At 43.1% G+C, this 72,089-nt stretch overlaps 2 protein-coding genes across 5 annotated transcripts in view; both read left to right on the top strand.

The window, feature by feature from the left end:
• CDC16 (cell division cycle 16) overlaps window positions 1–11,152 on the top strand; it is a 67,980-nt gene extending 56,828 nt beyond the window's left edge. The window contains exon 18 of the mRNA XM_034758105.1: window positions 8,430–11,152. Coding sequence (XP_034613996.1) covers window positions 8,430–8,695 — 266 coding nt within the window. The 3' untranslated portion in view covers window positions 8,696–11,152. The remainder of the gene's footprint in view (window positions 1–8,429) is intronic.
• Window positions 11,153–19,857: 8,705 nt separating this feature from the next.
• UPF3A (UPF3A regulator of nonsense mediated mRNA decay) lies at window positions 19,858–69,759 on the top strand. 4 transcript variants are annotated; one of them, XM_034758098.1, is made up of 9 exons: window positions 19,858–20,057; window positions 21,399–21,505; window positions 36,625–36,731; window positions 40,926–41,024; window positions 41,152–41,262; window positions 46,105–46,160; window positions 46,255–46,413; window positions 51,145–51,305; window positions 68,287–69,759. In XM_034758098.1, the coding sequence occupies exons 1-9, from the start codon at window positions 19,863–19,865 to the stop codon at window positions 68,372–68,374; spliced, it is 1,083 nt and encodes a 360-aa protein (XP_034613989.1). In that variant the 5' UTR covers window positions 19,858–19,862; the 3' UTR covers window positions 68,375–69,759. The 4 variants fall into 4 exon arrangements, with proteins under 4 accessions (XP_034613989.1, XP_034613991.1, XP_034613988.1 ...); XM_034758100.1 differs by lacking the exon at window positions 41,152–41,262; XM_034758097.1 differs by lacking the exons at window positions 19,858–20,057; window positions 21,399–21,505 and adding an exon at window positions 26,234–26,643.
• The last annotated feature ends 2,330 nt before the right edge of the window (window positions 69,760–72,089 follow it).

The raw sequence follows: 72,089 nt of genomic DNA, 5'->3' as shown, positions 1-72,089 counted from the left end.
GCAGTAGTTGCTGCGCCAGGTTGCCCAGGGTCTGGGCATCAAGGCTGAGGAGATAGTAGAGGACTCCAATCCCATGGTGGATAGCCTCATACCCTCTGGACCTTCCCGTATTGCCCCACCGCTCATAAAAACTATCCCAAAAACCAACAAAACCCTGTGGCTGACCCCTGCCTCATTGCCACCCACTGCCAAGCGCAATGAACTGTGATATTTTGTGCCCTCTAATGGTTATGAACATCTTTATTCCCATCCGCAACCTGATTCCCTTTTTGTGGACACTGCTAACCAGCACACTGTTTTCAAGGCCCCTCCCCGAAAAACAGGGAGGCTAAAAAAATGCGACCTTTTCGGGGGAAAGGTCTATTCCATGGGTGGATTGCAGCTCCGTATTTCCAATCAACAGGCCGTTGTCAGTCTGTACTCTTTTAATACCTCTACTTCAATGGAAAAATTTGCGGAGCTGCTCCCCCTACACTCCTATGTGGAGTTTTCAGCCTTGGTTGAGGAGGGCAAGCTAATCTCCCGAGCTTCTCTCCAGGTTGCACTGGACTGTGCTGACGCAGCCATGAGAGTCATGGCTACAGGGGTGGCCATGAGAAGGGGTTCCTGGCTCCAGGTCTCTGGTTTCCCGTATGAGGTCCAGCAGACCATACAGGACCTCCCCTTTGAGGGTGTGACTCTGTTTTCGGAGAAGACTGATAAAAGACTATATAGCCTAAAAGACTCTAGAGCCACCCTCAAATCCTTGGGCCTGCACACTCCCGCCACACAGCGGAAGTCTTTCAGGCCTCAACCTCCTCTGCGGTTCTACCAACAGAACCATCAGGACGGCTCCTGGAGGAGGAATAGGAACGGCAGAAAGAGGCTGCACTTGTCTTCAGGCCAAGGCTCTGGCCAACCCAAACCACCTTCTGGCCCCAAACCGGCCTTTTGAAGGTGCGGTCGAGGACGGCGCACCAGAAAAAAAACTGGATCTACCCCACCTTACCTTTTCCTCTCGACTTCCCCTTTCTACTGTGCATGGTCCCATATCACTTCGGACCGCTGGGTGTTCCGCACGGTAGAGAGGTGATACTCCATCCAACTCTGTGCCCTCCCGCCCTTCCACCTCCCTTCCCCATCCCTCTTCAGGGACCCCTCTCACAAGCTACTCCTTATACTGGTCACTCCTTTTGCTAGGAGCAGTGGAAGAGGTTCCTCAGGAGCAAAAGGGCAGGGCTTTTTTTCCTCGGTATTTACTAATACCAAAAGCCAATGGCGGCCTCGGACCCATACTAGACCTGTGAGAACTCAACAAATTTGTGAAGAAGCTCAAGTTCTGCATGGTCTCTTGGCCTCCATCATCCTTTCATTGGATCCAGAAGACTGGTATGTTGCCCTCGACTTCAAGGACGCATACTTTCACATAGCAATAACTCTGTCCCACAGAAAATACCTCAGGTTTGTGGTAAACAACACCTACTACCAGTTCACAGTCCTCCTGTTTGGCCTGTCAGTGGCGCCTCATATTTTTACCAAGTGCATGGCAGTCGTGGCTGTGTTCCTGCACAGACGGCAGGTACAAGTGTTCCCGTACCTTGACGACTGGCGATGTTCGAAAAACTGGGTCGTCTTCTGAATGAGAGAAAATCAACGCTGTCCCCAGTTCATAGGGTAGAATTTATAGGGGCAGTACTGGACTCAACACAATCCAGGGCATGCCTCCCGGAAGCAAGGTTTCAGTCCCTCTGCGACATCATACGAGGTCTCAGGCAGTTCCCCACCACCACAGCAAGTAATTGCCTGAAACTCCTGGCACACATGGCAGCTTCTACCTACGTAGTACAGCATGCCAGACTCAGACTTCAACCTCTTCAATCGTGGCTAGCGTTAGTGTATCGGCCAGTCCGGAACAGCTTGGACAGGATCATAACCCTGCCTCACATGGTACTCTGCTCCCTCCTGTGGTGTCTCGACGTACAGATACTATGTGCAGGGGTCCCCTTCGCCAGCCCTCAGTAGCCCCTTTCGCTAGTGATGGATGCATCAGCTCTGGGCTGGGGAGTGCATTTGGGAGAACTCAGAACACAAGGCCTCTGGTCTCAGGCGGAACTCAGTTTCCACATCAGTGTCGGAGAGCTGAGAGAGGTACGCCTTGCATGCCAGACTTTCCGAGACCACTTGAGAGGGAGATGTGTATCAGTTATGACAGACAACACCATGGCGATGTTCTATATCAACAAACGGGGGTGAATGATCCTCTCTGTGCCAGGAAGCCCCCATGTTGTGGGACTTCTGTGTAGAGCACTCAGTATATCTGCAAGCATCATACATCCCCGGAGTACAGAACGAGTTGGTGGAATATCTCATCAGGTTGTTCCACGGCCACAAGTGGTCCCTTCGCCCGGATGTGGCAACCTCAATCTTCCATCAGTGGGACTTTCCCCAGATAGACTTGTTTGCCACACGACACAACGGGAAGTGCCAGCAGTTTTGCTCCTTCCTGAATCACAACCCGGGCTCCATCGCGGATGTATTCCTCCTCCCTTGGGGAGGCCATCTCCTATATGCATTTCCACTTATCCCTCTTGTTCACAAGGTGCTCTTCAAGATACGGAGGGAACAAGCTTTGGTGATATTGATAGCACCAGCACTGGTACACATCACTCCTGGAAATGTCCGTGGAACCTCCAGTCACCTTGCCACTCTTCCCAGACTTACTAACTCAGGATCATGGCCGTCTCCAACACCCAAACCTCGAGTCGCTGCACCTCACGGTGTGGAAGCTCCATGGCTGAACCTGATGGAGTTTTCTTGCTCGGATCCGGTTAGACAAGTCCTCCTTGGCAGTAGGAAACATTCCACGAGAGCCACTTACCTTGCCAAGTGGAAGAGATTTTCAATCTGGTCAGCGCAGCACTGTTCATTCCCAACGCTCACTTCTGTGCTATTTATATTAGAATATCTTCTCCATCTCAAGCAGCAGGGGCTGTCCATGTCGTCAATAAGGGTTCACGTGGCCGACATCTCTGCCTTCCACCCAGGCGCAGAGGGCCGCTCGGTCTTTGCTAACCCTAGGGTCAGCTGCTTCCTTAAAAGTACCCGCATGTCCGACAGCCTATCCAAGCTTGGGACCTCAATTTGGTCCTTTCCAGACTCATGGGATCACCCTTTGAATCTTTGGCGACGTGCTCCCTGCTCTATGTCTCATACAAGGTAGCGTTTCTGGTAGCGATAACCTTCAGCCAGGAGATTGTCTGAGCTCAAGGCACTGACATTAGAGCCCCCTTACACAGTGTTCTGTAAGGACAAGGTTCAGCTCAGGCTTCACCTGGCCTTCCTCCCAAAGGCTGTCTCCCAGTTTCACATTAACCAGGACATCTTCCTCCCAGTATTCTATCCTAAGCCGCAAGTCATGGATCACGTCCTACAGCCGTGAGTGCTACAGCCTGGCAAAGGAGCCTCTCCTTCGATGATTGAGCACTCTACCAGGGCCCAGGCCTCTTCAACGGCATTCCAGGTGCAGGGTCTCACCCAGGAAATCTGGAGCGCAGCGACATTGTCCTCCATTCACACTTTCACCACACACTATGAGATCACCCAGCAGGCCAGAGACTGCGGCCTTTGGAAGAGCAGTGCTCCAATAAGTGGACAACTCCGACCCCACCTCCTGAACTTGGGCTTGTGAGTCACCTGATTGGAATGGACATGAACAAGCACTCGAAGAAAAAACGGTTATTCACCTCATAAATGTTGTTCTTCGAGATGTGTTGTTCATGTCCATTCCAATACCTACCCTCCTACTCCTTTGTTGGAGTAGCTGGCAAGAAGGAACTGAGGGGGTAGCGGGTCAGCAGGGCTCTGTCTTGAGCACCAGGAAGGCGCAATGCCAGGGGCTGCCCAGGGCTACTCGAAATAGGCTGCTATGGGAAAATCTTCCGGCTACTGTGCACGTGTGCGCACACACACGATTGAAATGGACATGAACACCATATCTCAAAGGACAACCATTACGAGAATGTGAGTAACCGTTTTATCTTCAATGGCCTGGAACTCAGTGTCATACAAAAAGTGGAAACCAGGTCAAATTACAAAGGAAGAATACAACTCACCAGCACCCCCACACACATAAGCATGTAGGGACAATATTAGAAAGGCCAGGGCACAAATGAGATTAAACTAGGTAGGGACATAATGGGTAAAAAAAAAAACATTTTACGGTACTTCAGAAGCAAGAGGAAGATCAAGGACAGGGTAGGCCCATTATTTAATCAGGAGGGAAAGACAATAACAGAAAACTCAACAATGGCCGAAATGTTAAATACCATTTTTGTTTCAGTTTTCACCAAAAAAGTTAGCAGTGATTGGATGATTAACATAGTGGACATCAGTGTAAATGAGGTAGGATCTGATACTAAAATAGGAAAAGAATAAGTTAAGAATTACTTAGACAAGTTATTTGTCTTAAGTTGACAGGGCCTGACTAAATCCATCCTAGAATACTTAAGGAACTGGCTGAAGAGATCTCTGAGCCATTAACGATTATCTTTGAGAACTTGTGGAGAACAGGAGATATATCTGAGGATTGGAAAAGGGGCAAATATTGTACCTATCTATAAAAAGGGGAATAAGGACAAGCTAGGGAATTTATAGACCAGTCAGCTTAAGTTTGGTACTCTGAAAGATAATGCAGCAAATAATCAAGTCCGTTTGTAAGAAACTAGAAGATAATAAGGTGATAAGTAACAGTCAACAAGAGTTTGTCAAAAACAAATCATGTCAAACCAACCCAATATTCTTCTCTGAGAGGGTAACAAGCCTTGTGGATGGGGAAAGCAGTAGATGTGATGTATCTCAACTTTAGGTAAGGCTTTTTATACAGTCTCTTGTGACCTCAAAAAATAAACTAGAGAAATATAGCCTAGATGAACCTATTATAAATTGGGGGCACAAATGATTGAAAAACGTAATCAGAGTAGTTATCAGTGGCTCACAATCAAGTTGGAAGGGAATATCGAGTGGAGTTCCGCAGGGATCTGTCATGGGTCCAGTTCTACTCAGGATCTTTAGAAATGATTTGAATAATGGCATAGAGAGTACACTTATGTTTGTAGATGATATCAAGCTGGGAATAGTTGCAGGCACTTTGGAGGAGAGGATTAGAATTCAAAATGATCTTGACAAACTGGAGTAATGGTCTGAAATAAATAGGATGAAATTCAATAGAGACACATGCAAAGAACTATACTTAGGAAGGAATAATCAGTTGCACACATACACAGTGGGATCTGACTGCCTGGGAAGGAGTACTGCAGAAAAGTGTCTAGTGGTTATAGTGGCTCACAAACTAAATATGAGGTGACAATGTAATACTGTTGCAAAAAAAGCAAACATCATACTGGGATGTTTTAGCAGGAGTATTGTAAGCAAGTCACAAGCAGTAATTCTTCCTGTCTGCTCAGCACTGATAAGGCCCCCGCTGGAATACTGTGTCCGGTTCCGGGTGCCACACTTGGGAAAGATGTGAACAAATTGGAGAAAGTCCAGAGGAGGGCAACAAAAATGATTAACAGTCTAGAAAACATGACCTACAAGGAAAGATTGAAAAATTTGGGTTTCTTTAGTCTGGAGAAGAGAAGACTGAGAGAGGACATAAGCCTTCAAATACATAAAAGGTTGTTATAATGAGGAGGGTGATAAATTGTTCTCCTTTTCCACTGAGGACAGGACAAGAAGTAATGGGCTTAAATTGCAATATGAGAGATTTAGGTTAGACCTTAGGAAAAAATTAAGAACATAAGAATGGCCATACTGGGTCAGACCAAAGGACCATTCAGCCCAGTATCTGTCTACCGACAGTGGCCAATGCCAGGTGCCCCAGAGGGAGTGAACCTAACAGGTAAGGATCAAGTGATCTCTCTCCTGCCATCCATCTCCACCCTCTGACAGAGGCTAGGGATACCATTCCTTACCCCTCCTGGCTAATAGCCATTAATAGACTTAACCTCCATGAATTTATCTAGTTCTCTTTTAAACCCTTTTAGAGTCCTAGCCTTCACAACATCCTCAGGCAAGGAGTTTCACAGGTTGACTGTGTGCTGTATGAAGAAGAACTTCCTTTTATTTGTTTTAAACCTGCTGCCCATTAATTTAATTTGGTGGCCCCTAGTTCTTATATTATGGGAACAAGTAAATAACTTTTCCTTATTCACTTTCTCCACACCACTCATGATTTTATAAATCTGTATAATATCCCCCCTTAGTCTCCTCTTTTCCTAGCCTCTTTAATCTCTCCTCATATGGGACCCATTCCAAACCCCTAATCATTTTAGTTGCCCTTCTCTGAACCTTTTCTAATGCCAGTATATCTTTTTTGAGATGAGACCACCACATCTGTACGCAGTATTCAAGATGTGGGCGTACCATGGATTTATATAAGAGCAATAAGATAGTCTCCGTCTTATTCTCTATCCCCTTTTTAATGATTCCTAACATCCTGTTTGCTTTTTTGGCTGCCGCTGCACACTGTGTGTACGTCTTCAAAGAACTATCTACAATGACTCCAAGATCTTTTTCCTGATTAGTTGTAGCTAAATTAGCCCCCATCATATTGTATGTATAGTTGGGGTTATTTTTCCTAATTGCATTACTTTACATTTATCCACATTAAATTTCATTTGCCATTTTGTTGCCCAATCACTTAGTTTTGAGCGATCTTTTTGAAGTCCTTCACAGTCTGCTTTGGTCTTAACTATCTTGAGCAGTTTAGTATCGTTTGCAAACTTTGCCACCTCACTTTTTACCCCTTTGCCATCTCACTGTTTACTTCCTAACTGTAAGTGTAGTTAAGCACTGGAACAAATTACCTCAGGAGATTGTCTAGCCCATTCTTAAAAATGACAGATATTGCACAAACATCTGTCAGGGATGCTCTAGATAATACTTTGTCCTGCCTCTGTACAGAGGACTGAACAATATAGGTTTCTTCAATTCCTACATTTCTGTGATTCTGATTCCTGGAAGAAATGTGTTTAAAGGTGGAATATGGAGAAGATAGAGACTGCTTTAAACTTGAGGTCTTCGTGATTGGAGATACAGAGGGGGATAAGGAGAGAAGACTGGAAAATGTGTTCAGACTGCTTGCTGCTTACTGGGAAGGGACCATTTCTAAAGGATGAAGAGAGAGAGTTTAGTTTCCCTGCTCATTTAATCCTTGGACACTTCAGTCTTTCAGTAGGAGTGTCAATAATAATGTTTTTTTTTAATGTCCTGTCCACTAAGAACAGGATTGAGGCTACCGACTCATTTCACCAAGCAGCTTTTAGGTGGTAATTTTTTCCTCACTACTGACCAGGAATCTATTTGAACTGATGATCAAAGCACACCAGTTTTCTAGCCACTGTCAAGTTTTTTTGTAAGTACAAGACAGAGGAGAGTTCTTGGTTGAAAATTACTAAAGTGTAATTGTGTGAAGATAGCAAAGAGCAAAGAATAAAAAAAGAGGAAAAATGCATGTCTTTTTATTAGCAAAACAGTGACTGTTTCTTTAAACTGTGACAAGAAATTTTTATTTAAAGATTGGGGAGGTGATCAGTATTTAAGAGCAATATCCGTAGGAGTTGCTCACAAATGATACATCAGATAAATTTATCTAGGGAATCTCTGGCTAATCTGGCTAATACGTCTTTGTGGTAGTGAATGAATATCACACTTGTCCCTGTAGAAGCAGTAGGGATACATAAATCTTCTCACCCCCGCCCCCAAAATCAATACTTTAAAAATAGGAAGATGATCCCATATGAGGTAATGAAGCCACCCATGCTACCAAAGTTTGAGATGTTTATGCAGTATGGAAGCAATTTTTCACACACAGCTTCCTAGTTGCACATATTTTTCTGTTTGAATGGACTTGTTCATTTCTCCATGGTGAATAATAGAGTTAGTACACGGTGAAGCATGTTAATGAGGCTGAAGCCAATTAGGAAGTAATGTCTGTGTTGTCACTCCAACAAATTGGTTTGGCAGTGTGAAAAGCAATTGGAAGTGCATTTCCTCTAAATGTTAGGGCTTATTGCAGTCAGTTGATGCATTCTGATGTACTATACAGTTATTTGACTAAACTTTTAGTTATATAGTCAATATACAATTGAGCTATATATGGTTAAAACTGACTTAAACGACTGGACAGAAAATAGTTTAACAGAAAGAGGTCTTCTTGTAAACGTGAAGCTGAATTGTACTCAATATATTGGGATACCTTGGGTCTTTTTAAGACAGGAGATTGCCTACTACCGGTTCTAGTGCACAAAGCATAACACTTATAGACTTTCTTGTCAGTGGTCTGTGGATGTATAAGTGGCATGATTATTTGCTGGTAAACTAAGTATTTTATGAGATGTGAAATCTTGGGGATGTTCACTTGGACAGTAACTAATAACGTTTCTTTTTAGGAACAGAAATTAAGGACAAATTAAGATGTTATGACTTTGATGTACACACTATGAAGACATTAAAGAACATTATTTCACCTCCCTGGGATTTCAGGGAATTTGATATAGAAAGACAAACGCTGGATGAAAGTGGTATTGTGACACTAGAAACATCAAATCAAAGGAAAACTACAGATACTACTCGTCCATTAGAAGAAACCTTTGAGATTGAAATGAATGAAAGTGATATGATGTTAGAAACATCAATGTCAGACCATAGTTCATGACTAACACTGGTACAGATCTCATTTTGTAAAAGTGTAAAACATTTTGATTTAGCTTTTTTGTTGCTGTGTCATGCATTCAGGAATTTGCTATTTTTATACAAATCCCAACTACTTCTTTACGCTTAACACCGGAGAAGTAATGTCGCCTTAAGAATGTTAAAAAAATATTCATTACCAACAGACTATTTCCACTTTTATTGTTTCTACAAAATAATCTTACATAATGGAATAAAAGGTGAAATTCATATATTATGTTTTTAAAACTGGTTACTGTACCCTGTGACTGCTCTTAAGACTGTGAAACTTTAAAAATATGTCCTGAAAATGAAATAATGTACAATATTCATCAAATTGAGTAGCCAAGGGCTACTGTAGTATGATTGTGGCTAAGTTTTCAACCTATCTGTGAAGAACGCTCTGTCATAGGCCAAAAATAACTAGGGTTTTGTTGCTAACATAATATTTTATTCTTTTAAGACAGGAATTAATTTCAACAATATCCATTATTTTGTTCAGCCTCTACATGCATTTGTAGAGAGCAATTTTTTATCAGCTGAATCTAATTTGCTATGATATCAAAGCTTTTTAAGCATGGGTAATGGATATTATGGGTTCTGTTTTGTCCTATTTTTGATAATTGTTTCATCTTGTCATCTGTACTGTACTACTGGAAGATAAATGTAAGCAGAACTGCTTTGGGAAAGCTGATCAGGCAACAAATGTGAATGGCACAAATATTCAGAGTATCATAAATATTTTAATAGATATATCTGATACAGTTTTTGGAAATCAGTGACATCCTGAGCTGCTATTTTCAAAAGTTAGCTTGATTATAAGCAAGACAGAATATGCTGATTATAAGGCTGCAGAAATTCTCTTTACATTTCACTTGGTTATTTTGTCAAGGTTAAAAAAATAACTAAATAGTGTGTGTACAGTACTTTAAAAATCTCTAAGTCTGTGGTATTTTATTTTTGAATCTTCTCTGTGCATCGCTATTTATAATTAACAACCTTGTGTTTTATGAATAGAAATGATTTCTCCATCCAATAAACTAAGTAGGACCGTTCTGTGCTCCTGCTTAAAATGGATACTAACCATATTTTGTATAAACTTCTCCCCTCTCTTCTTCCTCATCCTTACTTGCCTTAAAATTTGTGCATATTTGTGGGGGGGTTGAGGGGAGGGTTAAGTTTAAGTAGTTTAATTCAGGATAGCCTTTAATTTTAACTTATCTGTGTTTTGTTAATTAAGTTCAGCAACCTTGGCTAAAGTTTTGTGTTTGATAATGTATAGAAGTGAAAATCCACATGAAGAGAAGAAGAAAAATAGTGTAGCAGTCCAGATGTTTTGAGTACTTCAAAGCTCAGGAACCAGCAAATATATGTTACATGTTGTTTTTCTTCAGATAGAAAAGTGATTAATTCACTTTTTAGTCATCAGAATCAAGTAATAGGCCTAAAATTTCATCTGATATCAATTATAAATCTGGTTAACAAACCACCTTAAACTTTGTTGGAATAAAGTCAATCATTTCTGACAGTGCTTTTAGGGGGGAAAAACAATAAAACTTCCCCAACATATCATATGTTTCATAGTTATCAAAGTAAGACGTGAAAAAAAAAAACACCCCAAAAAGGAACAAACGCTGGAAGACTATTATTAGTGCTATTAGTTAAATGTTATATATTTGGACATATATTACTTGATCTTTCCACAGCACTTCGAAAAGTTGAGGATATTGATACTTATCTCCTTGGTAAAGAGCTTTGAGATCTATAGATGAAAAACACTCATCACATATGGTAGATATTTTGATATCTCTGTGCAATAGATAGGCATTTTCCTTTGGTTTTTGGACCTTTTCTCTGTGGGGAGCTTTAGGTTTTTCTCCCCTTTCCCCTGTGCTCTAGCTTCTGAAGAGAAATAGTTCTTTTATTTCTTTAAAAACTAAACCTTGAGAGATGCAGTTTTCCCTCGTGCTGTTTTTTTTGGGTGTGTCCTCACTGCAAAATGAAAGGGTGAGTGTAGCATGATAGACATACCCATGCTAGCTTTTTTAGCTAGCGCTGGTAACAATAGACTGGTGAAGATGATGTGGCACAAGCTTGTACTTGGGCTATACAACAGAGTATCGCAATAATTGTTATTGGGGAAAACTTCCACTCTCAGTAAGGACTGAATCTGGTTGGTCCGGTTGGACAAGGGATGTGGGACGGGAATCCTCTGCATCTGATACCCTCTGAATCTCCTTTCAAGGCATCTTCCTCTCAGAGGGGGAAGCTCATATCCTTAGTGCCCCTCTACTGACAGTTTAAGGAAGGTACAGATTGTTCTTGTTTGGATTGCAGGTGCTATGAATCCTAGCTGTCATGACGGGAGAATTCCAGAAGTTTGCCTGAAATTGAGCTAGGAAATTGGCCTAAATATGCGTTGTAAGTGGGGTACCCAGTGGTTTAAAAAAAAAAAAAAAAAAAAACTTCTTAGAGCCCCTGCTCAGTGGGCATTGGACATGGAAACCACACAGCAGGGGCCCCGTATAGAAAAAATAAAGGTCAAACACTAGGAGAGCCTGTTGCAGGAAGGGTTACTAGCTCCTATTTCTTTGGTACGTAGGAACTGTGTAACACCTCATCAATTCAGACAGACAGGAAGCTCCTGTTGTTTGGGCATTCTCAAGAAGAGGGCCCTAAGGTCTGGATTTTGCTTTCACCCAGCGCACACTTTGCCTCAAACTAGTTAGAATCTTTTAATCTTCGAGATGTTCTACAAGGCCTATCTATTCTACTAGACTCTTGAGGAAGGGGTTGGGTGGGGTGAGGAAAGAAAGGTGGGGATTTTGTGTGTACTTAATTTTGTTCCACTGAATGGATGCGGAGGTTGAAAAGTCTTGTGAAGGTTTTTAATGTACATGTGCCTAGGGCAATGGATAGGCACATCATATAGAGATTTTTTTTTTTAAATACATTTTTGAGCTTTTTCTTAGGGGGAATTCTTAAGTCAGAAAGGGAGAGTTCATAATCTCATATTCACATACATACTTTTAAAAGTGTTTTGTAAAGGAGGCTGCAGTTGAATGTTCAGTTCCTCTCCTATTTTAACACAACTGTCAGCTGAGCTACTGCTCTCCTACAGCTGCAGGCTGAAGTTGGGTGGTTTTCGTTTGCTTTTGCCTTCCCTTCAAAATAGCAAGAGCATTTTATATCAAAGCAGCAGAGGCTGCCTTCTCAATGAGAATCTGGCGGATCTGGCTCTGCCAGAAAAGCTGTTGCTGCTGTCATCAACTGTCTAAATTTGTCTGTGTAGAAACAGAGGTTGGGAATACTTGGTAAAAGTATTTTACCATTTTCCCTAGGAATCTTATTTTTGTGCAATAAATTTAATCACTTTAGAATATGTTATAAGAGGTGACTTCTTTATCCAATGTATTGCACTTTGGATGCTATATATCTTGGTGTGTTTTTTAACCAAGTTGGTAATCATTGCTAAAGTACAAATTATGCAAAGTAAAGCCACATTCCAAAAATAGTTAAAATGAATAAATCATTTGTAAGGATTTTTTTAAAAATTAGAAATACAGCTGCTCTAAAGATTCAGACCTGGCTCCTACTAAGGTGGGTTTTTTTTTGTTTTTTGTTTTTTTTTTTGGTTTGTTTTTTTAAGGAAAAAACAAACCACCATCTATACACACCATCAACCATTCACAACCCCCATTAGCCTCCCCCACACACGCACACACACCCCTCTCCAGTACACACTCTGCTCACCTCTCATGATTAGACACATACCCAGCCACTGTCCCCTAATCCTCTCCCCCGCACCCTAGCATGCATAAGCAATCAGTGTTTTGTTCTTTCTGGGTAAAGAAGACATAAGTGATAAATATACAGGGATATTATTTTTCTGTTGCTTGCAAGAAACTGAAAAGCAACATTCAAAGGTAAGTTTGATACTTTGGGATGGTTACTGGGTAGTCCTGGAAGAAGACACATTTTAATTTTGGTTAGAGTTTTTTGTTTTGTGTTTGTGTGTAAACTTCCCTGTTAATGGCTTATTCTCATAAACAGTTCGAGATGAAAAGTGTATAGACTGCATTCTACTGTCAGCGCACCAATCATATGCTCTGTACTGTTTTCTTCTTCATCCTCCACTTTGATGCTAGCTCCACCTTTTGCATGGAACCAGCAGCTAGGTAGCTGTCCATGCTTCCTCTGCTGCTGCATTCCCAGCATAGATCCTGGTCATGATCTCCAAGAGCTCCTCTCCCCCCCCCCCGCCCCGCCCCCCAGGCCCACCCTCAGTACTGCACCACCTTGGGTTTCAGAATTTTCCACTTCAGCAGAATCTGAGGTGGGTCCTTGAGTCTCACTAGCGAGAGTCCAGGGCTTCCTCCAGGTTCCATTCTCCTACTTACAAATGGAGATCTTTGAGAAGAGTAGAGCCAGGGATTGGGAAATTCGGTCCAGCCATACCTGGGGCCTGGTATCATTCCAGCTTTGTTGCTGACCGTACTGGATGGCCTGGGGAATGCTCCAGCACTCAGATCAACACTACCACTCTCTCTCAGAAGCAGATTCTGTAGGAGAGAGCCTTTGGCTGCTGGTACTGAGAGGCCTATGACAGTGGGTACCAATCAACCTATGGACTCTGTATTACTGGACTCCCCCCGCACGTCAGTGCAATAGTCATTCCCAGTACTGCAGGACTAATCTTGGGAAGTTTCTCCCTTGCCTTCCCTTAATGCATCATCCTACTCACTAGATAAGACACTAGTACCAGAGGCATTCCCGGGTATACCAAGAGCTACTCAGAAGATTGGCTGCTTTTGTTCATATACAAGTAGAGCTAGTGGAGGAGAATACCCCTAAACTGATGATTCGGCTTGGCTACAGCAGGAAATAACTCTTCCCAAAAATGAGGCCCTCATGCAGCCTACCTATGGCAAGCCCCTTCCTCCATTCCCCCTGTGGCCAAATGAACAGAATGTTTGAGAAGTATTTATTTGAATGCTATGCTGGGCTCACTAGTAGTGGCCATCGTGAATGAGAAGAGTAGTCAAGACTGGGCAACAGCCACCCCTAAGGAAAAAGATCCAAAAAACCTTGGTCGCTGGGAGAAAGATTAATTCTGTGGTGAGTTTACAGCTCTGCATTGCCTAAATGTGGTTATAATAATTGGAAGGCAATCTCTCAATTTGCAAATAAATTGCTGGAAAGGACTAGGGAGCAGTTTCAGTCCTTTATTGTGGAAGGTTATCTATAGTCATCAATCAGCTCTGCAGGCTTCCTTGGATGTGGCGGATTATGCTGCTGCAGGTATGGCTACAGAAGTGGCTATGTGCCATTCATCCTGCAAAATGCCCAATTGTAACATCATGGGAAATTCTGCAATGACAGCAAGTTATCATGGTGACTTATTGATGTAAATGTTAACAAAGATAAGGGGAACTAAGAAAATAGCCTATGAAAAGCAGGGCACCCCCAACATTTATGGGATGTGGAAGGCAGTTTGCAGTATTGATTGGTGTATTTTGTGGCATATTTTCACAATCATCATCAATTAACACCTCTTTGATAATCTTGCAGCTTTACCTGTTATCCTGGGCCAACCAGTCATGTCAGCTTCTTTCAGCCTTCGTCTAAAGCCTGATACGGCTAAACTGAAATTTGACAGGCCTCAGGCCTGTAGTCCTTACCTTTATAGCCTTATCTTACTTATATACATAACACACACTTACCAATAATAAATGCTTATCAATCCGATACCCCTATCCTACATATTCCCACACTTATACCTACAATTTAACTTTGTTAATCCCCCATTGATTACTTATGAATTAACCACAATATATAACAATTACATTATTAAATAAGGTGATTAGATTGTAATGTTTATGGCAGATGAGGACCCCAGGAAAGAGGTCCAGGCCATCCTGGAAGAGGGGCAAGGGCAGCATTGCAAGCAGGTTCAGCCACGGCTGACTCTGCAGCATAACCCTGGCCTCAGCCATAACCCTGAGGAGGGTGGCGTGACTGCAGTCCTTGGGCCTGTCAGCAGAGGTCCAACAGTCCATCCAGGACCTCCCTTTTGGGGGGCAAGCTCTGTTTGCAGAGAAAACAGACGATAAGCTGCACTGGTTAAAGGACTTGTGCACCACTCTGAAGACCCTGGGCCTGTACACCCGGGGCAGCAAAGAAAGTGGTTTAAGCCGTAGCCTCCCCATCAGTAGTGTAGCCAGCCTAGGCAGGATGTGTTGCTCATGTTCATTCCAGAAGAAGAGCAAGGGCTACAAATGCCATCAGGGCCAGCAGCCCTCTACCTCAACACAGGTTAGCTCTTCCCGCTCCCAGCAGGGGTCGAAGCGGGCATTTTGAGGATGCACCCAAGGGCAACATTCTGTCCACTGTCCTGGATCCTGGCCCTTTCCGCTTCTCCAACCAACTTTCATTTTTCCTCCCAGCCTGGGCACCTATAACATTGGACTATTGGGTCCTCAACACTGTGGCACAGAGCTATACCCTCCAATTTGTTTCTATCCCCTCATCCCACCCGGTCCCTCTTCAGGGACCCTTCTCACAAGAGTCTATGGCAGGGGTGGGCAAACTTTTTGGGCTGAGGGCCACATCTGGGTGGGGAAATTGTATGCAGGTCTGGGGCAGGGGATTGGAGTGCGGGAGGGAGTGCGGGGTGTGGGAAGGGGTGCAGTGTTCAGGAAGGGGCTCAGGGCAAGGGATTGGGGCAGAGGAGGGGGTTGGGCTGCACAGGGGTGCAGGGTGCAGCAGGGAGCTCAGGCAGGGGGTTGGGGTGCAGGGTGTATGAGGGGACTCAGGGCAGGGAGTTGGGGTGCAGGAGTGCAAGGTGCAGGCAGGGGGCTTAGGGCAGTTGGGGGCCGGGGTGCAGGAGGGGTTCGGGCTCTGGCCCGGTGCCGCTTATCTAAAGCAGCTCTGGGGTGGCAGCGGTGCACACCGGGGCCAGGGCCGGCTTCCTGCATGCCTGCCCTGGCCCCGCGCCGTGCCGCTCCAGGAAGTGCTGCAGCCCCAGGGAGGGCGGGCAGAGGGCTCCGCATGCACTGCCCTTGCCGTTCCTCCAGGTACCTCCCCCAAAGCTCCCGTGGTTCCCCGTTCTCGGCCAAAGGGAGCTGCGGGGGCGGTGCCTGGAGGCAAGGGCAATGTATGAAGGAAGCCCTCTGCCCCCCCTCCCCCCCGCCTGGGGGCCGCAGGGAGGTGGTGTCGGCTGCTTCTGAAAGTGGTGTGGGGCCCGCAGCAGCACAGGGGGCAATCCCACGGGCTGGATCCAGCCCACAGGCCATAGTTTGCCCACCTTTGGTCAACTGCATCAGGAGGTGCAGGGCCTGCTGTGTGTAGCCTGATTTGGGGTATGTTAGTAGGGTTGATTTAATTTATCCACTTCATTTAATTTTATTTAATTAATTTTAAGTAATAATTTTAATAATGATTATTATGGATATTAATTAGTATGGGATTTGGCTCACCTATTTGTTTGATCAGAAGATAAAGTTCGTACTGAATCAGGCTTCACAGAGTTTATAAAAGGAACTTTGGGGGTATGACAGGAAGTTTACACTGAGACAGATACAGTCATAAAGACATTTTATTAAAATCAATGAAATAGCAAGCAAATGCCAAAACAGTTAGAATTACAGTTACACTTGTATTACTGTTATTCAAGAGATACATATGATAATGCTATATTCAATAATGCAATATAAGCTGCAAACGTGATTAATACTCATACTGTTTTAATAACCTGCTGTTGGCAGATGCAGCGGCCGCCTTGGGCGTTTTCGCACCTCTGGCAGAGGAAGCTAATGCAGAGCTGTTTATTCTCTAGTTTAACTCTAAGCTTTACTAAAATAAAATATATGGGAATCAAGTCCCTTTTAGACTTACAGTTTAAAAAGAAATGGAGAACGACCTATCAATAGTTAATAGCCGTCGATACGTAGTTGAAGGTGGAGGCAATGAAGAGTAGACAGGAGCAGATAGGTGGATAGATTGCCTGTCTAATGGCGAGCTGCCTCTCCTTTTTATAGGGCATTAGTCAGAAATCCTTCCTCTTATGCCCAAATTTCATTCTTCCCCCACAGAAATTTTAGGGTACACTTACCCCATAGGCTAGTATGTATGTGTGTGGTGTACTTGTGAGTTTTGTGGGCAAAAATCCTCTTTTTCCACCCTTTATTCCTATTGGTTCAGGTAAAGGTCTCTAGACATCTGCGTGGGTGTTTTGTCAATTTTACTTTTCTGAGTAAGGGTCTCAAAATGTGTTAACTTCACATTAGCTTAACATACAGGGTTTTGGCCTGTAGTTAGGTCTCTTGCATTACAGCCAAACTTACTTTTAATATAAAATCTATAAGCCTAGTACGTCAAATACTCAAATTTAAAAGGTTTCAGAGTAGCAGCCGTGTTAGTCTGTATCCGCAAAAAGAACAGGAGTACTTGTGGCACCTTAGAGACTAACAAATTTATTAGAGCATAAGCTTTCGTGGACTACAGCCCACTTCTTCGGATGCATTTAAAAGAAAGATCTATTTCTACAGACCAGCATATTAATCCTTAGGGCTACATGTGGGAGGAGGGGATCGTGGAAGAACTCCCATAGAACTCAGGGGCAAGGGGTTCTACTCCCATACTTTCTGATCCCAAAGGCCAAAGGAGGCGTAAGGCCCATCCTGGACCTGCGAGACCTCAATAAGTATCTCAAGAAGTTGAGGTTCCGCATGGTCTTCCTGGCCTCCATCATCCCCTCCCTGGATCGGGAGACTGGTATGCTGCCCTCGACTTGAGAAGGATGCGTACTTTCATATAGTGACCTTTCAAGGACACAGATACTTCCTCCACTTCACGGTGGGATCCGCGCCCTACCAGTTTGCGGTGCTCCCCTTCGGCCTGGCAACGGCACCGAGAGGGTTTACAAAATGCACGTCGGTGGTGGCAGCTTACCTCAGGTGTTGGGATATCCTGATCTATCCTTACCTCGATGACCGGCTGGTCAAGGGTCACTCCAGATCTCAGGACCAGGATAACGTCGCGATGCTGCTGACCACGTGGAGGAGACTGGGTCTGTTGATAAACTAGGAAAAATCAACATTAGACCCTGTACAAAGAATAGAATTTATTGGGGGTGGTCCTCAACTCCACCAGGGCGAAGGCGTTTCTGCAGCACGACAGGTTCCAGACAATGAGAGACCTCATCCCTGGAGTCTCTGTGTTTCCTCTCACAACAGCCAGGGTCTGCCTATTGCTGCTGGGCCTCATGGCGGTGTGCATGTACATCATCTGCCATGTGAGACTCCAAATGTGACCGGCTCCAGCAGTGGCTGGCTAGGGTCTATTCCCCATCCAGGGATCACCTGGACAAGATGCAGGGCCGGCTCTAGGCACAAGCAAAACAAGCTGGTGCTTGGGGCGGCACATTTTTAGGGGCGGCATTCTGGCGTTGGAGGTGCACCGAGGCCATGAAATTGTGGAACTGGTGTGTTCACCCCAAAACGAATGGGAAATACGACAGTATCCTCCAATCGATAGTCCAGGAATAGGGCTTTCCATCTATCGACCTGTTTGCGTCCACAACAAACCTCAAATGCCCACTTTTCTGCTCCAGGGCGGGACTAGCACCCCAGTCCCCAGGGGGATGCCTTCCTCGTCACCTGGGACACAGCACTCATGTATGCATTCCCATCAATAACTCTAATCCCGACAAGGCCCACAACATACTGATCATTCCAATGTGGCCCAGACAGACTTGGTTCCCTTACCTGATGCGCTTGGCAGTGTGTGCTCCATGAGCTCTCCCCCTGAGAGCAGATCTCCTCTCACAGAACAAAGGATGGACTCTCCACCCAGACCACTGGGTCTTACGCACAGTAGAATTGTGATATTCTCTCCAATTCTGTTCCCTCCCTCCTACCCCCCTTCTCTGTCCCTCTTCAGGGACCCCTCTCACGAGCAACTTCTCAAATTGTTAGTGCTCAATAAATTCTTTCTTTTCTTCACAGTTCCTTCATGTGACTGCCATGGCAGGAGTTTAAACCAAACGTGCAACCCGAACACGTAGAACACATTTGCACAGTTGCCAACTTTCATCAGTAAATAAGCACCCCGACTTTCACAATAAGCCAAACATCAAGCTAATCCCATTTCAAAACAAGGCCAAAACAAGCCAACCTCTAGGACCCCCAACACGTCATATGACGAGATCCCCCGGCGTGCAGTTTGAGACTGTGGTGGGCCCACTGTGCACCCCTGACTCTCTCCCCCCTTTCCGGGAGCTGATAAAAAAAAAGAAACAAGCCCAACAAGCATCAAGCTACAAGCCAAAAATTAGCCAACAAGCAACTCACAAGCCAATTAAGCCAAAAACAAGCCCAACTTCTGCAGGGTTTTTTTGTGTGTACACAGGTTTGGCATGTCTGATTCACTGAAAGCTCTCTCACCGAGCCCAACACCCTCCTCCAGCCTGATGGCAAGGGCAGTGACTCTCCTGACAGTGAGACTTCTGTCAGTCATGCATGATGAGACCATTTTAAAGGTTTTGGGTTTTTTTAAATTCTGTTAGTGGTCATCGCTCAGGGGCGATGCAGTTTTGAATTCTAACAATTACATGGAAATGAGACACATAGGCCAGGGATCATGAAATGACTGCATTGCTTTCTCGTGGGCTATTAATACATGAACTATTACAAAGCCAGAAAAACGAGCGCTGTGACTGTGAGGATTTCTTCCGCCAGCGGATTGCTGGGCAAGGCGGAGGAGCGATCTCGCAAGGCGCGGGGAAAAGGCCTCCCCCGAGAAAGGCTGCAGGGCTGGTGCGGCACCGGGACAAAAACGTGGTGCAAGTTCAGACTCTACTGCCCTTCGCAGCCCGGCTCTGCAGCAGCGCTTCGCGCCAGGCCCGGTGCACACGGGGCAAGCGCGGCTCCGGGGGGTGCAAAGGGCCTGGGAGCCCGGGCAGGGTGGGGCGAGCCCGGGACTGCAGCCGCCGCCCCCTGCCCAGGGCTCAGCGCTGCTCCAGCGGCCCACGGGGCTGCCGCCCCTCGCTCTAGTTCCCCCCCTTCTGCCCCTTGGGCTAAAATCTCGCGAGATTCTGCTCGGCACGGGGAGGGGCGGATCTCGCGAGGTGTCGCGGCGGCGGCGGCGGTTGCATGAGGTCGGAGCGGGAGGCCGGGCCGGGGCTGGCGCGCGGGGGCGGCCGGGAGAAGCGGCCCATGGAGACCCCGCTCCGGCGGGAGTCACCGCGCCGGGAGCCCGAGACCCCCCCGCCGCCCCCGGGCCCGCCTCCGCCGCCTCACCCGGCCCTGGGCAGGCCGCGGGAGGAGAAGAGAGCGGCGCTGAGCAAGGTGAGCGGCCGGCGCGTCAGCACCAGGGACAGCGCGCGGCGGGGCGCGGCGGGGCGGGGCGGGGGTTGCCTGAGGGAGGGACATGGGGAGGGGCGGGAGCTTTGCCGGAGGAGGCGGGGGGAAGGGGGAGGGGGAGAGGGGGACGGGGGGGGGGGGGGGGGGGGGCGGGGGGGGGGGGGGGGGGTAGGTTTTATATTCCAAAGATTTCCCATAGTGTTTAGCAGGCAACATGGTTTGTGGCTGGAGCACGCTCGGTGCCTCAATTTGCCCATCTGCGAAATAAGAATAAGGATATTGATCCACTTTTTTAAAATGACAGGTTTCAGAGTAGCAGCCGTGTTAGTCTGTATCCGCAAAAAGAACAGGAGTACTTGTGGCACCTTAAAGACTAACAAATTTATTTGAGCATAAGCTTTCGTGGGCTACAGCCCACACATCCCACGAAAGCTTATGCTCAAATAAATTTGTTAGTCTTTAAGGTGCCACAAGTACTCCTGTTTTTTTTTTTAAATGATTTGCGTTACAAGCAATATCACTGCAAATCTGCTTGCCTGGTCACAGTTTGTGAGTTAAAAATCAAGATGACAAATGCTGTGGCAGAGGAGTAGGGAATTTTCCCCGGGGAAAGGAGTCCCAGGAAAGTACCACAACATCAACTTTGCTATTTTTTTATAAAACATCTTTCCTCTAAGCACTTTACAAGCAATTCTCACAAAATTCCTTACAAATAGGGAAACCGCAGCACAGAAAGGCTGTCTGACTTGCTGAAAGTGAGACAGTGAGTGAGAGCTGGGAACAGAACACATGAATCCTGACCTCTCATTTCCCTGCTCTACACATTTGACAGCACTCCATCCGTGTGTTTTTCATGCAAATTGTGTCCCTACCTGTTTTATGGAATTAAATGGTACAAGACATTAGGTCACATATAGTATGTGTTATTCTACAACAAAAGTGTTTTGAGAAAGTTACTTCATGTTAAATCATTTTATACAGAGAGAATTATGTATTTTGTATATTTAGTGACTTTATTCGATTTTACATAATTTGTTAATATATTTTATATTCAGCTCAACTATAGTTGCTTCTAAACTCTCTGTTAAAAGATTTCAGTTGTCCTACAATTATATTACATGTGTTAGCTATCATTCCCTCATCAGTATGTGACAGAAACTGCATCCCAGTGCAGAAGTATATGGTAAGACTGGATCCCATTGAAATTCGTAGTTCTAGAGAGAGTTTTCAGAAAGATGCAATGTAGTTTGTTTACAATTTTGGCAATATTTAAATATTTAGATTAGTACTAAATGAGTCTTCACTTTTAACTATATTACTTTACAGGTAGTTATTCGCCGGCTTCCTCCTAGTCTAACCAAGGAGCAACTGGAAGAGCAGCTACATCCACTACCTGCCCACGATTATTTTGAATTTTGCACTGCTGATCCCAGGTGAGGAGGGGCTGTTTATCAGCACTAAGAAGGAAAGAGGTACTTTCTATGAGTTTGTAAGCAACCTATTTCACTAAGGGCTTGTCTACACTTAGCAGGGGATGAATGCACGGTGATAGATGCATTGGTGGTCAATTTAGCGGGTCTAGTGAAGACCCACTAAATCGACCGCAGCTCGCTCTTCCGTCGACTCCTGTACTCCACCGGGTCTAAAAAAGTAAGGGGAGTCGATGGGAGAGGGTCTCCTGTCAACATTGCGTAGTGTGGATCCCGCAGTAAGTAGATCTAAGCTACGTCGACTTGAGTTACGCTATTCACGTAACTCAACATGCGTAGCTTAGATCGACTTTTCCCTGTAGTGTAGACAAGGCCTCAGGTACCCTGGGCATAGTCACATAATAAATTTATATTTTGCTTCTATGAAGCCTTTATCTTTTTTGGTTTAGTTAGGTAGGTATATTATTATATATATTTATATATATATTATGAACTATTTTCACTGGTGAAGTAGAACAGAGGTCTTTCTAAACTTCTTGTACACCTTGTGTGACTTATTCTCTTTCTTGGTGTTGAGCTGGGCAAATACTACAGCCATTTTTCCACAAGTGTTCATTTGAATTTAAAATGAATTAACTTCTTCATTGTTCACATCTCATTGCTTTCTACAGGCTTTCAAGCAATCAAGTTTTATTCACATGGATGTTCACAAAAAGCTAATTTTAAATTTACACACCTGAGCACTCAAGGATAGCATCCTGTTTCATTTATAGATTCCAAGGCCAGAAATGACTTCCTGAACTGTATAACACAGGCCACAAAATAATTCCTGGAACATATCTTTTAGAGAAACATCCAATCTTGATTTAAAAATTGTCAGTGATAAAGAATCCTACTATGACCATGGTTAAATTGTTCCAGTAGTTAATTATTATCACCTTTAGGAATTTACACCTTATTTGCAGTTCTAATTTGTCTAGCTTCAGCTTCCAGCCATTGGATCATGTTATACCTTTTGAAGAATCCATTATTAAATATTTGTTCCCCATATAGATGCTTCCAGATTGTAATCAAGACATCCCTTAACCTTCTCTTTGTTAAATTGTTTGAACTCTTTGAGTCTTTCACTATAAGGCATGTTTTCTAGTCCTTTAATAATTTTTGTGGCTCTTTTCTGAACCCTCTTCAATTTATCAATATCCTTCTTGAATTTTGGGCACCAGAACTGGACACAGTATTCCAGTAGCAGTTGCACCATTACCGAATATAGAGGTAAAATAACTGCTTTGCTGCTATGCGAGGTTCTCTTGTTTATGCCTCCCAGGACTGCATTAGCTTTTTTGGCCAGTGTCACATTGGGAGCTCATGTTCAGTTGATTAACCACCATGACCAAAAATTTTTTTCAGAGTCATTGCTTCCCAAGGTAGAGTCCCCCATCCTGTAAGTATGGTCTACATCAGGGATCGGCAACCTTTGGTACACGGCCTGTCAGGGAAATCTGCTGGCAGGCTGGGTCGGTTTGTTTACCTGCAGCGTCTGCAGGGTCGGCCAATCGCAGCTCCCATTGGCCACTGTTCGCTGTTCCAGGCCAATGGGTGCTGCGGAAAGTGGCGGCCAGCACATCCCTCGGCCCACGCCGCTTCCCGCAGCCCCCATTGACCTGGAACAGCGAACCACAGCCAGTGGGAGCTGCAATCGGCCAAACCTGCAGACACTCCAGGTAAACAAACTAACCCGGCCCACCAGTGGAGTTCCCTGATAGGCTGCCTGCCAAAAGTTTCTGATCCGTGGTCTACATCCTTTGTTCCTAGATGTATACGTTTACATTTAGATATGATTAAAACACATATTGTTTGTTTGCACCCAGTTTACCAAATAATCCAGAGCTCTCTGAATCAGTGACCTGTCCTCTTCATTATTTACCACTCCCCTAATTTTTGTGTCATCTGCAAACTTTATCAGTGATGATTTTATGTTTTTTTCCAGGTCATTGATAAAATTGTTAAATAGTGTACGGCCAAGAACTGATCCCTGTGGCACCCCACTGGAAACATATCCTCTCAGTGAAGATTCCCCATGTACAGTTGCATATTGAGAGTTATCAGTTAGCTAGTTTTTAATCCATTTAATGTGTGCCATGTTAATTTTATATTGTTCTATTTATTTAATCAAAATGTTGTGTGATACCAAGTCAAATGCCCTATAGAAGTTTAAAGTACATTACATTAACCCTATTATCTTTATTAACCAAACTTGTAATCTCATCAAAAATGTATCAAGTTAGTTTGACAGGATCTATTTTCCATAAACCCATGTTGATTTGCAATAATAACATTATTCTCCTTTGATCCTTTATTAATCAAATCTACTATCACCCACTTCATTATCTTACCCAGGATTGATGTCAGGCTGACAGGCCTATAATTACCTGGGTCATCCCATTTACCCTTTTTAAAAATTGGCACGTTTGTGTTCTTCCAGTCTTCTGGAACCTCCCCAGTGCTCCAAGCCTATTTGAAAATCTACGTTAACATCCAATATATTACTAATTATTTCATTAGCAATTTCAAAAACAATTAAAATAAGAACATTAACTAACAAAGAATATAAAATGAGGTTGCTAATACTTTTATTTAATATGCATGGTGCCATAAATGTTAAGACAACATTCACTGGCTAACAAAACAAATTTCAGAAAGGGAGGAAATGTACAATTAATGCAACCCAAACACCCTTAACATTGTCGGGAAGCAATGGTACATGGATATGTATCCTAAACTAATAGAGTGTGCAGTATATAGCTGTGCATATCTGACATTTTCTTCTTAGAGAATTGTCTATAGCAGATCAAAACCAATAGCATGTCTGCACCTCTGGTTATAACCCTGGAACTGTTTATTGGCAATGACTGTTGGAGCGCTGAGCCCCTCAGACATTGAACCACCAACTGAGGCTACAAAGAGGGGAAATAGATCCCAACTGCCAAATTTCCTTTCCATAATCTCACTTGTGTGGTTGCTCCAGACTTGTAATTTTTTATTTATAGCAGTTTAAGACAGTTTTAATTAGTTAAGTGATAGATTTACTGTAAGTTAATATAGAGTAGTTTTGTTATTTTCAGTTATTTAGTCTGTCAGTCTAGGCTGCTCATACGCCAACCTGGAGTTGGGCAGATACTGAAAAAAACAAGGATTCAAGCTCACTCTATCTGTAATGGATCAGCACTCTTAAGTGCCTCCATGTGTAGAAGTAGGACGCTCTGTCGGCTCCTGTTCAGCCTGTGCTGCCCTTTCCAGTAGATAATGGAAAACTAACAAAGGCAGATTGAAACTTCTTCTCCTAAAAGAGTTTCTCTGTTTTCAATGGATTTATTTAGCTATCTGCCAGGGAAATGTTCCAAGCAGTTTGATGGGCCAAGGCACTTAAGTCTGGGGCACAAGTCTATAGGGAGCCATCATTCCTAGAAAGATTAGACAACTCAAAGCAGGTCAAAGATTTAAAGTTTATTTTTCTCTCCTCGCATTCATGCAAATAAATATTTTTCGTGCAGAAAGACCTAATTGTGAAGGCTAGCGTCTGATCTTTGTCTGGCTTATTTAACTGCCTGTGTGCCAGGACTTTGGTGAGGGTTTTGCAAACTCTGTCATATGCTGTGTCAATCATTCTCCTCTCCAATATAGAAAATAACAACATATATAACAGACCATGTGGTTTACGTGACCAACATAGCTTTAATTTTGAGTATTGAGCACCAAACCATCAAAATTGTCAAGTAAATGTGAACAGCACTTAAATAGGAACAAGTTGCATTTTGCTCATGGACCGTGCATATGTTGAAAAAGAGACTAAATAGATTGAGTAAATTATTTAGTGTGAACTATTTTCTCAGCTGTAGGGCTTGCAATACCCTCATGACTTGCTGATACTGCTGTCCCCATTCATGTCCCCATGTGAAGAGGCAGATCATTCTGTATTGGTGGAAGAAAGATGAGGGCACACTTAAATCACTTTGTAAAATTCATCTGCTTTAAAAATTACTCTTGACAGTTAAGTAAAGCAAAAAGTACAAAGAAAATAAAGCTGCATTTTCAAATGTTATTTGGTTACTACATTTTGAGGCGTTGAAATCTGTGAATACATAATTTTTAGAAAATAGAGAAAATTAACACTGAAGACTCTGACATCTGTTACGTGGGATGTCAGATTTTTTTTTATGCTTCCTTGACCCTTTTAGTAAACTAATGGTCTGTAGGGTTGGACTGGGAGGCATTTTTTCCCTCTGTGATTTGTATTCAGATTCTGTGCTCAGTCATCAGTCTGATGTCTCCACAGAGACTTAGGCCTTATCTACATGGAAATTGTTTTTGGTATATCTGAGTTTTTCGACATGAGCTGCCTTGTGTCCACACATAAACAATCTTTTTTTCCCTTTATTTTGCTTCTTATGCTCCTATGGTGAATGCTTTGGTAACAACATAACACAATTTCTGAATGAATTATACTGCTATAAAGTTCATATGGATACATCCCCATTTGAATTAACTGTACTACTTCAGGTAATCATCCCACTGATATCCCACACTCATTGCTTCACATTGGACTGGTTTGTCTGGTTACCTGTGCATTCTCCAATGCTCTGGGGTCATCTTGATTACCTATCCCCCCATAGTTTCATTGCTGACACACCCCAAGCCCATCTAAAAGGAGCAAATTCAGTTTCATCTTTCCAGCAGTCACTGAAATGCAAAGATCTGTAAGTGGCGAGCAGATCAAAAACAGGAAAAGGAGCACTGTCAGGACACATGCCAGTGCCACACCAAAGTGCTGCAGCAGATTTACAAAAACACCAAAGACAAAATCAAAATCCCAGTGCACGTGCCTGCTGTGAAGAGCTGAATCAGATTTTTATCATAGAGGCCTCCACAGAACCCCAGGATACGTTGGACAGTTTGTCCACTATCTGCAGCGAGCCAGGCATGCCTTCAGAAACCCCACAGGAAGCCTTGAACCCCCAGGGAGGAGAAGATTCCTCTAGACAACCAAGATTTCTTCAGCACTCCTTCCAGCCAGCAGGAGACTCAGTCAGAGATGCCTCCCCAGTGCCCAGCCAGAGACAATATGGCAGAGGGGACCTCATCCAGTAAGTATTAAGCAGTTGTCAGTCCCATTAATGCCTGTTTAGGGGGATTTGGAAAACTTTCTTCTGCATACTGACTGTGCCCTGTCATGTCTGGCAGATATTGTCACAGCAGAGGATGGACATGTCTGCCCCTACGCAGCACCCTTTCGCCTCCACTTGCTTGGCTTTTCTCCAGCCCCTGCAGCATGCTCAAAATGGCACATAAGACAGAAAATTCAATAGTTAAAAGTGGATTTTTTAATCCCAAAAATATTTAATCCCATGCCCATAGACCAAAACATGTATCGCCCCTTTTTCCCATGCTGCTTGATGTTTCTTGCTCCTCAACCACCTCTGCCTCCTCTCCCTGCTTTTCATTCTTGTGGTGCTGAAAAAGATAGTGGCCCTGCAGCTGTGGAAAAAAAAAAATGAAAAAGACAAATGCATTGCATCTTAGTCAGTTTTATTGTAGCAAAACAAAAAGCAAGAAATACACCAGTAGAAAATGCATGTAAGCCACAGTTTTGTCATTGCCCTGAGCTTTTTTAGATTTTAAGATTTTCATACATGTAAAATTAAACATGTTAAATTGGCCATTTGAGATTACAGAGGCTGTTTTAAGTCTTTTATGTTGCATAGACTCTGTAAAGTATTTGTGATTTGCAGGTGTTTCAAAAGGATCTTTTCATCAAGGACTCATTTATTGCAGTATATTACATTGCTAAAACCATTGTTAACAGGACATGCCTCACAGCTGCAAAATTCTATATTTTTTTAAAGCACACTTTGCTCTCATCCATTGGTATGATAAATGAGAATTGTAGACAAAGATAGCAATTTAGTTTGGCAAGCATTTGACAAGGCGTTGCTTGCTTCTTAGGGCCACCCATCTAGGTAGTGTTTCCCTTCCATTAAGCAACAGTTTGAGGGGGCACCATCCAGGCATGTAGCATGTTGCATATTTTCTCAGTTGTCCCTTTACCTTTCTGTACAGGACCCATCTCTGTCTCTTAAGAATACACCTCAGGATAATATTCCCCATTTAAGGATAGCCCCCAGGGGTGTACATGCAATTACTAGCCTATTCCTTGGGGAACTCTACTCTCCATTCTTCTCATCCCCTAAAAATTGTATAAGGGGTCATTTAAAGGGTATCTCTACACCATGGTGTAGAGATCTGACCTGATCTGAGGCAAAATAACTTAAATTGTCTTACCATCTTCTACCATGCCAGGCCAAACAATGGAGTTCCAAAATTGATAATTTGATGGTAAATAATAGAAGTAACATTCTATCATTGTTGGCATGATGGCTAATATTGGTACAGTAACTGCTTTATTGTTTCTCTGTTCTCCTAGCAACTGGCATGGCATAGAGAGGAGAGTTATCAGTAGCTGAGTGCCTGGTCAACCACCATGGGAAGAGAAAGAGGATGAGGGAGGAGATGTTTGCTGACCTCATGAGTGGATCCCAGCACAAAGCAAAAAACCCAAAAGATTGGAGGGGAGCGTACACTTCCATGACAGCAGTCCCAAGAGTTGATTTACCAACACCAAACTGGTTAGTTAGTGACCAGTAGCAGTTGGATAAGGCAGATTTCCAGATGACAGTGTCCACGTACTTCTCTACACTGAGAGGAACTGTTATATTAGTGATTTGGCACTGGAGTTCTGGGGTAAGTTCTGTGTAGATTCCAGGGAACTGGCCTTCCACTTCCACTGCTGGTTATACCAGGACTACAGTCAGTGCTGGCTGACCAGGTCCAGAGACAGTGCTCCACCAAGTGAAGCCAGTCCAGTAAAATGTCATGCAGAAGTAACTGCTTGGTTTTATTCTCCTCCTCCTCTAGCAGTATCCATGTGAAATCTTAGTGGTTATAGTGATGGCATTCTTCCTTCTCCTCAAAAGCACCTGCCTGCATGATTAACAGTACCTCTGGTACTCTGTTTGTATTAATCAGTGCCTGCATCATGGTGTTCCATGCTGCCTGATAGCAGTTTGAAAATTTGTTTGCAACTAAAACAGTTGAAAATGACTAGCTAGTGAAAAACAGACCAATTTTGGGATACTGTGGAAGGAATCATTGGAATTTGACACCAAGTCCCAGAAGCCCAGTAGATATCCCACAATCCAACACGATAAGCAAGCCATACTGCACTGAGTATAGAACAGTGTATCCTGGGATACTTGCCCAGAATGCTTTTCACTTTTTTCAAAAAAGTGTGATACTGTGTGAATGCTACAATTCACAAAAGAAGTAGATTAAACCACTTCACACAAAGCAGTGTTGATGCACTCTTTTAGTTTAGTTATAACTATATAGTAACAGAGAGTCCTGTGGCACCTTTGAGACTGACGAAGTGGGTATTCACCCACGAACGCTTATGCTCCAATACATCTGGTAGTCTTAAAGGTGCCACAGGACTCTCTGTTGCTTTTTATAGATCCAGACTAACACGGCTACCCCTCTGATACTATAATTATAGTGAAGAAAACTATGTTGAAAAAGTGTCCTCTGTAGACAGGGCCTAAGGGCACAATCCTGTGGGTTTTTGAGTGGCTCTTGAAAAGCACCTAAGACCCTTAGAGTAGAACATATTTTGCAGAGCTTCCAAAGGACAATGGCTATTTTGGGGTTGATAGGGTTAGTATACTTTTGATCATCCAGAAGTTCATAATATCCCAAATTCTTCACTGCCTTGCACCTTATGTGGTCATTTATATGCATGCAAAGTGAAGGTCTTATAGATATATAATGCTATCAATTCAGAATGACCAATTCTAAATTTATAGCTCCTTTTCACTCATACACTTTACATATTATAAATGACCACACAAAGTGCAAGGCAGCACATAATCTGGTCCAGTGTATTTTAGCTTGACATCACAGTGTATGTGCACAATTGTCAAATTTTGTTCCTCAACTATATTTTAGTATGTGCATGGATGGGGGAATTTATTTCAGACTCCATAATGTGTGGGGAAAGAGGGTTTCACAAGAACAGAAATGCAAGAAAATTGACAGTTTATGTTCCTGTCACATCAGGCCACAAGTTGGAATCCCTTCATTTTCTGACTAATATCTGTGGTAAAATTGTTGTAGGAATCTTGGCGGTGAGTCTTCTCACTTTTGTGGTTTTGTGTTATTTCACTGTAGGTTGTGGAGGTTTTTTTTGTAAAATATACAAACCAAATGTTTCTATCCCCCCCCAGCCCTTCTGAACTCCAGTCTGTGACCCCCCACATGAGCCCCATGTGCCCCACAGTGTCTATCTCCCCATATCCTGTGCCTCCTGACCTGGCCCCATGTGGAGGGTGCTGTGAGGAACACAGCCTCTTCTCTTCCCTATCTGCAGCTGGGGCTGGCCCGGGAGCAGCTGCTCTCTCTTCTGTTGCCACAGCGGCCCCTGATGGACAAAAGGCATAATTGCAGCATCTTTCTGCAGGGAAAAAAATTCTGCATAGCACATAAATTCTGCTTGTGCACAGTGACGCAGAATTCCCCCAGGAGTAACTATGAGGCACCTCACAAGGGGAGTATAAAGTGGAAAGCTTGATAGCTTTCACACCTCTCACATTTCCCAGAGTACAACAGTGATTCCAAACTGGCTGGCCCTACCTCTCTGATTCACCTCCTAGAAATTAAATATCTTGGGTTTGTCTGTGGAAATGGCTTCATTTGAGGAATGAACCCACAATTGCTAAGTACTCTCATAGCCATACTTATTTATTGTAATAAACCAACTATAGCTAGGGGAGAATCCCACTTTGATAGTGGAACTTTGCACACATGTTTTTGCATTTTTGTGTGCTGTGAGTGGTGATTTTGGTCCATAATATTTAAAAGTTTTTAGTACTGTAAATCTTGTGGCTACACTGGATCCCTTCAAAACATGCAAGATAATTTTTGATGTCTGTACTTTCCAGAATACAAAATTCTATCCACTCTGGTAGTCATATATTTAACCTCTGCTAACAGCAATAATAAATGCTTAATGTAAAATAAAATTCACCGTTTTAAATGTTTGACTCAATTGTGAAGTGTATTCAATCTAACAAATATAAAGTGCAAAAGGACAGAAAAATTTTGCAGTTTCATGTGTCGGGGGGAAATAGATTGTGGTGCCAAAGCAGGTGGAAAACATCTGCTACTGAAATATTAGGGGTTTAGAAATGTTTCTGAGAGAAAATAAATATTTCTGATTTTCTATTCTCTTTTACAATGGTTACTGTTCCGTGTCAAGATTCCTGATATTTTATAGGTAATAAGTGCCTGATCCTATAAAGTGCTGAGCACCTTCAACTCCCATGTAAAGTAAGTGGAAATTGGGGATGCTCTTTACAGGATCAGGACCTAAAAATGGCAAAAAATATTTTTCTTTTCTGCAAACAGAGTACTAGTCCTAAATTCATACACAAAACCTGCATTAATAGGAGTTGTAACCATCATCTGCTTCCAGAGATGTTTGGCAGTTGGTCCAAATGCATGCAAATCAGAGGCACAGCAGTTTTCTTAAGGGACAGAGAAAGATCTATAGTTACACTCCTAATTTTTTTTTTTTTTTGACAATATGAAATTGCAAGAATTTAAGGGATAAGGAAATAAGCATGAAATTGCTCTAATTTTTTCCACATCTGGTGTATTCAAAGAAGCCTGTTTCTGCTTCATCTGTCTTAGTGTATTTCTTTAATAGTTGAAATTGTTTATAAAAATACATTAAACATGTTTTTCAGTTTTGCCAGACAGTAATTTTTCTTGGATGCACAATTAATTTTTGGCATGTCTCGAAAGAACTTCATTTATTTAATTAAGAATTTTATTAACAGATTCATTTTTCTTAGACTAACATTGTCTTTAATTCCAGCATTTCTGCTTTGTCAGCAAAGAGCAACAAGCAGAAGTACTTGATATGAGCAGTTTAATTATGCAATCAAGTTAATCTCTAATAAATACTAAAATAATTTAGGCCTCAGTTCAGTCGAGCACCTAAGCGTGTGCTTAACATGAAACACATGAGTACTCCTACTGAGATGACCAAGCACAGAGGAGAGAGCCCTCTGCTTCCTGGGAGGTGACAGTTATCCAAAAGTCTTGCTGGTTGCTCCAGCCATTAGCAGCACACACACACGGTGCCTGTGAGATCTCAACTTAAATGTTCCTCTAATGTCAAATCACAAATCCTTTCTACTTATAAAGTAAACAAACCCAAGTTAATTTAACGATATTTTTTCTTACTCTATTCTATATGCATATTGAAATATATCTAAAAAAGCATTGACGGTTTCTCATTGAAATCAATGGGAGAGAAACTCATTCTATCATAGTACAGCCTTTTCACATGGTCATGGCTACCTCCGTATAGTACACTCAGTACCATCCACTTGCATAGAAATGTTGAAACTTTCATCAATATCATTCAATTCATATTTACTTTTATAGATAAAATACATTTTACAGATATAAATCTATATGTCATTAACACTGTTTCCATTAGACTCATGTCTTTCATTGAGTTATAAGTATAACATTTTTTAATTTATATATAAATTGAGAAATTTTTCAGTTTAAGATCCCATTTGGAATTAGTGCCCTTTAGAAATGCTAGATAATGAACATTTCATATACAGTAAATGAGTATCCATCCCAATAGCTCTGTCTAATTCAGAAGGATCAGAAAAATTCTCCTTCGAGTTTGTGTCCTCATGAATCCCACTCTAGCTGTATGTGTGCCTCACGTACATAAGATTGGAATCTTTAAAAAGCAGTGTCTGTTGGACCACACCTGCACTGTGCATGCCTTTGTGCCCCACACCCGAGACATAAAGAGCAGAGTAACTGCACCTGTCCTTCCTTTCCCCCTTACTGTGTGGGGGCAGTGAAACAGAACAAGAGGTGTCCCGCTACCATTACTGGAATTTGCCTCAGTCATGAATTAGCTGGCTGATTAGGGTTAGCACTCAACTTTAAATTTTCCGCACTATTATTTTAGTACCATTATAACAACAAAAAATGTAAAACCCCCTGAATTTAATTTTTCCCTCTATGCAATACAAAATGGTGGCACCAAAGGGCTCGAGCTTCAAACCGTGTCCCTCCTGTGATAGTCTAATTCCACTCACAGATAGCTACAGTCATTCTCTATTTTCTCTCACCGAGAGACATATGTCAGACTGGTGCCCAATGTGTTGTTCATTCTCAACAAGAACAAAGTTTAGGGCCATGTGTCTGAATAATCCATGAGAAGAAATTCAGATCCTGAAGAGCAAGGATCAACTTCCAGGATGAATCCAACCTCTTCAAAGTCTCTGTCAGCCAATGTCTCTGCCAGCTGGTGTGCAGCATCTAAGGTTGGAACTGGCATACATGCTTGGCATCATCAGGCAAGGAACTGGCATCAAATACCACCTCAGTACTGATTACCACCTCAGCACCAAAGACTGATACTGCCTCTTCAACAAGGCAAGAAAGGCCCAAACACTGGGATAAGCATGGTTCTCAGCACTTATCTCTTTCTTTCCATAAGAAGAGGCAGAAACCGTTGGAATATCATACGGGAAGATCTGGATGACCTTGAAGCTTGGAACAACAGAAAAGGGATGAAATTTAATAGTACAAAGTGCAAGGGTCATGCACTTAGGGTCTATAAGAATTTCTGGTACAAGCTGGGGGCTTATCACTTGGAAGAGACAGAGGAGGAGAAAGACCTGGGTTTGTGGGTCAATCACAGGATAACTATGAGCCACCAATGTGATGCAGCTGCGACAAAGGCAAATGTAGTCCTAGGACGTATCAGGCAAGGCATTTCCAGTAGAGATAGAGAAGTGTTAATTTCATTGTACAGGGTACTGTTAAGACCTCCTTTGGAATACTGTTTACAGCTCTGGTCATCCTTGTTCAAGAAAGATGAATTCAGACTAGAATTCAGAGAAGAACTACTAGGACAATCAGAGGAATGGAAGGCCTGTCTAATGGGAGGAGACTGAAAAAGCTTGGTTTGTTTAGCCTAGCAAGAAGAAGGCTGAGTGAAGATATGGTTGCTCTATATAAATACGTTGGGGAGGAGGGTAAACAGCAGGGAGGATGAAGAGCTATTTAAGCTAAAGGTGTTGACACAAGAATATTGGGTATAAACTTCAGAGCTCCAGCTGGTTACCTGCAGGGCTCAGAAAAGGATTTTCCCCCAAGTTAATTGTGTCTCATTTATTTGCTTTTATTTATTTAGTTAGTTAGTTATTGTCTCCTTCCTCTGATGCATGCAAGGTGGCCACAGCTACCATGGCTGTTCAATCCAATTTCAGTCCTTACCCTCCATTCCCCATCTCTCTTCAGGGACCCTTTTCATGAAAATCAGCTGAAGGAAAAAGTGACTTTTCTGCTTTTGTAGGATCCCAGAGGAGTTTCTGCTGGAGTGGCGGGGAGCTTCTACTCCCAATATATCTTTATCCCCCCCTCAAAAAGGGATCCTAACATAGACCTAAGAAGATTGAACAAATACATGAACTGTTTTAGATTTAGGATGGTAATGCTTGCCTGCATTTTCCCTTCCCTTCGGGTTCAACACTGGTTCCTGGCTCAGCTTACAAGATACGTGCTTCAATATTGCCATCGACCCAGCCCACAGGAAGTATCTGCAATTCACAGTAGGGCCCCATCACTATCAATACAAAGTTCTACCGTTAGGTCTCTCCATATGACCAAGAGTCTTCACAAAATGCCTAGCTGCACTGGCAGCACGTCTGAGGAGACAGGGTATTCTTATGTTATGTACCCATATGTAGATGATTGGCTGATCCAAGGTAGGGCCCATCAGGAAGTTGCCACAGCTCAGCTCTGAATTCTGTCCTTCTTTTATTCAGACAGCTAGGTCTCTTGGTCAGTTATGAAAAATCATCTCTCAACCAACCAGAAACAATAAAGTTTATAGAAGCCTTAATTGACTCCAAATCAGCTAAAGCATATGTTTCAGAAGACAGATTTATTTATCTTCAGATGATAATTACCAGTATCAAATTGACGCCATCAACTACAGTAAGAAACTTCCTCAGACTTTTGGGCCATGTGTCAGCTTGCACAGATGATGATGCTAGCCAGACTTCACCTACATCTATGACAAGGGTGATTAAGGTTGATGTATCACCTTGCAAGACATCAAGTGAACATGCGGGTTGTTGTTTCTATACACATTTTATCAGCACTGAACTGGTGACCCCAAGAATGTTCAGAGCGGGGTGCCCTTCTCTGCCCCTCCTACTCAGACATTGATCACAGATGCATCAGGTACAGGTTGAGGCACACGCCTGGATCACCTCCAGATACAAGGGACTTGGTTTCAGAAGGACATGACTCTTCACATAAATGTTCTAAAATTATGAACAATCAGAATAACTTGCATGGCATTCCTGCCTGTTCTACATAATTCCACAGTACAGTTCCTCACAGTCAACACATCTGCGATGCACTATATAAAGAAGCAAGAAGGTGCCTTTTAATCACCTCCATGTCAGGAGGCAATCAAGTTATAGACATGATGTCAACAACATGGTATTACCCCAGTTGCTTTTTATCTGCCAGGAGTCAGAAATAACCTAGTAGACTTCCTAAGCAGACAGTTTATCACTACCCACAAGTGATGTCTGAAGAGCTCCGTCATCAAGCCAATATTTCTCTGGTGGGGAAATCTCATTATAGAATTGTTTGGCACCAAAGCTAATACAAAATGCCCAGCCTTTTCTTCTGAAGAGGCATGGACCTGGGATCACTGCAAAACAGCTTCCTCATACCGTGGGGTCAAGACCTCATGTATGTACACATTTCCACTGATTTGCTTGAGTACAGTCAGGCAAGGTGCAGTTGCACTGATCCTGATAGCTCCATATTGGCAAAGACAAGTCTGTCTAATTGTAATGGTCAGGGTGTAAGCTGCTGAGCCAATAGTGTCGGTTGGGCTGGGGTTGAAGGCAGGAGACAAGACTAGTTACCAAGCCAAGTCAGGAGACGGAATACTAGGGTCAGACTTGGGGCGGTACTTCCTGTGGTGCCTAAACCTCCAGTAATTGTTAGTTGCTGCTTTACTCTCCACTGATGATGTGGATATTACAGCCTGCCCTTCAGCCCCACTTTTTCATAGTCCTCCTTATTTGGGATTCTGAATTGGTGGCAGAACTGTGGGATGGTTGCAGCAGCTCTGCTCATTATGCCCATGGCAGGGGGCTGGGGAGGCATGAGCACACGTAGGGCACAGGCACAGCCCCAGCACACACTGCTTTTTAAAAGATTTTGCTGTCACATGGATGGGGACCATGTGGGATCCCCAGAGATGACAGCATCTCAAAGAACACAGTTATTATCAGGTCAGTAACTCTTCATTCTTCCAGTGGAAATGTTTGGGTGTTGGCAATAACTGTAAATTACCTGCTGGATTTGTATGCAAATCTGTTAAAAATATATCATTTTGTGTTTATTTTTATATGTCCCAGGATATATTCTTGCTGTTTATCAAAAGGTTTAATCTTTTTTTAAAGATGGATATCTGTAAAGACTCAAGGTGACAGTTTGGCAACTGCCAGTAAATCTAATCTCTCCCTCCCCAATATCAGCAGCAAAAGACTTCCTGAGCATGCTCAAGAAGTACCTAGTGGCATTGCCAATATCCGTAGCTTTTATGTCACAATCATAGAAGAGTGGGCCTAATGGCTCTAAGGGGGCACAGAATGGAAACACACACTCCAAGATTTGAAAAAAAGCGACATTTGTCTCCTAATTCAGAATTCAAACTCCAGAGTTGCCCGGATGAGGAATATCCTGGAAATCAATTCCGTTTTGCTTGGATCCTGTGATTTTGTAAGTGTGTGTGTAAAAGTTGCGTTCTGTGATATGCAGGTTTAATGCAATCATTTCACAAGGCAGATGAGAATTATGACAGGATTTTTCTAATTTTGCTTCTTTCTTCATTCCTGAACATGACAATAAATAACAGAAAATAAAATTGTTTCTTGTTCCAGTCTTTATCCTCATCTCTACTCAAGAGCATACATTAATTTTAGAAATCCTGATGACATCCTTCTTTTTAGAGATCGCTTTGATGGCTATGTCTTCATTGATAATAAAGGTTGGACAATTTATATTTTTAAAAAATCTCAGTGCAACCTGTTTATTACATATTTGATTTTTTTCTGGAATTAACATATATAAACCTGTAGCCTTTGTAGCACTTCTGGACAGTAAGTATTTTGGAAATCTTTACTCAGTATAAGTAGTTAATTACATACTAAAACAAATAGTTAAAAGAGCATCAAGATTGCAAAGTCAAGCACTCAAAATTAAGAAATGACAGATTTAAATTTGCCTGTCAGTCTTAATTTGGCCCTTTTGTGAATATGATATTGTCTTTATTTACATGGTCACATACTGTTTTTTCCATAGGACTCCTGCCCCATTTGGTGCTTAAGATAGTGGTGCTCTCTGAGTGAGTAGCTCAGGGGTCAGCAACGTTTGGCACGCAGTTCACCAGGGTAAGCACCCTAGCGGGCCGGGCCAGTTTATTTACCTGCTGACGCGGCAGGTTCAGCCGATCGCGGCCCCCACTCGCCACGGTTCGCCATCCTGGGCGAGAAGCGGCGCAGGCGAGGGATGTGCTGGCCGCGGCTTCTCGCCGCCCCCATTGGCCCGGGATGGCGAACTGCAGCCAGTGGGGGCCGCAATCGGCTGAACCTGCCGCGTCAGCAGGTAAATAAACTGGCCCGGCCCTCTAGGGTGCTTACCCTGGCGAGCCACGTGCCAAACGTTGCCGACCCCTGGAGTAGCTACTCAGTATTTTTTTTTTTATCCTTATCATTCAGCGTGTGGTCACATGCCTTATTTATCACATCATCCAAACCCTATTAGTTTCCTCTTGAGCTTGTCTATGAAGCTCATCACCATAGTATCCGAGTGTTTCACAAACATGAATGATTTGAGCTTTACGATATGGCTGGGAGATAAGGTAGTATTATTTATCCCATTTTACGCATGGGGAATGGAGGCCAAGTCTCTACTACTTTTGGATGCCCAATTGGAGATGCTTATGGCCTGATTTTTCAGAGTACTTAGATTTTATTGCACTTTGTATGTTCAAAGCATAGTTCCTATTGGCTTCAGTTGCAGTTGTGACTGCTCAGCACTTTTGCAAATCAGACCTCAGGTGTCTCAAGGTGGGTACCAAGAAAATGAAGGGCACACAATTAGTGGACACCTGTGAAAAGCTTGGTTTAGGTGACTTGCCCAGTATCACTTAGGAACTTTGTGGTAGAGGCAGGGATAGAATTTATTTCTACAACTGCCTTAACTATCAAACCATCCTTTCTCTTTCTGCAGTCCCGTGCCTCTTTCAGTACACTACTTCCAAATTCGGCAACAAATAAGATGGGTCCTACAGACAACAACCTCAGTCACTGCACATTCCTCATTCATTCATTCATTCCATCCTGCACACTGAATGAGGCTGGGGGCCTGTGTATATAATAGTGTTTGATCCTGTTATTGAAGATTGGTATAAGGGGGTCAAATTAAGGTTGTACAGATAACATTGATTTTGGCATTTCCTAACTTTTGCATGCTTGACTGCAACCTTAATGATCTTGTAATTTAAGGTACATCTACGCTGCAGCTGGGAGTGTACGTCCCAGCTTGAGTACAGAGACATGTGCTAGCTGTGCTTGAGCTAGTGCTCTAAAAATAGCAGTGTATCCAGGGGAAGCATGGGTGGCAGCTTGGGAAGCTGTCCAAGTACAGTACTCAGGGGGTCCAGGTGGGTTTGTATTCAGGCAGCTAGCCCCAGCTGCCGCCCATGCTACCCCTGGCTACACTACTATTTTTAGTGAACTAGCTCAAGCACAGCTAGTGCGTCTTTCTTCTCGAGCTGGGAAGCACACTCAAAGCTGTAGTGTAGACATACCTTTAGTTTTTTAATGTAGTTTTCTAGGATTTTAAAAAAACAAACTGAAAAAAACAAAAATCCATTATGTGGAAACCATATTGACCTCCACATGGGTCATCAGCAGGAGTGGGACCTTTAGATCCACAGCACAGACCTCTACCACTTGATCTAACTGAGTAACTGGTAGTAATAGTGGGCTGTTATCCTGTGTATGGATCAGCCAGTAGAGAGGGATGAGACACTTAATTTGCCATTGGTTTTCTCGCTATTTGCTAGACAGCAAAGGAATGTTGAGATACAGAAATCCTGGGTTCAATTCCAGGGTCTGGAGAGAAGTGTCTTCTAGTGGTTAAAGACCCTTCATATACCTTTGCCCTCAGACTGTCACTGTTTCCTGGTGCTCCGATCCTACTGCCCCTGTCTCCACTCTCTGTTCTTATTCCCCTCTTGAGTTCCTGTCCCTTTTTCCCTGTGCTTCTATTTACTCTCCTTCCTCTTTCCTATCTGCCCTGCCTCCCCTAGTTCCTGCCCCATCCCTCCCTCTGCTCCTAATTTCCTTCTCTTTTTCCACCTTTTCTATGGCTCTTGTCCCTGTCCTCACCTGTGCTTCTCTCTCCCCAACTGATACCCCTCCATTCTCCAATTCCTGTCCCTATCCCACCTCTCCAGCTATTGCCATTGTCTCCTCTGCTCCCATTGTCCCCCATACACCCTCTGCTCCTATCTGCTCCTCCCCAGCTCTTGCCCTTGCCCCATCCTGGTTCCTCATCCCTACCCACCCTGCTGCATTAGAGTGAAGTTGTTTCCTCCTCATCCTTGCTGTCTGCATGCCATCAGGCGGAGCACTGAGAACACTGGAGAGACCATCTCTCTGCTCTCAGTTCTGGTGCTGGGTGACACAGTGGCCCTGGGAGAACAATTGCAGGGAAAGTCCTGCTCAGCCCCTGCAGCCATGGGATAGAGCATGCTCACTTGGTGCGGTGGCACACGTGCAGTCAGGTTGGCACATAGGAGCTGTCAGGGATAGAGCATGCTCAATGGAGACAAAATCTTTGGAGAATTTAGCTGCCAAACTCTGACAATTCTCTATTGAGCACGTACCAATTGAGATATTGTAGAGACTATTTTGCCAAATTTGGGGGAATTTTCACAAGGATGGCAAAAAGCACATTCCTGGCACAAAGTTAACCCCCTGCCAAATTTCAAGTCCCTTCTCCAAAGTTGTTAGGGCTTCTCAACAAAACAGTTGTAAGAATATTTTAAACATGACAAAAATTGTATTTTTCCCTCAAGCCGGGTTTTCCAAACCTTTTTGGCAAGCCTCCATCTAGTTTCCAGTGAAGTTGGGCAACTTTTGAGTGAATGTGTGCAACTTTTAGGTGAACTTGTGCTGATTTATGGTTTTGAGTGAAAAACAGGCAAAACTCAAAAGTTTCACATGGTTTTGACTCCAAAGAAATTCCATCTGTTTCATCTCAATTTTTCTTTAAGGTCTTTGGGTTTATTCTAACCCCATAGTTAGAGCAGAATTTATGGACTGAGAACCTATACAAGTGAAAACAAGAAGGAGGCTTGCACAAACCCATGTAAATTAAAATGACTGAGTTTCACATAGCTTTACATGTTTCTAGATTTAAATGGAGATGTCACCCCCTTTGTCATCCCCTCCTAGCAACAAAACTTTATAGAAATATCTCAATTGTTTTATGCAGTGTTGTAGCCATATTGGTCCCAGGATATTAAACAGACAAGGGGGGTGAGGTAATATCTTTTATTGGACCAATTTCTGTTACTGAAAGAGATGATCTCTGGAGCTACACAGAGCCCTTTTTCAGGTCTAGCCAACTTCTTCACCAACAGAAGTTTGTCCAATCAAAGATATTACCTCACCCACCTTGTCTCTCAATTGTTCCAGAATAACAAAAGTGATTAGTGTGCTATATCTGTTGGGCTGAGTTCTCATGTGTCAGTTTGTTAACTCAGTGAAAATCTCTATAGCTTTATAGTCAAGGTCCGAATGATAAAAGAATGGGTTGATAGTGCAACTACTGATCTATTTTAATTATGACAGTCCTAGTAGGGATATCAAAATAAATTAAGGGCCAATTTCTGTTCTGATACTTGTGACAACAGTATCTGAAATCAAAGTGTGTAATTCAAATGCATATTTATTTATTTTACTCTGTAGATATTTCATGGTACTACATGTTATTTATCTCTATCACTGGAGTCATTTAATTAATAATTTAGCATGGGTTTTTCAAAAGTGCTTATCACTGACTTCAATGGAAACAGAGTTAGGCCGGTGCTGTAGGCTGTTGAAAATCTCACTGTTAAATTACAAATATTTCCCTATCTAAAAATTGAGCATGTGGTCTCTCTCTTAAGGTTTGGAATATCCTGCTGTGGTAGAGTTTGCTCCATTCCAAAAGATTTCAAAAAAGAAGCTTAAGAAAAAAGATGCAAAAGCTGGGAGCATTGAGGATGGTAAACACATTTTCTTGATCTCACGGTGGAAAAGCTATCTGTTTATTGTTAATAAGATACTAATTTCTGTCTGGTGTTGCAGAGTATAAATAGTTTACTAACGTTTTTTCAAAAAATGTTTTCACAGATCCAGAATATAGAAAATTTTTAGAAAGTTACTGTGCCGATGAAGAGAAAATCTGTGCTAATCCTGAGACTCTGTTGGGAGAGATTGAGGCAAAAACAAGGGAACTTATTGGTCTGTTTTGTTGATCTTTTTCCTCATTATTGATCATTTAAAAATATGCTTTTTCATATTTTTGGGATACTACCAGCAGGATCTTCCCCATTCAGTCTGGCAGTGACTGAGAGTGTATTTATGTTCTCATTCTCCACTGGAGTAATGCCTACAGCCACCTCATGTGGCGCACTTGTGCTGCTTCTTCATGCATGGAACTCACACGTTCTGTATATACAGTGGCTTCAGAAACTGGTCCTTAGTATTTATAAAGGAATAGTCTATGAGTTTATTGTTGAAAGATGGTAGAAGAGCAAAAAGTGATAACCCAAAATGACAGAATGGGTAAGAGCCTCAATACTGTACTCAAGCTCGTTCATGATCCTGGGTGCCTGCCTGGTGAAAGGTGAAATACCCTGTCAGGATCATCTGGGGGCAGCCTGAAAAAAAAAAATTAAACCTTGAACTAAACCTTGTTTATATAGACTTTCACATTCTACAGCAGGAGCTGTACCCATCAGATCAAGATTGAGCTCTTCAGGATTAAAGTATATTGGGTTTCATTGTTCAGCTTTCAACCATGTGAACATTATTAATAATACATATATTTATATAGTTCATGGGGTATGGCAAAAAAACAAATTGTATTTATGCCCTTTCCTGCTCCATTTTACTGTATAACAACAGTCTAATTTTTTCCCATTGGCAAGTCAGCTTTTTTTTTAAAAAAACAACAGCTGTTGGACTGACCCTAGAGATTAGCCTTTTGATTAGTACTTTTCACTGCTATGCTGAAAACCTAGATTTAATTCTCACCCTTAGTTTCTGGTCCTAAGAAGGGGTAGTTGTTAAGTAATGTGAGGTATTCCTAATCCTTAGCACAGGAGCAGGCAAACTTTTTGGCCCAAGGGCCACATCTGGGTATGAAAATTGTTTGGCAGCCCATGAATGCTCACAAAATTGGGGGTTGGGGTGTGGGAGGGGGTGAGGGCTCTGACTGGGGTGCGGGTTATGGCGTGGGGTTGGGGATGAGGGTTTGGGGGTGCAGGAGGGTACTCTGGGCTGGGACCAAGGGGGATCAGGGCTGGGGCAGGAGATTGGGGCACAGGAGAGGGTGCAGGCTCCTGGCGGCGCTTACCTCAAGCAGCTTCCGGAAGCAGCGGCATGTCCTCCCTCTGGCTTCTACACGGCGGTGCGGCCAGGTGGCTCTGCATGCTGCCCTGTCCACAGGCATTGCCCCTGCAGCTCCCATCGACCATGGTTCCTCGCCAATGGGAGCTTCTGGGGCAGTGCTTGGGACGGGGGCAGCGTGTGGAGCTGGAGGGGGGACATGTCGCTGCTTCCGGGAGACACGTGGAGCCACGGCACACCCAGAGCAGGGTAAGCCCCCAACCCCTCTCCCCAGCTGGAGCGGGACAAGCCCTGGACTCCACTCCCTAGGCCGTAGTATTCCCACCTCTGCCTTAGCACTACAGGACATGAAAAACCAAGAGTGGGGATCAAATCTGGATCTCCTACATGGCACTAAACATTTAGCTAGTCGCTAGAGTCAGGCCAGCTGTTGTTTTTTTGGGGTGGGGGGGCAAGGGGGAGGGTTGTTTTTTTGATAGGTGAACTGCCAAAGGAAAAATGAAGCTGTTTTTACAAAGTATAGAGGAGCAGGAAAGGGCATAAGCACAAAGTTTAAGTAAAAGTGTTGCACGCTTTGGCCTCTAGTGATTAAGGAGTATTGTTGACAGACTCAAAGAGAACCAGTCCTCTTTAGTCCTCAGCTGAAAGGAGAGTGACTGATGACAACCCTAGCTTTGACTGAGGCTCAATAAAAATGGGAAGCTACACCCCCAGGACACTGACACAGACAGAGAGAGGACCTGGGGCAGGAAAGGACCATTTTTATTTAAAACTTGCAATTCTGATTAAAAATAAGTTTTATTTTTTTCACAAACCCTCTCGTAATATTGTTATTTTATACTGCATACTATAACTATTTCAAAATATATTTTAATCTTGACAATACTAACATTTTTCAGATGGCCAGCCAAATAAAGGCTTTGCAGGATGACATGATATATGTGTCAGCATCTCCAAGGGACTGCATACGGAACATATACTTGTCCACTAGCTGTTATGATTGATTAAGAGAAATTTAGTGGTACACCGTTCCCTTATTTGGATATATAAAACTAACCAATCTATTTTGATCACTACTATTTCTTAAATTGTCCATACTTCCCCCTCCACCCCATGTATCCCCCCCTGGCACTCTCACACTGCAGCATTGGCATTGATACTTGCTTGTGTAGTAGGTGTGTGAGTTAACAATTGGCAAAGGGATATTTGGAGCTCAGCAAAGGGTAAGGATAAATTAGAGGAGAGGTGGGAAGAATATTACTAAGGACACTAAATAAATCTGTCATCAACAAAGCTTGAAAGCGTGTGACTGTTATAGATGTGAAAGCTCCTCAAGAATATGTATCCTTACTTGGCCAGAAGCTTTCCCTGGATATTTCACAGCAATGTGAAAATGAGCTTTTGAGTATCTTAATAAAGACTTTCTAACTTCAAATTATTCCAGCTATTAATGAAAAAGGGATAGCCTTAGAGTTGCAAGTGGAGTGTTGACAGTATCTCAGCTGAGGGAGGTTCTACAGAATGGCTTCTTAATATTTTGTTTCTATGAAATCGGTTCACAAAAATTTGAACATTTTTTCAAATTAAATTGTCCTATGTTTATTTTGCTCTATTTTTTTCAAATACTGTATTATTGTTTGAAATTGCACCCATGTTTTATCAATGTCAAAACCAAGAAAAAACTTATTCAGTGAGTACCATAGCTCTAGTTGAATTGTACAAGGGCCCAGCTATGCCTTCAGAAACAAGGGTGTAACTCTCATTGAAGTCAGTGAAAGATATGCCCATGTATCAGAGAGCAGAACTGGGCCTCAAATTCTCAAAGGGCTCTTGTGTGCCTCCAGGTCATGTTAGATCAAATGAGCATGTTTGATGTCTCAGCTCAGATATTGTAGCTCATCAGTTTCAGTGTGACAGAGTAATGTAATACAGAATTCAAAAGCAGAATTTCTTTAACAAAATTGAGGTAGGTTCATCCTTCTGTCCGTGTTTTTAGGGAAGAAAGAAAAAATTAAAAGCTGTTGCTTGCATAGAGATCCCTTTTTTTTCTTAATTTTTCAGCTGATTTCTTTTTAAGGTAGGGGTGGCCAATCCGTGACTCCGGAGCCACATGCAGCTCTTCAGAAGCTAATGTGCGGCTCTTTGCATAGGCACCAACTCTGGGGCTGGAGCTACAGGCACCAACTTTCCAGTGTGTCGGGGGGTGCTCACTGCTCAACCCCTGGCTCTGCCACAGGCCCTGCCCCCCACTCCACCTCTTCCCGCCCCGTCCCCTGAGCCTGCCATGCTCTCATTCCTTCCCCTCCCCAAGAGCCTCCTGTTTGCCATGAAACAGCTGATCAGGAGGTGTGGGGAGAGAGAGGGAGGCGCTGATCGGCAGGGCTGCCAGTGGGTGGGAGACACTGGGAGCTGGTGGGGGACTGCTGACATATTACTGTGGCTCTTTGGCAATGTACATTGATAAATTCTGGCTCCTTCTCAGGCTCAAGTTGGCCACCCCTGTTTTAAGGGTTCATTCATGTTTTTAAAAAGGCCTCTAAATTGCACTCACGATTTTGTAATTTAAATAAATAATTTAATAACAGTTACACCATAATAATTTAGTAATGTCTACATTCAGATATTTTCAGGATATGAATTTAGGTCAGGTTTAGGCCATGTTGTTTTAAATTTTAAAGGTTAGATAAATGAAACCACAGCTTAAATGTCCTTTTCCAACTCTGTTTTATTGTGGTTTCAAAATTATACCATGCACACTAATGGCATTCCATCCCTCCCTCCTTTCCCTTTTGTGTTTGCTTGTCTTCCTTTGGATTTAGTGAGAGCCCTGTACATGCATCCAGGAGCAGTCTTTAGCCCTAAATATTATCCAGTATTATAATTCTGTTCCTGCACATCTAAAACTGACAGAGGAGCTTGAACATTTTTATAGCTACTTACACCTATAAGTACACTGTTTCAAGTTTCAACCCACAATTAATTTTATGGCTGTGTGAAAATTGGAGGTGGCAAGCAAGCTGCAAAGTTTGGATCTGGCTCCAAATTTTTGTAAAGTTTGGGAATGTTTCAATGTGGGGTTTTAATTTGGGTTTATCTCTAGTTAAAATGAAAAAAGTGTCAAATCCATATAATAAGAAAGACAGTTTGACGTAGTACATACTGGGAGTCAGGAGAGCTGCGTTCTTTTCCTGGTTCTGCTATTGCCTGCTGTGTTCCTTTAGACTAGTTGTTTCACCTCTATGTGCATGAGGATGGTGATACTACCTTTGTAAATGCTTTGAGATCTGTGGATGAAAAGTGCTATATATGACCATGGTGATGGTAGTATGAGAATAGCTGGACAGCCAGGTGCTGGTGTACCAGTGTTAAAATTTAGGAATAATTTTTTAACATATTTGTTTCCTTTTTGTAAATAATATGTTGATGAATAGCAGTAAAAATGTCTTTCCTGAAACTTAAAGTATATAATTATAATTCAAACATTAAATAATCACAGAAAATATCTCTGGCTCTCTTACTTCTAGGGTCCTTAATGATGAAGAGCCAGGGATCCTTTCTGAATGGAAAGATGGGGGCACTTTCCAACATATATACACCGCTTGAAATAAAATGTTATATATCACCTAGCTGCCTTACAGTTAAAGCTTAAAGTAAAGGGCAAGTACTTATAGTAAAGAAACAAGTTCATATTTTAGGAGTTGAACACTACATCACAATTTTTTTGTATTTTAGCTAGAAGAACAACACCTCTTTTGGAATATATTAAAAATAGAAAATTAGAAAAGCAGGTAGGTCCAGACTTTTGACTGAAGCTCAACTTTTATGTTTCAAGTATGTTTTGCATTTGAAAAATTTTATATACAATCTTTTGCAATTCTTCAGAGGATACGAGAAGAAAAAAGGGAAGAACGAAGGAGGAGAGAATTAGAAAAGAAACGTCTGCGAGAGGAAGAGAAAAGAAAGCGCAGAGAAGAAGAAAGACGTAAAAGAAAAGAAGCAGAGAAGCAAAAGAAAATTGCTGAAAAAGAAATAAGGATCAAGGTACTTTTAAGGAAAAAATAAAATTATTCTTCATTTGAAACTATACAGAATTTATTTTTCTGTCTCCCCCTAACTTCCAAAGTATAGAATCATAGAATATCAGAGTTGGAAAGGACCTCAGGAGGTCATCTAGTCCAACCCCCTGCTCAAAGCAGGACCAATCCCCAACTACATCATCCCAGCCAGGACTTTGTCAAGCCTGACCTTAAAAACCTCTAAGGAAGGAGATTCCATCACCTCCCTAGGTCACCCATTCCAGTGCTTCACCCCCCTCCTAGTGAAAAAGTTTTTCCTAATATCCAACCTGAACCTCCCCCACTGCAACTTGAGACCATTACTGCTTGTTCTGTCATCTGGTACCACTGAGAACAGTCTAGATCCATTCTCTTTGGAACCCCCTTTCAGGTAGTTCAAAGCAGCTATCAAATCCCTCCTCATTCTTCTCTTCTGCAGACTAAGTACTCATATCAATTGGGCAGAATAAAGGAAGATCTAACTCAGGTCCCATGATTAGAAGTTTGTCAAGGCAGGGACAATTGGGATTTTAGGATTTTTTAATATCCCTTTTTTGAACTACTATTTTTCTGATGTTGTTCCTCTGACTTTGCTTTTTGCTCATATTGTAGCCATGTTGTGGAACCCCAGCATAAAGGTTGAAAGGCTTCTGGATTACTGTAGGGCTTCTACATTTTTTCTGTTATCCATGAGTTTAGAGTTCTTTACCACCTCTTGTTGACTAGGGGCCAGATTAATCTGTGGTGTAACTCCATTGGCTCAGTGGAGTTACACCTTGGATGAGTTTGTCCAGAACTCCCACTAATCTAAAATCTGAGTATCCCCCTTGACAGCAGAATGATCCGTTTGTGGATCCACTAGCTTTGCCCTCTGAACCACTCTTTAGATTCATGGAAAAGTACCTTATTTCTAGGGCTGTCAAGCAATTAAAAAAATTAACCGTGATTAATCTCACTGTTAAACAATAGAATACCATTTATTTAAATAGTTTTGAATGTTTTCTACATTTTCAAATATATTGATTTGAATTACAACACAGAATACAAAGTGTACAGTGCTCACTTTATTTTTATATTCTATATTTACATATAGAATATATTTTTATATATAATATAAATATTTTATATTTATATTTATTACAAGTATTTGCACTGTAAAGAAACAAAATAAATAGTATATTTCAATTCATCTAACACAAGTACTGTAGTACAATCTATCATGAAAATTGAACTTACAAATGTAGAATTATGTACAAAAAAACCTGCATTCAAAAATAAAACAATGTAAGATTTTAGAGCCTGCAAGTCCACTCAGTCCTACTTCTTGTTCAGCCAATCGCTCAGACAAACAAGTTTGGTTACAATTTGCAGGAGATAATGCTGCCTGCTTCTTGTTTACAATGTCATCTGAAAGTGAGAACAGGCGTTCGCATAACACTGTTGTAGCCGGCATTGCAAGATACACCTCTACCCCGATATAACGCGACCCGATATAACACGAATTCGGATATAACGTGGTAAAGCAGTGCTCCGGGGGGGCGGGGCTGCATACTGCAGCGGATCAAAGCAAGTTCGATATAATGCGGTTTCACCTATACGGTAAGATTTTTTGGCTCCCGAGGACAGCGTTATATCGGGGTAGAGGTGTATTTAAGTGCCAGATGTGCTAAAGATGACGGGTTCTGCTCGATAACAATCCAAAGCAGTGTGGACCAACACATGTTCATTTTCATTATTTGAGTCAAATGCCACCAGCATTTTCTTTTATGGTGGTTCGTGTTCTGTAGTTTCCACATCAGAGTGTGCTCTTTAAGACTTCTGAAAGGATACTTCACACCTCGTCCCTCTCAGATTTTGGAAGGCACTTCAGATTCTTAAATCTTGGGTCGGGTGCTGTAGCTATCTTTAGAAATCTCACATTGATGCCTTCTTTGTGTTTTGTGAAATCTGCAGTGAAAGTGTTCTTAAAATAAACAACATGTGTTGGGTCATCATCTGAGACGCTATAACATGAAATATATGGCAGAATGTGGGTAAAATAGAGCAGGGGACATACAATTCTTACCCAAGGGGTTCAGTCACAAATTTAATTAACGGATTATTTTTTTAACAAGCGTCATCAGTATGGAAACATGTCCTCTGGAATGGTGGCCGAAGCATGAAGGGGCATATGAATGCTTAGCATATCTGGCACGTAAATACCTTGCAATGTCGGGTACAAAAGGGCAATGCAAATGCCTGTTCTCACTTTCTGATGACATTGTAAATAAAAAGAGGGCAGCATTATCTCCTGTAAATATAAACAAACTTGTTTGTCTTAGCAATTGGCTGAACCAGAAGTAGGACTGAGTGGACCTGTAGACTCTAAATTTTTACATTGTTTTGTTTTTGAGTGCAGTTATGTAACAAACAAAAAAACTATATTTGTAAGTTGCATTTTCACAACAAAGAGATTGCACTGCAGTACTTGAATGAGGTGAATTGAAAAATACTATTTCTTTTATCATTTTTACAGTGCAAATATTTGTAATAAAAAATAGTATACACTTTGATTTCAATTACAACACAGAATACAATATATATGAAAATGTAGAAAAACATCCAAAATATTTAATACATTTCAAACGGTATTCTATTGTTTAACAGTGCGATTAAAACTGTGATTAATCGCAATTAATTTTTTTAATCGTGATTAATTTTTTTGAGTTAATCACACGATTTAACTGTGATTAATCGACAGCCCTACCTATTTCCTATATAAAATCCATATTGTTATATTTTATTATATTGGGTCTCTTTCTAAAAAATGTATTTTAATCTGAGTTTATTTTCACATAACTCTCAACAGGACACTATGGTCTCATTAACTACATGGTATTCAGCAAAAAGAATGAATGAAATATTGCATCCAATATGACTAACACCATTGAGATTAGATTCCAATTGTAAGCAGAGTAATTAGGGACATATAGTAGACTTTACATACTGAAAAGATATATTTAAATTGAATTGTATGAACTTACATATGCTGACTTACAGCTCTCCATAGTAGTACAATATTCTGATGTAACATAAGTATACAAGTAATTTATTAAGATTATACCAGTATTTTATATTTTTCTTTAAGATAAAAATAAAAAAAAATTGTTAAGAAACATACATTACAACAATTAGGGCTAAAAATGGTGTGGTTATCAAATTGCACTGTTCTTTCTAATATATGTCTAAGATTAATAGATAGTGGCTACATCCATATTTTATGCTATTAATCAGTCCAGTCATGCAAAGCCTTATTTCTAAGAAATAAAGGTAATGGAAACAATGATTCACATGACTAAGGTTTGCAGGATTGGCCCCAAAATTTATAGGGTGCTTTGAAGACATAACTTGGTATATAATTAATAATATGCAGTGTACCAGTATTGTAATTATGCATGTTTGTGCAACAAGACAAGAAACACATCTTCACATTCCAAGAAAAGGAAAATCACTATCCACTCCAAAATGTGTTATGCAAAAGTCATTAAATATTACTCATATATCTATGACAATAGAGTTTTGAAAGGTAGTTTCACCATCAAAAGGCCAGGAAAATATTCTCTATTTTACAAGTAACTTGGGATGTCATAAGAGGAATGTTGCTATGTTGGATATTAGATAGACAAGGTGGGTGAGGTAATATCTTTTATTGGACCAACTTCTGTAGGTGAAAGAGACACGCTTTTGAGTTTACACACAGCTCTTCTTCATGTCTGGGAAACATCCACAGAGTGTCATAGTTAAATATAAGGTGGAACAGATTGTATAGCATAAGTAATTACCGTGTATTTCAAGGGACCATTCAAGATGGAGTGGCCCGTTAACCCCCCTGAGTCACATGGGGGAAAGGATGGGATGGAGGGGGAGGTTGTTAGTGGGTTATAGATTGTTGTAATAAGCCATAAATCCAATGTCTTTATTCAAGCCATGATTTTTAGTGTCTAGCAAAGTTATGAATTTAAGCTCCAAGGCTCGTCTTCTGAAAGCGTTGTGCAGGTTTCCTTTGAGGATGACAGCTAGTAGGCCAGATATCGAGTGATTGCTTTGTGAAAAGCGTTCACTCACAGATGATATAGTGTTTTCATCTTTTATCATTTTCCTGTGTGAGTTCATTTGAAAGCATAGTGATTGTCTGGTTTCACCCACATAGTTGTTATTGGGGGCAATATATACTAACTAGTATGTCTCAAGCTGCTCATTTGTTGCCAGATTTTGTAAATTACCTAGAGAAGTGAAGGGTGATCCTGTTTTCTTTGAAGTATTATGGCAGTTTTGCCATTGATTTCAATGGTAGTAAGATCGGGCCCTCTTATGCTATGTTTTCAACACATACAGTCTTTTACCTGTCTCTGAGCTACGCTATAATTATTTCTAGCTAATACCTAGGAGAAGAAAGTAGGTAAGCATGCATTTTCCAGAGTTTTTTTATGAAGTCATATTTTAAAGCTGCATGATTTGTATTGTACTCTAGTTATACATTAATATAAGTAAATTGCCTTTTAAATGTCTATTTTAATGTTGTGCTTTGCAAAAAAATTAAATCACTAAAATAAAATCTGAATGAAATAGGTTTTACAAATTAGCATCACCTGGTATACATTGGTATATTACAATAAGAAGTTGTTGAAATGTCTGAAGTACATAAAATGTATACCTTAATACAAACATTATTTCATAGCTTCTTAAAAAGCCTGAAAAGGGAGATGACCTGGCCAGTGAAACGAATAAGGAAAAAGGAGAAGAAGCTGATATTGAAGAAAGCAAATGGGAAAAATCACCTGGATCCGGGGGTATAAAATCCAAGCCATTGGAGGGCTCACCAAAGGAACTTAAGGAAAAGTAAGTAATGTTTATCTTATAAGGTTGCAATTTGGATCCTTGGATTTTGAGATCTTAATTGGTACTTAAGTGGTGAATTGTCCTTGTGCTGATTCTCAGCACAGGGATGGATTTTGCTCTGTGAATGTGGCCATCTACATCTTTTTCTCTCAGTTTTCCTATTTGTAAAATGGATGTAGTAACAACTTACCTCCCTGAAAGGGGTATTGCAAGGCATAAGTAATGAATGTCTGTACAGTGCTTTTGAGATCCCTTGTTGAAAGGTGCTATGTAAGTATGAAACATCATTGATAGTCCATTGCAATTTCACTAAAGTGTTCAAGTGCTTGTCAGTATTGCTGGAAAGTCCTAAAAGGCATAACAACATAAGAACAGCCGTACTGGGTCAGACCAAAGGTCCATCTAGCCCAGTATCCTGTCTACCGACAGTGGCCAATGCCAGGTGCCCCAGAGGGAGTGAACCTAACAGGTAATGATCAAGTGATCTCTCTCCTGCCACCCATCTCCACCCTCTGACAAACAGAGGCTAGGGGCACCATTCCTTACCCATCCTGGCTAATAGCCATTAATGGACTTAACCTCCATGAATTTATCCAGTTCTCTTTTAATCGCTGTTATAGTCCTAGCCTTCACAACCTCCTCAGGCAAGGAGTTCCACAAGTTGACTGTGTGCTGTGTGAAGAAGAACTTCCTTTTATTTGTTTTAAACCTGCTGCCCATTAAAAAGGCTCAGCTCCATCTTCACACAGCAGAATATTTTTAGTTCCACTGAAATGGATAGACAGGAAGGTTTGCTTGTTATATAATAGCAATAATATTAATGACACAATAATATTCTCCACTTCATTTTGTTGCATAATCAACTACAACTTCATTTCTTCCTATAATTTTAGTGCTATGAAACAATCACATATTTAACCTTAATAAGAGTTATGTGCATTCATTCAAAGGAGAATGTACTTCAACATCTTAGCAATGCACTGACAAATTTGCTATTTTGACTTCTTCATAGTTCTTAAATGAATGAGGGCATTCTAGAGGGTAAACTGCAAACAATCTTCCATACCAGCTGTTACGTATTTTACTATTATGAAGATCTGCTTTTAAGCCTTCTGACATATTTACATAGAAACTTAAGCTGAAATTAATGATAGAGTGCAAATTCCTCTGATCCAATTTGAATCAAAGGAAAATGTAATGTTTGGCAGGACAAGCTAACCTCATGTCATTGTAACAATTCGACAGATATATTTATTATTTTTTTATCTGACAATGGGCATTTTTATGAGTATTTATTTAATAGCTTTAGAAATATGTTTCTTCATGCACCATTCAACAGAAAGAATTAATATTTTGTGATTCCTCTTTAATGATGATTAACTTCCAACTTCTGCAAAAACCACAGAGGTCCTCCCTGGCCAGTTCTGCAAATTCAGAGCGGCAGGTGCTTGAACTCCAGCTACAACCTCTCTTGAGAATGGTCAGTTGACCTGTGACATTTCAGTGACCTCTCTCACCCCAATCTCTGCAGCAGCCCAGAAGGAACGGCTGTGGAGATGGGTGGGCTTCCCAGCACGTAGTGGGATGAGCACCTTCCAGTGTTGCCAACTCTTGGGATTTTTTTCATGAATGATGGGATTTCAGATGGGGATGGATCTTGTCTTATGACGATGCAAAAAGCTCCAGTCCCCTCACAAAATGCAGCTCTGCAGAAGCTCCCCTCTCTGCTTGCTGTTTTTGCAGGAGTGGAGAGGAGAGGAGTGAGCAAAAAGCTCAGCAGCCCATTGCAGCTCCACCACTTCCTCTCCCTTCCCCTACTGTAAGCAATGGGGATCTCATCCACGCTCCCCCTAACACCTAGCCTAGGAAGGGGCAGAGAAGGGTGAGGAGCCCCTGGAGTTGCCCCTCCAGCCTCAAAGGGCAAGAAGGGACCCTGTGTCAGCCCCCACCCCAGGCCTGAAAGAAGGGGGTGAAGAACTTAAGAGGAGCAGAGCAGTGGTGTAGCCAGGTTCTGAGAGCAGGGGGAGCAAACGTTAAAAAGGCCCCCCCCCTTGGCTCCTCCTTTGGCCATGCCCCCTTGGCTCCTCCTACGGCCGCTCCGCGCCCCCCCACCTTGGCTGGCTCCTCCGGCCGCGCTATGCCCCCCCCCATGGCTCCTCCGGCCGCGCTGCGGGCTGCCTCCCCCCTCGCTCCTCCGGCCGCGCCACCCCGCCCTCGCTCCTCCGGCCACACCGCCCCCCCACCATAGCTCCTCCGGCCACGCTGCGGGCTGCCATGCTGCCCGCCCCCATGGCTCCTCCTGCCGCACTGCGGGCTGCCATGCTGCGCCCCCCTTGCTCCTCCGGCTGCACCGCCTCCCCCATGGCTCCTCCAGCTGTGCTGTGCCACTCCCGCCGCCTCCCCCAGGGCTCCTCCAGCCGTGCCGCCCCCTCTTGCCTGCAGGAGCCCAGCACTGGTGTAACGAGACACAAACAGCTCCTGCTCCCAATTCCCTACTTTGGGTGACTTTGGGTGTACTGAGCATGCTCACCCGAACTGAGCATGCCCAGTAACCTTCGCTGTTGCCACTGCCCTCTCTCTGCCGGCCCGGCAGGCCGAGCTTCAGAGCAGAGTGTGGGCCCCGCCCCCTGGTGCCATGGTAACCCCTAACTAAGGCGCCGCTTTTGTAAAATGTGCTGAGGGGAAGCAGCTGCTTCCTTTGCACCCCCCTAGCTACGCTACTGGCGAGGTGAGGCTGGTGATGGGAGGGAACTGAACTGGGAGAGGCTGAACTGATGTTGGAGACTGGGGAGGTGTGATCTGGGGCTAGTTCTGAACTGATTGTGGAGGCTGGGGGACTGAACTGAGGGGGTGAGGACTGATGGGGGCTGACCTGGTGGGGGAGGGGCTGATGCAGGAGCTGAACTATTGGGGGTTAGGGTTGGGTGGGGACAGAACTAATGGAAAGATTGGGGGACAGGATTAATTTCAGGGCAGGGGACTGGAAGGCGTAGGGGCCAAAATCACCTTACTGAAAAATTTGGGAGAGTGAGCAACATTGAATGTCACATACACATACCAGGAATGGGTCGGGAGAGTTCAACCATCAAAAGACAGACCAAAAAAACACAATATAATCTTTTTTTTTTTAAAAAAAACAGGATTTTTGGGGGGGTCTGACTCATGATATTTTGATCTCTTGAGGTTGGCAATGCTGCATCCTTTACAAATAGCATTTTGTGTTTCATTGCAAGCAGGTTACAGGCAGGATTGACCCCTAAGACAGACATATCGGAAAGGTTTATCTGCTAGGAGAGATCATTAAAATTTTACACTTCTGCAGTGCTTTTCAATGAAGGATCTCAGAGTGCTTTGCAAGCATGAAAAAATAAGTCTCAGAACATTCCTATGTAGGTAAACTACTATTACATCTATTTTACAGATGGACAAACTGGAGCACAGAGTGCTTAAGTGAATCAGAAGAGTGAGAATTAAATTCTAGAAGTCTTGACTCCCACTTCCCTGCTGTAGACTAATAACATATGTATTACTCTGTCCCACATGGGGGTCTTCTAACGTTTTCTATCGAGCAGTATGCAGGGAAGTGTAAATGTAACTTTACCACCTGTATTTTTAGGGATGTACCTCTTGGAGATGCAGAGCAAGAAATGTTCTCGTAACGGCAAATAGAAAAGTAAAGAGAATTTATTCAATAAAATACAAATGTTGAACTAACTAGCTTAACAAATGCTACATTTAACATCTACATGTATTAATAATACCTAACTCTTATGTAGCACTTTTCATCCATTGATCTCAAAGCTCTTTACGAAGTAGGTAAATATCATTATTCTTGTTTTATAGATGGGGAAACAGAGGCTCAGAGAGATGAAAGTTATTTGCCCCAGGCTACTCAGCAGAAATAGAACTCCCAGTCTAGTGCGCTATCAACAAGGCCCTTCATTTTTGTTTTTTACCAATTTTTACTGAAAAATCCCCTGGTTTCACTAAAGCTATTATTCATTTTTTACCAATTTTCACCTGAATTGTGGACCACTCAAGTACATTAAAATATTGGCTGTTAAGAAAATCCAATACTTTACATTAGGTAGATGTTTTTATGTTAATAATAAATTAATCTAAATGCGAGGGTGTCTATTAAAGTAAGGCAGTGTAGTGAACGATACCCACACTCATGTATGTGCACACATATGTTCGTTCTCGAGTCCTAAAAAAGGAAGTGCTGGAACTCCCTAGATCTGGCTCCCTGCTTCGGAAGAAGAGCTGGTGGCTCAGTAACCTGGGAAGCCATCTCTTTTTCTGAAGTAGGAGCCAGATCAGAAGTACTCTTATTTTTCTCTTCTTTTTTTTTCAGTCTTCCCATCCCGGAATATTAATCCTGATATTTACCCAGAAAATTGTGCTCAGATTTGTTGCACCAATTTTCACCTGTTTTGTAAATTTTTGCAATAAACACTGATAAATTCCTGGAAAATTTTAAACAAAATAAAAACCAAAAATGAAGGGCCTTGTCTATCAAGTAGGCCACACTGCCTCCTTATCATTATCTTTGGCTAAAGGTTTCAGATACCTGGTGCAATCCTCTAAGGTGCTGAGCATCTCTTGAGAGATAATAACCTTCCCTTCATGCTGCTTAGTGGGAATTGAGGGCACTCAGCAGCTCTCAGCACCTTTCAGGATTAAATCTATTATTTGAGAATACGGCTTGTATGTGTTAATCCTTTGGCAGAGCAACATAACATTTACAACAGACCCTTTATGTGTGCCAGGGCATTGATTTAGTGTTTCAGGTGTAACGCAGCATTCTTAAGGCTGTACAGATATAGTAAATTTTACCTTTTTCTTTCTGAGTGCTTTTTAAATTGTGATGAATGGTGCTGTTTACCAAGTAATTGGCTATGATCTACTTCAGTTGGATTGAAGATCGCATGAACTGTTATTTGTAGACTGAAAAAGCAGTAATGCGTTATGATCAAAGATGGATCTGAGAGTTTGATTGCCTATTACAGATCACTTTTTAAACTACGGGAACAATAGATTCTTCTTTGAGTGCTTGCTCTTGTCCATTCCATACTAGGTGTGTGTGCTCATCACATGCACTGGTGCCAGAAGCCCAGTATAAGGGGCGCCGCCGGCTCCCCCCACCCTTAGTTCCTTCTTGCCACCAGTGATGGTGCTGGAATGTCTGCTGCTTTGGCTAGCACTGTTTTGTTCTCTGTTCTTGCAAACTTAGAAAACCTGTAATATAGTTGTATATAGTTAGTAGTTTATCAGTTACCCTTAGTAGTAGCTCTTAGTTCTGAACGGGACTCAGCCAGGGGACGGGGCATGCCCCGGTCCCCAGGCTTTAAACCCTGTGATCGCTGCAAACGGCCTATGCTCATCAGCGATCCACATACCAGCTGCCTAAGGTGCGTAGACGAAGAGCACATAAGTGACAAGTGCCATATCTGCAAGTCCTTTAAACCTAGGACGAAGAATGAGCGCAATATCCATCTAAGAGCACTCTTAATGGAGTCGGCACTCACTCCGGCACCAGAGCAGCGGTCCAACTCCACAGCAAGCACCACGGCCTCCGTGCGCAGTGCTCCGCTGGCGCCTTCCACAAGTCAGCACCGGTCCTCCTCCATGGCTCTGGTCAAGAAGCCGAAAAAGACTGTGAAAGAAAGATCTCCTACCTCCCATAAGGGAAAGGAGAGGGCTGGGGGTCAGCCACGACCCATGCCAGGCAGCTCAATGCCCCCTTCAGGAAGTCAGGCCCCAACTCAAGTCGAGCGGTGCAGCCCATTTCATACTTTGCCTGCGACTCTGGATAGCAGTGGAGACCCGGATAGCTTCAGGTGCCCGAAGCCCTTCATGCAGCTCAGGAGATCCTGACTCTCCCAGTGCTGCCCACACTGGCTCCAATGGTACCCCGGTCTCGGGGAAAACCTGCATTGGGACCTCTGCGTGTGTCCCCACCTCAGCGGCACCGTTCCCCATCTAGAGGGACGTCCCACCATCACTCTCCTGCCTGAAGTTGTCACGCCTCAGGACTGGAGAGACAGGCTCAGTGGAGCTCTCTTCGGTCTCCGCACAGGGGGCACCAATCGAGAGACTTGAGGCATACCTCGCCGGCAGATTGGCACAGACCCTCTGAGGCATGCGCCACCCGACAAGAGCTCCCAGCACAGAGGCTGGCACCATGGTACCTGTGGAACCCTTGGGGGTTCACCCAACCTTTCCAGGCTGCCCGATTGGCACTGTGAGCCTCAGAAAGGCCAGTGGCCTGGGTTTCCCATGCCCCTCTGGTGCTCGAGGCTTTGGGGGGTAAGACCCCACAGGTCCAGGAGGACCCGGGGGGCAAGCTGCTGGACCACCAATGGATGTAGCGGTTCCCGCGGCACTGGCATCATCCTTGTCGTCATTAGTTCTGCATGGTTTCCGTGGCCTCCATTATCCCCTCCCTGGATCTGGGAGACTGGTATGCCACCCTCGACTTGAAGGACGCATACTTCCACATAGCGATCTTTCAAGGACACAGACGCTTCCTCTGGTTTACGGTGGGCCCCCCCACCACTACCAGTTTGCGGTTCTCCCATTCGACCTGGCGACACCATCAAGGGTGTTTACCAAATGCATGTCGGTGGTAGTGGCTTACCTCAGGTGCCAGTGTATCCAGATTTACCAGTACCTCGACGACTGGCTCGTCAAGGGCAGCTCCAGGTCTCAAGTCCAAAGGGATGTTGTGGTGCTTCAAGCCACGTACCATTCCCTGAGCCTACTTGTAAACAACAAAAAGTCGATGTTAGTGCTGGTGCAGAGGATAGAGTTCATCGGAGTAATCTTCGACTCGTTCCTGCCACTGGCCAAGTGGACCAGGTTTTCCCGCTGGGTGTCCAAACGTGGCATCTCTCCCTCGTGTTCTTCCATAAGGCTGTCCTGGACTGCCTGCTCCATTTGAGGAACCAGGGCCTGGCGCACTTTTCCATTAGAGTGCATCTTGCAGCCATCTCCACTTTTCACCCACCAATCCAAGGACAGACAGTGTTCTCCCATGAGATGATGGTCAGATTCTTGAGAGAGCTCAAGAGACTCTTCCCGCAGGTATGGGCTCTTGTCCTGCAGTGGGATCTTAACTTGGTCCTCTCTAGGCTCACTGCCCCGCCTTTTGAGCTGCTGGGTTCCTGCTCCTTTTCCCACCTGTCATGGAAGGTTGTGTTCCTGGTGACGGTGACGTCTGCAAGACGGGTCTCTGAGATTAAAGCCTTGACCTCAGAACCACTGTACACGGTCTTCTACAAAGACAAAGTTCCGCTGCAACCCCTCCTGGCCTTCCTGCCGAAGATGGTATCCACCTTCCATATGAACCAGGGCATCTTCCTCCCGGTGTTCTGTCCCAAACCCACAAGACCAGTGAAGAGAGGCGTCTTCACGCACTGGACGTCCAAAGGGCCTTGACTTTTTACTTAGAATGTACTAAGCCTTTCCGTAAATCAACTCAGCTCTTCATCGCTACAGCAGATAGGATGAAGGGCCTTCCAGGGTCCTCACAGAGGATTTCCAATCGGATTACCTCATGCATAAGGGCCTGTTATGGGTTCCGTCGCTGCCGATTGTCAGAGCCCACTCGAGAGCTCAGGCATCTTCAGCAGCCTTCCTGGCACACATCCCTATCCAGGACATCTGTAGAGCCGCAACGTGGGCCTCTGTTCACATATTCACAGCTCAGTACACCATCACTCAGCAGGCCAGGGACGATGATGGGTTCAGCAGAGCTGTGTTGCAGTCTACATGTCCATGAACTCCTACCTGCCTCCGTTGGCACTGCTTGGGATTCACCTAATATGGACTGGACATGAGCAAGCACTCAAAGAAGAAAAGACAGTTACCTTTTCCGTAACTGGTGTTCTTTGAGATGTGTTGCTCATGTCCACTCCACAACCCGCCCTCCTTCCCCACTGTTGGAGTTTCCGGCAAGAAGGAACTGAGGGTGGGGGGAGCCAGCGACACCACTTATACCGTGCCATGCAGGCGCCACTCCAGAGGGTGCCAGGGCCAGTCCCCTACAGATACTGCTAAGGGAAAAACTTCCGGCACCAGTGCATGTGGCGAGCACACACACCTAATGTGGAATGGACATGAGCAACACATCTCGAAGAATACAAGTTATGGAAAAGGTAACTGTCTTTTTCACCTATAAATGAAAACCTCAACATGCACCCGCACACACATACGTATTGTTTAAAACTGGGTTAAAACCCCTTAAACTGATGATTGTAACAGGCACCCTTCATTCAGCATAAATGTAAGAAACAACAGTGGACTCCAAGACAAAGGCATGCCCAAGGCCACTCAGGAATTCTAATGGGGTTAGGTGGAGAGAGCGAGAAAGTCAGCCGGAACACACAGCTAGGAGCACACCCCTGGAAAAGGCCTAGAGAGAGAGCTTTTGGAGTCGGGTGGTGAGGGGTGGTACTGGCTGAAGGAATTTTTGATGCTATGAGCAAAGACATTGTCATCTGTTGTTTGGTTCCTCCTGTGTTAGGGAAACATAACTTTGTAAATAAACAATATTGCATGAAAAGTATCAGGCTCCATCTTCCATTTCTCTTCCCAACTGCAACAATGCACCGGGCCCTGAACTTTGACTAGTTGCTCATAAGTCTCCTCCCTCTTTATTTCTCCTGATTTTCTGCTTTCTCCTTCCCTGATAGCCTAACCTCTTCCTCCTCTACTTCTCTCTAGCTTTTTAACTATTTTATTGTTATCTCACCCTTACCTAACTGTTCCTTACAATGGATTCTTTACAAAGCTACCCCAGCCACTACTGAGCTTGAATTTGCTCTCCCCATCAGCTGCTGTCCTCTGAGCCATCTTTAGGCAAATCCACCCTGCCAACTGCATTCCTGCAGCACTTCTAATTGAGGCTTTCTCTGTGCTTGGTAATGGGCAGAGTAGGAAGCAGGGTGCCAAGCAGATTCTGCAGGAGCTAACCTAAAAATATTCTTCCAGCTTAAAGCTGAAAAGGTAGAGGGAAACAAAATAGGCATGGTTAGTCAGACCCTGGAGAGCTAAAGTAATATTTACTGGTAATATACATATTTAGAAGTATATGCCACTGTTTTAATATTTCTGTAATTGTGAAAGGTTCTGGTAATATGCTGATACAGGGCCAGTCCTGCGAACTGCTGAGCAACCTCAATTAACATTGACTTTCTATTGCTGGTACTCAGCAATTTGCAGGTGTGGCTCCTCCCTTTTTTAAATAACGGAAGTGCCAATCAACAGATAACTATATGGCAGAGGCTGAAGACTTTCATTGTTCCATGACTTACAAGGAAAAAATGGTGTGGAAAACAGAAGAATTGTTCATATTCAACAAAGTTAATGAACAAACAGGTGTTAATAAACAATAATAAAAAAGTGACAAATCTCCAGACTCTTTCATCCATTTTGTCTGCTAATTAGCATTTCCTTTGTGAGAAGCTAAAATGGCACAGGCTGGCAAAATTATATATTCCTCTTTCAATTTGAACTACTGACTTTTTATTTCATATAATAGAAGTTTGAAATAACTACTGTCTATTTACTCTTTTTTATAATTTGATGAAATTATTCTGCTATCTTATCCATAATTTACTGTTTTATTTTATGAGTGAACTAGCTGGTTACTGAACAAGAGGAATGAGATGAATAAAAGTGCAGAGATCTATATCATCTTAACAGCAAAATGTTGCAAACAGTTTATTTATAATATAAATTACTTAGTACATAATATAAATTAAGTTGTGAAAAGATAATGTTTTTTCACCTAAATAAAAATACAATGGTGGGCTACATCATCTAGGCACACAATTATAAGTAAAGGCTGGAACAGCAGCACTAACTCTGACTTGTTTAATACCTTCCATCTGTTGCAAGGGCTGTGAATAATTTCTGTTAAATGGAGCCATAAAATTAAGGCCTTGAGCCTGCAAGTTACTTTATGCCATTAGTGCTCCCACTGAAGTCTGTGAGATTACTCACATGCTTAAGTCTTTGCAGGACCAGGCTCTTACCGCCTGATTGTGTAACCTTTACTTATGTGTATCTTTACCATCAAGAGCATTATTTATGTGTTGATTTCAAATATAAGAAGAACAGGCGTACTTGTGGCACCTTAGAGACTAACAAATTTATTAGAGCATAAGCTTTCGTGGACTCCGAAGAAGTGGGCTGTAGTCCACGAAAGCTTATGCTCTAATAAATTTGTTAGTCTCTAAGGTGCCACAAGTACTCCTGTTCTTCTTTTTGCGGATACAGACTAACACGGCTGTTACTCTGAAACCTGTCATTATGCAAGGCACTGCATTTAGCCGTATGGAATGGAAATCCATCAACCTCATGAAAAAACTCGTACAGATACAGACAGACATCATCTTCCTTTCCAAATGCAAGCAGATGGACATCATACCAAAAGGACTAAAGGTAAAAAATCCATTACAATCTACATATCACACAGACTATGCTGAGAGACTGTGTCACACACTCTCAAAGAAACTGCGAAACCACCTGATCAGCATCCTATACAGCAAACAGGGAAAGATTAAGAATGAGCTCTCAGAACTGGATACTCTCATAAGAAACCAACCTTCCACACAAACTTCCTCATGGATAGACTTTACAAAAACTAGACAAGCCATTTACAAGACAAACTTTGCCTCTCTACAAAGGAAAAAGGACACTAAACTATCTAAACTGCTACATGCCACAAGCAGCCACAACAGTAGTTCCCTTAACCCACCCAGCAATATTGTTAATCTTTCCAGCTATACTCTTAGCCCAGCAGAAGAGTCTGTCCTATCTCGGGGCCTCTCCTTTTGTCCCTCCAGACCCATGAATATGATACAGTTCTGCGGTGACCTAGAATCCTACTTTCGACGTCTCCGACTCAAAGAATATTTCCAACATACCTCTGAACAGCATACTAACCCACAGAATCCTCCCTACCAGCACTACAAAAAAAAGGATTCTGCATGGACTCCTCCGGACGGTCGAAACAACAGACTGGATTTCTACATAGATTGCTTCCGTCGACGTGCAAAGGCTGAAATTGTGGAAAAGCAACATCACTTGCCACATAACCTCAGCCATGCTGAACACAACGCCATCTACAGCCTCAGAAACAACCCTGACATCATAATCAAAAAGGCTGACAAAGGAGGTGCTGTCGTCATCATGAATAAATTGGAATATGACCAGGAGGCTGCTAGACAGCTCTCTAACACCACATTCTACAGGCCATTATCCTCTGATCCCACTGAGGATTACCTAAAGAAACTACACCATCTGCTAAAAAAACTCCCTGACAAAGCACAGGAACAAATCCGTACAGACACATGCCTAGAACCCCGACCAGGGGTATTCTATTTGCTACCCAAGATCCATAAACCTGGATATCCTGGACGCCCCATCATCTCAGGCATTGGCACCCTAACATCAGGCTTGTCTGGTTATGTAGACTCTCTCCTCAGACCCTACGCTACCAGCACTCCCAGCTATCTTCGAGACACCACTGACTTCCTGAGGAAACTACAATCCATCGGTGATCTTCCAGAAAACACCATCCTGGCCACTATGGACGTAGAAGCCCTCTACACCAATATTCCACACAAAGATGGACTACAAGCTATCAGGAACAGTATCCCTGATAATGTCACAGCTAACCTGGTGGCTGAACTTTGTGATTTTGTCCTCACCCACAACTATTTCACATTTGGGGACAATATATACCTTCAAGTCAGCGGCACTGCTATGGGTACCCGCATGGCCCCACAATATGCCAACATTTTTATGGCTGACTTAGAACAACGCTTCCTTAGCTCTCGTCCCCTAACGCCCCTACTCTACTTGCGCTACATTGATGACATCTTCATCATCTGGACCCATGGAAAAGAAGCCCTTGAGGAATTTCACCATGATTTCAATAATTTCCATCCCACCATCAACCTCAGCCTAGATCAATCCACACAAGCGGTCCATTTCCTGGACACTACTGTGCTAATAAGCGATGGTCACATAAATACCACCCTATACCGGAAACCTACTGACCGCTACACTTACCTACATGCCTCCAGCTTCCATCCAGGACACACCACACGATCCATTGTCTACAGCCAAGCTCTAAGATATAACCGCATTTGCTCCAATCCCTCAGATAGAGACAAGCACCTACAAGATCTCTATCAAGCATTCTTAAAACTACAATACCCACCTGCTGAAGTGAAAAAACAGATTGACAGAGCCAGACGAGTACCCAGAAGTCACCTCCTACAAGACAGGCCCAACAAAGAAAATAACAGAACACCACTAGCTGTCACCTTCAGCCCCCAACTAAAACCTCTCCAGCGCATCATCAGAGATCTACAACCTATCCTGAAAGATGATCCTTTACTCTCACAGATCTTGGGAGACAGACCTGTCCTCGCTTACAGACAACCCCCCAACCTAAAGCAAATACTCACCAGCAACCACACATCACTGAACAAAACCACTGACCCAGGAACCTATCCTTGTAACAAAGCCCGATGCCAACTCTGTCCACATATCTATTCAAGTGACATCATCATAGGACCTAATCACATCAGCCATACCATCAGGGGCTCGTTCACCTGCACATCTACCAATGTGATATATGCCATCATGTGCCAGCAATGCCCCTCTGCCATGTACATTGGCCAAACCGGACAGTCTCTACGCAAAAGAATTAATGGACACAAATCTGACATCAGGAATCATAATACTCAAAAACCAGTGGGAGAACACTTTAACCTGTCTGGTCATTCAATGACAGACCTGCGGGTGGCTATCTTACAACAGAAAAACTTCAAAAACAGACTCCAACGAGAGACTGCTGAGCTGGAATTGATATGCAAACTAGATACAATCAATTCAGGATTGAATAAGGACTGGGAATGGCTGAGCCATTACAAACATTGAATCTATCTCCCCTTGTAAGTATTCTCACACTTCTTATCAACCTGTCTGTACTGGGCTAGCTTGATTATCACTTCAAAAGTTTTTTTTCTCTTACTTAATTGGCCTCTCAGAGTTGGTAAGACAACTCCCACCTGTTCATGCTCTCTGTATGTGTGTATATATATCTCCTCAATATATGTTCCATTCTATATGCATCCGAAGAAGTGGGCTGTAGTCCACGAAAGCTTATGCTCTAATAAATTTGTTAGTCTCTAAGGTGCCACAAGTACTCCTTTTATTAAATACAAAATGATTTTACACAAAATCCACTATCTATGTAAACTCAGGTTAGTCACTTTAAGGCCTTGTCTACACTACAGAGATTTGTCGACGAAAGTCACATCGACACTTAAAAAGTGCTATAATAAAAATCAGTATTTCATGTTCACACTCGCTCTCTCTGTCATCAGATCACGTCCGCAGTTGGAGCACTATCATCGACAGTTTGAGCAATGCATTGTGAGTACCTACCCACAGTCCAGCTCGACACCTTCTGCCACTAGGTCTTGTGGGAAGGTGGAGCAGATCGCTGCACATCTTGGGACCAGGCGAAATGTCCCATGATGCATTGTTTTCTGTCCCAGCATTCCATGGGCTTCTGGTTTTCTTTCACGGCATTTTTCAACGGCCCTTGTTTGCTGTGCACCGTGGCATCTTTGTGAGAAGGGATGGATCCAGCACTGCTCTCCTACGCTCTGATAACTGTCATTAAGACATCGCAGATGGTAGTGCAGTTAATCACAAAGTTCCTAACTGAAGAAGACTCCCAGTTGCCAGATGTGCTGTGTGATATAGATAGAAGCAACTTTAGATTGCTTTTGGCATTCACAAAACAGCTGCAGACGGTGGGACATCGCTTTTGGGCTTGGGAAACAAGCACTGAATGACGAGCGGTGGCTACAGAATTTTCGGATGTGTAAATCCACCTTCCTGGAACTGTGTGCGGAGCTTGCCCAGCACTATGGCACAAGGACACCAGAATGAGAGCTGCCCTATCGGTAGAGAAGTGCGTGGCAATCACTCTGTAGAAGCTGGCGACTCCAGACTGATACTGGTCGGTCACGAATCAATTTGGAGTTGGGAAGTCGACTGTTGGGGCTGCGTTAATGCAAGTGTGCAGGGCAATTACTCACATCCTGCTATGAAGGACCATGACTCTGGGAAATGTGTGTGAAATAGTGGACGGCTTTGCAGTAATGGGTTTCCCTAACAGTGGAGGGGCGATAGATGGCACACATATTCAATTTTGGCACCAGACCACCTTGCGACGGAGTACATCAATAGGAAGGGGTACTTCTCCATGGTGTTGCAGGCACTTGTGGATCACCATGGGCATTTCACTGACATCAACACGGGGTGGTCCAGGAAGGTGCATGACGCTTGTATAGAAAGTTACAAGTGGGGACTTTCTTTCCAGACCAGAAGATTATAGTGGGGGATGTTGAAATGCCCATAGTGATCCTGGGAGATCCGTCATACCCCTTACAGCCATGGCTCATGAAACCTTACACAGGAAACCTGAACAGCAGTAAGGAGCGGTTCAACAACAGGCTGGGTAGATGCTAGATGACAGTGGAATGTGCCTTTGGCAGATTAAAGGCATGCTTGCAATGCCTTTATGGCAGGTTAGACCTCAGTGAGGATAATATTCCCATGGTCATAGCCTTGTGTTGTATATTGCATAATCTTTGTGAAGGTAAGGGTGAAAGGTTTGCTCGGGTGGAGTATTGAGGCAGATTGCTTGGCTGCTGATTTTGAGCAGAGGGGCCAGGAGGGGAGCAATTTGAATCAGGGAGGCTTTGAGGCAAAACTTTGAAAATGAGAACCAGTAAGGTATATCTCTGTGATTGGTGCTACAATGTTACATTACATGTAGCTTTCCTAGGAAGCAATGACGAAATTTGGGGCCTTACATTCCAGTAAGCAAATGATTAAACAGAGAAGTCCCAAAAAGCAGAAAGGACTGTGCGGGCGGAGTTGGGAGGGGCACAGAAAAGAGTTCTGAATGTACTGCAGGGGAGGGCGGGCATGCATCTGCTCAGTCTGCAGCATTATTAAGGACTTCAGCATCTATGTTTGCTCATCCATTACTTTAATCATCCGCTCAGTAGAATCCTTAATAAACTCCTGATTTTCTTTTCTGTCCTGCCTTTCGGCTTCCCTCCACTTCTTGCGCTCCCTTTTCTCTGCATTGGAAAAGTGCAGTACCTCCCAGAACATGTCTTCTTTGCGCCATCTTGGGCGCTTTCTTATCTGGCAGAGATGCTTGGCTGGTGTTTGTGGGGTATTCCTAAAGGCCACATCTGCCGAAGCACAAGGAACAATGCACAGAAGTATGATTGTTAAGTTCACGCACAGTATTGAAACATTTCAGTAAAATACACCTCTGGTAACATAACAATCACTTTCTCACTGACCCTTGGCAAGCACACATCTCGGTGAACACTCAAAGCATGGTGAGTGTTGGCTGGGGGGGAGGGGCGCTCTACGTGGGGAAAAGAACACTCTGTAAGGGTTGCAGTGCAGCCAACTAAGGAAAAAATTATAAAATTCTCCCACACTTTCCCACAGGCCGGGATCATTGTGGTAGATATCTCACTACTGAGGGTAAGCAGGGAAGCGAGGGTACATCTACATGCTTGTAGCTTTCACCATGGTCCCTGTGCTGCTTGCCTGCGTGCCGCTTTGGTCCCTGAACAAGTGATTGCCGAATGGCTTAGGAAAGTTCCCTACAGTGGGGGAAGGAACAAAGCAGCTCTGCCAAGGAACCTTCAGTAGAGGATTGCTGAGTACCTCCAGGAAACTTTCCTAGAAATCTCTCTGGAGGATTGCTGTGAGATCTCGGCGTACATCAACACCCTGTTCTGCCGTACTGATTAGTTGCACAGGGAAGTGTCCAGTACACAAAAACACAGCCAGCCTTGTACATTTCTATACCCTGAACTCACCTCTGCATTACGCAAACCACAGCCACTTACCAGGCATCTCCTCTCCTGCTTCTTGCTTGCTGGAGAGCAACTGCTGAAACTGGCTAGACACCTCTGAAGAGGTGAACAGTTGCTGGCTGGCTGCCTGCCCCACTGGGAGACCCCACCGTGAGCTCCACATCATCATCTAACTCCGCCTCTTCATCAGTGACTTCGTCGTCCGGGTTAGGTCCTTTTTCCACCACCTCCAGGCCCCCAAAGTATCCACGGGGCTCTTGGTGATGGAGGTGGGATAGCGAGCATAGCATCCAGCTCCTTATAGAACCGGCAGGACTTAGATGCAGCACCAGAGCGACGGTTTGCCTCCCTCGCCTTATGCCTGCCTCAGCTCCTTTATCTTCGCTCTGCACTGCAGCATGTCCCGATCATAGCCCTTTTCACACAAGCCTCGAGAAATCTGCCCATAGGTATCAAAATTCCTATGGCTCAAGTGCAGCTGGGACTGCATAGCCTCCTCTCCCCATATGCTAGGCAGATCCAGCAGCTCCGCAGTGGTCCAAGTGGGAGAACATTTGCTGTGATAAGCCACCATGGTCACCTGGGAAGATGCAATGAGACCTCTCCACACCAAGTAAACAGGAAATGGAATTTCAAAAATTCCTGGGGCATCTAAGGGGGAGGGGTGGATGGTTGTTTACTGACTGCAGGGCAGTGGAGTTCAAACTGTTGATCAGAGCAGTCAGGATGGGTGTTGTGGGATACCTCCTGGAGGCCAATTAAAGCGATAAAATCAAGCGTAGTGTCTACACTGTCACTTTGTCGACAAAAATTTTGCAGAAAAAGACTTATGTCTCTGATCAGGACGGTTTTATTTTGTTGTCAAAACGGCGTTTTTGCCGCCAAAAGTCACATCGCAGTGTGTATGCATTCACTGTTTTGTCGACAAAAGCTGCCTTTTGTTGACATAACTCTGTAGTATAGACAAGGCCTAAATCTCACATATGTGAATAAATGATAGTTTTCTCCAAAAGTTAACCTTATGCACTTCTTTCTAGGATCGTCCAGCCATGCAGTTATACCAGCCAGGAGCTCGCATTCGAACACATACGGGATCTACAAGTAAGATCTATGACTGCAGTGTGAAGTCCTCTGAAGATGCCTGCGATAGAAAGTATGAGGTAGATAATTCAACTGGAGGTGGTTCAGAGAAGAGTGAAGAGGCAGAATGAAAGATTGGGGTAGAAAACTTGTGAAAAAAATGAATTTAAGATTTAATTTCTGCTCAAAAATATATCAGGCCACTTCAGAATTCCACAGATTGGACCAACAAAACTATAATACATCTGTCTCTTTCTTTCTTTAAAATGAAGAAAATGGTGATCGGAGGCAGATAAAATATCACGTAAAAGAAATTCAGTTGCTTTTCTACAAAAACCAGAAGCAAGCACTGTTTGACTAGTTTAGTTGTGGTTCAGTATTTTAGTAAATTTACCTTTAGCTAGAAAACCTCTATTAGTTTTAAACTAATATTTATATAAAACTTGTCAGAAAATATTTCACTTAGTCTAGCCTGTTAAATTGAGAGAAATAAAGAAATGTATATTTGCATCAGTTTGAAATCTGAGGCACTTTAAATGTGTTCTGTGAATGGCATTAACTACATAGGACCCAATCCTGCAAACGCCATCAGGCATAATGCTTACTACAGAGAGTAGTACTATTGAAGTCAAAGGGACTACACCCAGCAGAAGCACTGTTGCCAGTAACGTTTGCAGGATCAGACCCATAGTTTGCAAACGTTTATTGGTATCCGTACCTCATTGTGTTTACATTGTTTTTCAATTAACTATAGTGTCAGGTAAGTGTGAATAAAAGCTACTATATGTTGTTATAAAATTGGTCTTTTTCTTAACCACTTTTGCCTTTTATGTTCTAATATATTCCTGTGTCTAAAACAGAAAAAGCTAACGCAAACCTCAGCACTTAAATACTGTATCTGGTTTTACTAAAATTGCATTTTTATTATTTATTTTTGTTTTGGCACTGACTTTTTAAAAAGTGATTGTACAGTGATGACTTTTTATATGTTAAATGTTTCACATAAGTTGCATTTGCAGGATTTGGAACATGTATGATATATATGTTATAAAATATAATTTGTTTGAAAAAAACACACACATAGCAGCTCCAACATTTCATTTTGCAGACCTAAGCCAAATTCCACCCTCTGATGCATGCATATGGCTCCCAATGTCTTCAGAGACAGCTAAATGTCCATCCAAGGGCAAAATATGGCTCTTTCATAGTTGTCTTTTACGACTGATGCGCTTTTCAGTTGTCTGAAACCAAGATCTGCTTTGTCAGTGAAGTTAAATATTAAGATGTTTGCTTATTTTTGACATTCTACTTTGAACATTTTGTTATTAAGTGTAACATCTGATTGTTCTAAACTCAAAGAAAAATTCATTGTATTTTCCCAGACATTAAACATTAAATATAATAAAAAGTAAAAACACTTTGACTATGAACTGAGAAATGATCTTCCACAATTATTTTGCTATTAGGAAAGATAGTGTGCCACTTATTAGTATTAAGAGGCAGATTAAAAATATGATTGAAGAGTTTTAATATTAACTTTATATATAAGATGTTTTATATGCAAGAGGATTAACCATTTTTTACCGACTTAAACTACTTTGAAGTAAGACACTCTTAATATTCAATAAGACTGTCATCACAGAATGGGCTGAGTTGGGCTCTATCTCACCTATGCTGGGTTTGGGCTGGTGTTTGGGTCAGGTGACTAGGATCAGGTGACAGTATCCCAAGAGTGGAGCTTCCTATTATGGGAGCCTATGTAGCATGAAGGGAGAGCCTTGCAGGAAGCAGGAATGCTGGCTACAGTAGAGCCAGATCAGTGACAGAAAATGCTAGGCAGTTCTCCACAGTTTTGCTGGACTCTTTGTTAACTCTGAAAAGGATGAGCTGTAATGACTTAGCCAGAGGGCTTATCACTTCGGTGACCCAATAGCTCTGGGTTGCTGGACTGTATGAGGGAGACAGTGAGTTGACCAGGGTAGGGAAACTGAGGCAAACGGGTGCCTGGAAGCCAAGGGAGGTAAAGTGATCTTTTCATAACTGTCCACCCACAGATTTACACCAAAATAAGGAGAGGTGTCAGTTCAAACCAAATTAGTTATTTAGGTGCATCTTTATGTATAGGTAAACCGCAAATCTTTGTAGGATCAGGGCCCAAATGAGACCAAATATTTCCAGCCTCTTTGAATTATAGGAGGTGGTGACCGAGCCCATCAGCCTAAAGGCCAACACACACACCCTTGGATGTGGGAGGGGCCACAAGATCCAGAATGCAGCTGATTCTTCTTCAAGATATGTTGTCCATGTACAATCCAGTCTTGATGCTCATGTGTCCCATGCAGTTGTGTTCAGAATCTTTTGGCCAACAGCATCTGTTGGTGCCACACATGCACCCTGAATGTGCTTGTGCTCCCCCTCCTGAGGTCATATAGGTTAGAGTGGGGCTAACCAAACCTCAGTTCCTTCTTACTGCCTGTGACTGCAAGGCAGAACCGAGAGCAGTGTACTTGTCTGTTGTTCACTTGCGATTATAAAACTGATATCGCCATACATAGTTAGCTATTCAGTGTAGATGTGGCATAGTTTAGAAACAGTTTTTTATTAGGTTTCTGTTCCAGATAGTTTTTTCTCTGTCTTTTAGCTAGGCTTCAGTCCCTATGGCTGAGCAAAAATCACCAGGGTTCAAATATTGCCTTTTGGGCAAGGTGGCCACACCCCTCAACAACAGGCATATTTGATTCTGTTTGGATGGGAGCATATTACCGACAAACGCTCCATTTATCTGTCTGTTTCTAAAAGAACTTGAAAAGCAAGGGAGGCTCATTTAAAGCTTTATTCTTAGACAAATATATAAGGCCAACCTCAGACCAGGGTAAACAAGATCTGCCTGGGTCTGAACACTCTGTTCCCAGAAGTGCTCTGGTGATGGTGAATGCCGCAAGCTCCTCTACAGCTACAGCTCCTGTGAAGCACACCTCTGCTGCCACTTCTAAGTCCTCCCAGCCATGAGAGGCAGAACACAGCACCACTCTTTTAAAGAGTAGGACAGGCGCCATCTGAGGAACCTGTAAAAAGGAAGAGAGTTATGCTATGTCTACACTGTCACTTTTGTTGGTATCACTTATGTCACTCAGGGGTGTGACTCTCCCTGAGCGACATAAATTACACTGACAGAAGCACCGATGTGGCAGGAGACATAGCTACTGCCGCTTGTTGGTGGTGGTTTAATTAGTTCGACGGGAGAGCTCTCTCCCATCGGCATAGAGCGGCTACACGGGAGATCTTACAGTGGTACAACTGCATCAGTACAGCTGTGCCACTGTAAGGTCTCTAGTGTAGACATGGCCATAGATCTCACGCCTCCTCTCACAAGGATAGAACAAGGTCTGACTTAAGTCCCTCTGGCACTCATAAACATTCTGGTCTCTGTACACCGGTACCAGACAGGGAGCACCTTCTCGCAGTCTCCACTACTGTTTCAGCAGTGCTGTCTCCAGGGCACTCAGTACTGATGCTGCGGCTTCCTGCTTTGGTACCAATAACCTTGGTACCTTGTTGGCATAATCTATTCTGGTACAGACTACCTCAAAAAAATCTGCTCAGATTCACAGCACGAGGAGATCTAGTGGTAACCATGTTCCCTGACTCGGTGCTGTTATCATTAGGGCTCTGGCCTGTCACAGAGGTCACAGAAGTCACGGATTTCGTGACTTTCCATGACCTCCATGACTTCTGCAGCTGCCAGTGTAGCTGGCCCCAG

Source organism: Trachemys scripta, chromosome 1 (genome assembly GCF_013100865.1).
Source record: "Trachemys scripta elegans isolate TJP31775 chromosome 1, CAS_Tse_1.0, whole genome shotgun sequence".
In the NCBI taxonomy this organism is placed as follows: domain Eukaryota; kingdom Metazoa; phylum Chordata; order Testudines; family Emydidae; genus Trachemys; species Trachemys scripta.
The sequence above is the reverse complement of the archived record's forward strand: the minus strand, read 5'-3'. Positions and strand labels throughout refer to the sequence as shown.

Coding starts and splice junctions, on each gene's coding strand:
- UPF3A (XM_034758097.1), top strand. CDS start 26,306: ATGCCAGTGCCACACCAAAGTGCTGCAGCAGATTTACAAAAACACCAA. Junction 41,025..41,151: donor AGCTGGGAGCATTGAGGATG/GTAAACACATTT, acceptor ATGTTTTCACAG/ATCCAGAATATAGAAAATTT. Junction 46,414..51,144: donor AAAAAGAAATAAGGATCAAG/GTACTTTTAAGG, acceptor ATTATTTCATAG/CTTCTTAAAAAGCCTGAAAA.